At 36.6% G+C, this 72089-nt stretch overlaps 1 protein-coding gene across 1 annotated transcript; it reads right to left on the bottom strand.

Moving 5' to 3' along the window:
• Positions 1-16457: 16457 nt before the first annotated feature.
• Positions 16458-58751, bottom strand: LOC121984466 (probable gamma-aminobutyrate transaminase 3, mitochondrial). The gene is made up of 19 exons (XM_042537399.1): positions 58607-58751; positions 56056-56186; positions 55870-55954; positions 54028-54100; positions 53752-53849; positions 53369-53461; positions 45799-45872; positions 45659-45697; positions 41519-41607; positions 41365-41441; positions 41206-41280; positions 18490-18537; positions 18270-18353; positions 18094-18181; positions 17907-17985; positions 17433-17523; positions 17225-17303; positions 17020-17135; positions 16458-16915 (listed from the first exon to the last, which is right to left on the bottom strand). Exons 1-19 carry the CDS (start codon positions 58640-58642, stop codon positions 16838-16840), a joined length of 1533 nt encoding a protein of 510 aa, XP_042393333.1. The 5' UTR covers positions 58643-58751; the 3' UTR covers positions 16458-16837.
• Positions 58752-72089: the final 13338 nt, after the last annotated feature.

The raw sequence follows: 72089 nt of genomic DNA, 5'->3' as shown, positions 1-72089 counted from the left end.
ACTTCTGATAAGTGACTCCTAAATTCTTCCAAGAGGTACTTGCCACTATGTTCTAACCATAGTGACTTTTACTTTAACATTTCTCCGCATCAGCCTTGTACTATTTGAACTAATCAAAGTACTTAGTCTTGCGGTACATTAAGTAAATTTATTTGTATCTTGAATAGTTGTCTATAAAATAGACGAAATATTCAATACTACCTCTTGTCTGGATAGTCATAGGATCACACAAATAAGAATGAACCAATTTCAATATATCTTTGACTCCATACCCCTTAAACTTAAAAGCTTCTTGGTTATTTTTTCTTCCAAGTAAGACTCACAGGTTGGAAAGATTTCCACTACCAATGAACCTAAAAGTTCATCAGCGACCAATGAATCCTACTCAAGTTAATATAACCTAGCCTTAGATGCCAAAGATATTAATGGTTCATTTCCGAAGGTTGCTTTCTCTTAAAATTAGAAGATGTGTTACTAATTTCCATTTGTTGCATCGTGGGAGTTATTGGATTTATAAATTGTCAACCAACGTACCAGAACAGATAACTTCCATCTTTTTCTTAATAACAACTTTGTTATTAAAAGAGGCAGAATATCAAGTTCTTTGAATAGTTTAGAAACTGAAAACTAGTTCTTTCTAAACTTGGTGCGTAAAGACAATTACTCAAAAATCCATGTTTTATTCTTATCAAAAGATAAACATCTCCTACTGCAACAGCTACCATTTTTACAGTAGTGCCCATGTGGACGGTGTTTTAATTTTCATTTAGTTGCCGGATTTCCTGGAACCTTGCAATGAATTGCGGACATGATTGATGGCATCTGTATCTACACTCCAGGTTCTGGTAGATAACACCACTAAACATATTTCAACTAATGAATTAAATACACCTATATTGTTCTTAGTTCTAAGAAGACAGTCTACCTTAACGTCCAAGTCCTATTTCCAATCATTACAATTGGGACTACTAAGTCTTTTCTATAGTATAACAACTAGGCGATTGACAAACATTTTAAATCCTAAGAATCACAAAAATATTTGGTCAAGATCAATTCTTTAAAATCCCCATGAATTTTGTATGCCACGATAGTATATACAAAATCAAAGAGGAGATTTTATCCATTAATTTTATTATCTCGTCAACTTTACTTTATGACGAATAAAATTAATAGTTGATCTGTCTTTGATCAAATATTTGGTCAAAACTTTTTGAATTTAAAATAAAATATTGATTCCTCAAACAATATTATTTAAATTCACCAACACCTCAAACACCGTGAATTTTGCATGCCACGTTAGTGTGGACGTATACAAATTCAACATTTGTAAAAGGAGGATTTTACCCATTTACTATCTTGTCAACGTATCTTTATGACAAATAAAATTATCTCAAACACCGTTAATTTTGTATGCCACGTTAGTGTGGACGTATACAAAATCAATCATTTGTAAGAGGGGTTTTAACCCTTTAATTTTATTATCTTGTCAACCTAGTTTTATGACAAATTAATAGTTGGTTTCATTTGGTCACACAAATAATAGCAGTGACTCCGATGGGGAGGATACTATTAGATGTGTCTAAGTGTATACCATTACTTGACACTAAGTCCATTAATAAGATTATGCCCCTTCCATTGGGGAAGATCACACGCTCTTAATTAACTTCCTATAGTCATCCAAAAATGGAAGTCTGTTCTAGTGATCCACAAACAAGCTCATCCGTTATGGAGGAAGGCACTCAGAGCCAACGCGCAAGCTTGTTTGCATCACTTACAAACCAGTAATGGAGACCATGGGATTTATTTAAAATCCCTCTCCCACTTAGTTATTTATAAACGAGGAATTTTAACTATGCTAGCCTACTAGTCATGTATACTAACATGCACACGACAATATAAAAGCAATAAATAGAAAATCTAATTTTCAACTATTATGGCTTTTATCTCTAGTTGTCCTCCGTGTGTTGTCATCCCAAGCTGCTGCCATATTTGGCCACCGCCACCGGGTCTAGCTGTCGCATCCATCTTGCTCCTAGTTCCGCTGCGCCTCTGGTCCTTAGAAGGTTCCACGCTTTGCAAGATTCGATCCGCGACATAAATAGAATTTTACATTTTTTATCCTATATTCCATAAAAGGAATGTACATGTATCTAGATCAAAAATAAAATCCTAATAAAACTAAATACAGCTCCTGCTGTATTTTAATACAATCATGCACATACAGATAAATGCCCTTGACATGTCCAAGGGTCCAATCACACACATAATAACTAAAAGCCATAATAGTTGGATCCTGCATCCACAAAGTTAGCACATCCTACTATTAACCTGCCTAAATTATGTATGACATGTGCATAATTAAACTAATACCAAATACACAGAGGCAAAACCCTAGCTCTGATACCAATTGTTGGTTGCTACTCGGAAAACCTAGAGGTTCCACTGTACAAAAATTTTGTACAAAGGTCTGAACCTTTTCCTAGCTACCATGTGTTCTTTTAAATTAAATTTTGGATCGCCTGCGGAACTTAACACGTTTGATCCAAAACTTAATCTATTTGTTCTTTTAGGTTTTGACTTGGATCTCCTGCGGAACTTAACACGTTCGACCCAAGTCACCTTAAGTTATTAATTCCATTAAATATTAATTTTCATAATTGGTTCCCAGTACTGACGTGGCGAGGCACATGGCCTTCTTGGATATGGGAGCAACCACCACCGACTAGACAAAACCTTTTATAGAAAGCTAATATTTAATTTCCTAAAATAACTTTAGGTTAACCGAAAAGAACAATCAAATCACAAGGGAAAGAAAAACAAAAGAACACTATATCGAAAACAAATTCGAAACTCTAGAATCGTATGCCTCTTGTATTTAGTATTATTTCCAAAAATAACTAGTATGATGCGGAAACAAAATTACTAGTTATACCTTTTAGAAAGACCTCTTGATCTTCTACCGTATTCCTCTTCTAACCTCGGACGTTGTGTGGGCAACGATCTTCCGAGATGAGAACCACCAAGCACCTTCTTCTTCCTTACAAGTTTCGGCCATCAAAACTTCTCCTAGGATGAAGAGGTTCGGCCACCACCACCATGCTCCAAGCGATGCTAGAAAAGAGGCTTCTTTTCTCTCCTTCTTCTCCTTCTTAGATCCGGCCACCAAAGATATCTCCACCATGAGAAGGTTTCGGCCACACAAAGGAGAGGAGAGGAAAGAAAGGGACGGCCACACCCAAGGAGAAAAGAGAGGAAAAATAGAATAGAGTCGTTCACCTTGAAGCCTCCTCTACCCCCTCTTTTATAATCCTTGGTCTTGGCAAATAAGGAAAATTTAATAAAAACTTCCTTAATTCTTTTGCCATTGAAAAGGAAAATTTATTTAATTAAAATAATTTTCTCTTTTCAAATTATAATGGTCGGCCACTCTTCTCCCCAAAACAAGGAGAGTTTTAATTAATTAAAACTTCCTAATTTGTCTCCAGAAATTTATAAAATTTCTCCAATAATTTAATCCCTTCATGATTGATTTATAAAAAGAAATTTTATAAATTAAAATCTTTCTTTTAAACATGTGGATAATTTCCAAAAGGAAAGTTATCTCTAAAATTAAAATCTCCTTTCAATCTACAAATAAGGAAAGATATTAAATCTTTTCTTAATCTTTGTAGAAACTAATAAAAGAGAATTTTTAATTTTCAAACTTTCTTTTAAATCATGAATATAATTAAAAGGAAAATTTTACCAAAATTAAAATCAACCTTTAATCTACAAATAAGGAAAGAGATTTTAACTCTTCTCTTAATCTTTTGTAGAATCTTATAAAAGGAAGGATTTAAATTTTAAACTCTCTTTTAAATTATATTATCCAAATAAGAAAAATTTTAAAATTAAAATTCCTTTTATTTTAATAGGCCACATGAATTCACCCATGAACATACCCATGGCCGGCCCTAGCTTGGTCTCCAAGCTAGCTTGGCCGGCCCCTATAGGATGGGTAAGAAGGTGGGTATAGGTGGGTATAGTACTCTATAATTAAGAGGCTACGATAGGGACCGAGAGGAGGAATTGATTTTGGTCTCCCGATAAAATTAAGCATCCCGTGCTCGCCCCGAACACACAATTTAATTTTATCAATGATAATTCATTCCACTAGAGAACTATTATTGAACTACCGCACCAATCCCAAATTACATTTTGGGCTCCTTCTTATCATGAGTGTGTTAGTCTCCCTGTGTTTAAGATAACAAATGTCCACTAATTAAGTAAGTTACTGACAACTCACTTAATTAATATCTAGCTCCAAAAGTAGTACCACTCAACTTCATCGTCATGTCGGACTAAGTCCACCTGCAGGGTTTAACATGACAATCCTTATGAGCTCCTCTTGGGGACATTCTCAACCTAGATCACTAGGACACAGTTTCCTTCTATAATCAACAACACACACTATAAGTGATATCATTTCCCAACTTATCGGGCTTATTGATTCATCGAACTAAATCTCACCCATTGATAAATTAAAGAAATAAATATCAAATATATGTGCTTGTTATTATATTAGGATTAAGAGCACACACTTCCATAATAACTGAGGTCTTTGTTTCTTTATAAAGTCAGTATAAAAGAAACGACCTCTAATGGTCCTACTCAATACACTCTAAGTGTACTAGTGTAATTATATAGTTAAGATAAACTAATACCTAATTACACTACGACCTTCCAATGGTTTGTTCCTTTCCATTATGGTCGTGAGCTACTGTTTATAATTTATAAGGTACTGATAACATGATCCTCTGTGTGTGACACCACACACCATGTTATCTACAATATAAATTAATTGAACAACTACATTTATCATAAATGTAAACATTTGACCAATGTGATTCTTATTTCTAAATAAATGTTTATACCAAAAGCTAGGCTTTTAGTATACACTCTAACAGTATTCCACGTATCTTTGCTGAAGAGATACGTACCCGACCCGACGCATGTGCTGACAGATATCTCAGTTCCAGTTCAGCCTGACGTCACTTATGAGGAGATTCCGGTACGGATTCTGGACTGAAAAGAGCGTCAGTTGAGGAACAAGACTATCCGGCTGGTTAATGTCGGATGGCAGCATCATTCGGACGAGGAGACTACCTGGGAGCTCGAAGATACGATCAGAGCTCGATATCCCCACCTTTTCACTTGAGGTATGTGATTTAATTTACTATTCAGCATTTATACTTTCTATCTGTTGTTAGTACTTGCTGATGGTAGATAATGAAATTTGGGGACCAAATTTTTATTAGTGGGGGAGAATGTAAAATACCGAAAAAGGGCAGGTAATGATAAGGGAATTTTCTAAAATTTTTAGAAATTTTTAGAGAATTTTACGGAGCTCGTATGGACGAGTTTACGGGGATGAAAACAGGGCCCGGGAAAGCCTGTTTATGCTACCCCGTTTTAGCAAGGAAATGTTGATTTTCTTTATTTCTTTTATCTTTTCTTTTTATTTTCTATTTCTTCCCGTCGTCATTTCCCTCTTCCCCGAGCCTCTTCTCTCGCGCCAGACGCCTGCCCTAACCGCCCACGGCGGTTTTCCTTCTCTTCCCACACATACAAAGCTGAAAACCCTGGCCGAACCCTTCTCCTTCTTCCTTCCGAGCCGCACACCCGACGCCTTCTTCTTCTGTGTCTCCGCCATTGAGATCGAGACGTGCCGCCACCCCTCTCGGCCGGAAGCCAGCTCCAAGCCGTGCCTTGGGTCACCAATCGGCCCCTCCTCTGTGCTCATGCCCTAGTTAGCCACCGGCGCCCATCGCCCTCGCTGTGGAGATTCCAGTGGCGCCGCCGACCTCCTCTGCTGCCCTAGTTTGTGCTCACCACCGCTCCTCCACAGCCCTAGCGCCGGCAGCCGACCAGCGTGCCCTAGACTTCCTTCTCGCCGCAAGCCATAGTGCTGAGTGCCTCCCCTCTGCTCACTTTCGTGCCTACTCCACTGTAGGTCTTCCTTCTTCGCCACCAGTCGCCGGCAGAGAGAAAATAAGAGGGTATCGAGTAGATAATGCATGTTAGGTATTTGGATTTATGATTCAGGGTTTTGTGCTGAACGAATTTGGCTGATCACTGTGGTAATGAATGTTTTCCCGCAGCACTACTTGATCTCCGACAGCTGGTAGATTCCAGTAGCAAACTACCCTACTTTCAGTAGCAAGAATGGCTGTGGAACTTGAGGTAAGGTTTAGGGTTTTGATCTTCGTGGTAGATGATTGCTAGTTGTGTTAGTAATAATTGTTAACTTAGGTTTAGAATTTATATAATGGTGTAATTAGGGTTAATGAAACTAACCCTAGATGGTCGGTGGATTATAAATTTGTTTAGCTATTTGTTTATAATTAACTTAGCTAAACTATATGATTTACTACAGGACTTTGACGCGAGACGAGCCTCTCGACGTTAGATTTGGACCGGATACGATCCCTTTATTGGAGCGAGTACTTTGACTTTATGTCATTTGATATGCATAATAATGTCTTTAACAAATAACAACAATTGTGTTTTCTTATTTGCTTCGGTTGATCACTACCTGATCTGTTACATGCTTGTTTGTTTATTTGCTATGCACCTCATGTTAGTATTTACCTGATTATGCATATTTATAGAGGTAGTGACACAACCATGTTATTTATCATGTTCAGGACCTAGGGTTTTTGATACCTTATCTGGTCTGTGTACCTTGATTTGATTCATTTTCCTATGGTACACATTTTATATTTATGTATGCATATTGCTATGTTGTTCAGGATATTGCCATGTTTAGTGTCATGCATCATCTCGCATGATTGCATACTATGTGATAGTTTGCTCTATTATTGTCGAGCACATCGCCAGTTACATATATCTGTACACACCAACACTCATGGGTTAGTGGTATATCAGACAGGTGTGTGGCAGTTCTGCTGTTTGGCTCCGTTGGTCTGGTGACTCAGGTATGGCCGAGAGGCCTCTGTTTGGCTCGCTTGGTTTAGTGTAGGCAGGGTGTGTGCAGTTGACTCTGTTTGGCCCGTTGGTCCGCTCATGGGTAGTGTGACGCAGCGTGGTAGCACCCGTCATCGTGTACCGGAGATGAGAGCATTGAGCTCCCCATTTATGATTTGGGGTAGGAGGATAGGTGTACCCGTCCACTCGGTCACTCATCAGGGGCAGTGATGGCAGAGTGCACGGTTGTCACAGCCCTACCCACTCGGTCTCACCATTGTGTGTGACATGGCTGACTGGCTTCAGGGGTGACCATGACATTTGCATCATATGCATGATACATTTATTGCTTGTGTTTACTGTATTTACTTACTGCATTTATCTGGATGCATATGATTGACATGCATACAAGATTTATGACACTCTCGGTCTGACGACCTGTTGTACTTATACCTTGGTCCTGGTTAGTACAATTTTCTCCTGCTTTATTCAATTGCATTTATCCTTCTTGTATCAGGAGACTGTACGCATGATTAGTGCTATTTGTTATCTTCTTTATTATGCATATCAGTTGATACCCACTGAGTGTTGGACTCACACCCTCCTCCGTTGTTATTTTCAGGTTGATGCTGTCCGGAGAGAGTTCCAGTCGCTAGTCCCCTGCAGTCCACGAAGACGAGTGTTGCTCTTTTAGTTTTTCTTGTTTAGACTGTGTTTAGACTTATTCTGCTTTTGACATCTGGACTTGTATTAGTTTACTTTTGGATATTGCCTATGAGTTTTATTGGATTTGTTTTACTACACATCTGCCTAGACGGCAGAAGAGGTAAGTTAATTTTATCGTCGGATTTGAGCTTTATGAGTGTAGTGGAGTATGACATCGGTTTTGTGCTTTATGGGTGTAGTTGAGTAGGGTTGTTTTTGAGTCTTATTATTAGTGTGCTAGTTTGTTAACTATTAAACTGTGTGGATGTCTGTTTGATGTGCTTATATTATTGTTATTGTTCCGGCCGTGTTGGCCGATGTATATGTGGCCCAGAGGGCATTATAGAAAAGTTTCAGATTGTCACTCGTACAGGGGAGATGCTGCCAAAATTTCTTCGGATAGGGACTCCCCGGGGGCGTGACAATCCTCCTCTAAGGTTACTTGTATCACTAATCCAATCTTTCAATATCTTCATTTGGTTATGAGGAATACGATATTTGGACGAGGTGATAGAGAATATATGGCGTGGTGAATTGAATTATATTATTTATGGGCGACGATGGATGAAATTCCAATTAACACAGGATTTTTTTTTTGAAACACCTTGTAAAGTTGGGTAGATCTTCTTTCACTAGCCTTATTATTTTAGGAGGATTTCTTACTCGCATTGTAGTAGTATTGGGTTGTGACTTAGAAAGATTAGAAATAGTATATAGTACCCATGGAGTTGATCTAATCTCATGCTTGGGAATATGCATGATATGACGAGATGGATATGGATTTTGTCTTATTTTGAAAAATAATTTTCCTTTGCAATTTGCAAATCCTAAATTAACCACCATTCGTATTAAGGAAAATTGGCTACTATCTAATGCCAATAAACAACTCATTCCTTCTCCTATAGTACCCTCCACAGATATTCCTTCAAGTAGTTATGATCTCGCTAGATTTAATTTCCATGAGTTTCGCCCTATCTTAGACACTCTTCATCATGACCATGCTTTACATAGATATCTGTTGGAGAAATAGAAATTTTTGTCAGATGAACAATTCCAATATTTGCGAGATTATTTTAAGAGTGAAGAGTTGTTTAAGATGATGACTAATTTTATGGATGGTCAAAGGAGGGAATGGAAGATGTGAGAAAATTTTAGGGGAATCATAAGACATATTTCAATTGAAATTGATACTATGTATAAGTATTACAGGCACATGGAAAAGAGAAAGAGGTGGTTTCCTATTTTACCTGACTTTGCAGGCTTCCCCGATTATCCCCCTCCTCCACCTTATTAATTTCATCTGGATGATAAATAGTTCAAGTCTAGGGGAAATTGTACATATGCACATATTCATTATTTTCCTTGCATTTCTCAGTTTGCATTTGCATTTTGCTTACTTTATCTCAGTTTTTCTTAATTTGAATTCAGTTCAGTTTTTTCAGTTGGTTTGCTTGCTTAGTTAATTATTTCTGTGGCATTTGAGTATATCAATTTTTACTTTACTACTGACTTGTCTAATAGTAAAATTTCTAGCACGTTTATTTATAGCCTTATGTCTTTGTAATAAATAGTGCTAGTATATTTAGTAAACTATTTTTCTCTATCATTAGTAATATGAAGTGAGCATTGCTTCGTACTGAGAAAATTTAAGGAATGTCCTAATTTAAGGATCTAATTTCACTTTGCTTAAGTTTGGATGGTAGAAAACTCTGAGATAAGTCATGATTCATATAACTTGTTTAGTACTAGAGTTTCCATGGTGATTTCTCAAATTATATTTTGGTTATTAAATGAGACTCGAGTCATGTAAGCTTACTTAGAAAAATTAAAATATCCCTACATTTGTATTTAAAACACAATATATATATATATATATATATATATATATATATATATATATATATAATAATATTGTTAGTGGAAATTAGCAAGTTACCCTTTTAAGACTGAGTTAGATTACTGGGAAATAAATGTTGTATTTCTCTTGACTTCAAGTATGCCTTTGAGACCTTGGGTAGTTTGAGAAAAATGAACCAAGCATGTGGCAGGTAAGTGACTATCACTGGGAACACAAGGAACACAGTTCGATGATTGACTTAACTAGGCCTAGAGATTAAAATTTAAAAAATTTAGGTCACTCATCGCACTGTGCATGAGAACTTATATTTAGACCACACTCAAGTTACTCTATGATCATGCTCACCAATGAAATTATTTGATAAAATTAGATTGATTAACTAGAGATTATGATATACTATATCGACACATAAGTCTAGATTGTAGAATTTTGCTTGAGAATAAACAAAGATTTAAGTCTGGGGATATGACATGTGCAGATTATATATACGTTTATGCATGTATTGATGCACATTCACTTATATTTCTTGATTGTGATATATGCCATTGCACCCTACTTCATCATTATTTCAACATTATTACTCTCTTTGTTTAGAGATCAACTCTTTCTTTATTTTTATTGACGGAACATATTTTGGAGTGAAAACGGAGCTAAAGCATGTTTCAAAGTGATTCTAGATAAGGAGTAGAATCCAGGTCATGCCCCTTGGCATGGCCATGTACCCTCCAGCATGCAACCAAAGGCAGGCCATGCCCTAAAGGTACGGTCGTACCTCATCACCCAAGAGCAAGCAAGACACGGTTGTGTCCCAAGGCATGGTCATGCCCCCTCACTAGTAATCATCCACAGGGTGGCCGTGTGAAACTACATGACCATGCCTCCCCAGAGGAGTTGAAGAAAATGGTTATGTCATGCCTTGAGGCACAGCCATGCTGTCTCTCCCAAGGAGAACCAGAGGCTGGTTGTGCCTTGAGGCATGGTCACTCGTGCCTCTCCGTCAGATGGCGGCTCATGGTTAGGCCATGCCCCAGGGGCACGGTCGTGACACAGCCCAAGCAGGGGTCATGCCCCTGCCTATATAAGGGGAGAATGGGATTTCCCCTTGGGGAGCCCCACTTGGTTAAGATCCGCTCTTCATCCATGCTCCCATCGACGATCAAAAGTCATTCCCGACATTACATTCACCTTCGGAAGCTAAGGATTGGATCCAAAATCCCTCATCGCATTGGATAAGTGTTCTTCCTCTTTTCTCTTATATTTGAGTAGAAGCTAGTAATCTTAATGTCTTCGGATTTATTTCCTCTTGTTATGGAATAGATCTACCTTATTCTAGGATTAAGGGAGTAATTGTGATGTGTGATTGATATAAACTCTATGAATTTGCCAATTTTCCATTCAAATGATATGTTTATATCTTATTCATGTTTGATTAAATGTGTGTGTGATGTTATTGTACTTGTATATCATGTTTGATTGAATGGATGTATTAATTGCTCATCCTATAGAGAGGATGCCCTAGATTGTATGACCGAGGGCCCCATGAAATGAGGTATCCCTTTAACCAGACTTTCAAAGGCATCACCTTGAAAGGGAGGGCAATTCTTTACAAGGAAACATCTAATTAGACTTAATAAATTATCCCTAATCTTATGTTAATAAATGTCCTATGTAATTTAGCGATTGTATAATCGGGGGGCCATCAGTGACAAAAGGGACTCTTTTAACTAGACTTGCTAGGTTACCTCTTCTACTTAGTGACATCGAATAATAATAGAGGTAACACTCTGATACGACAATCACAGGGAAGTATCAGTATTTAGTTAGACTTCCTATATGAATAAGGATATAGGATGGGAGATGGGAAATTCACAATACATTAATTAGCATTACAACGAAACTGAAATCCTAGAACATCCTTTCTTGACCATCTTCCTCAAATAAATTCTCTTTCTCAACTTATCTTTCCCTTTCTCCCTTTTAGTGCATAAACCTATAAACAATTTGATCATTTAGATAACTCATTATAGTATGTCGCTAGTGCTTAATCCAATTCTTGTGAGATCATTATATTTTATTACTTGAGACAAAAATTGTGCACTTGCAGTTGGACAATAGTGTTACATAAATATGACTTTAAATTCTTCAAAGGTCTAAATTGAAGAAGCAGGGAGTCCACTAAACCACCTCTTGGCCGAACCTGAGAGAATGGTTAAGAAAACCCGATACTTGATACCATCAGTATATTTGTGTAATAAGGAAGCGTTCTCAAACTTGCATTTGTGATCTTCGGGATCTGTAGTACCATTATACTCCTCAATCTATAATACTTGAAAGTGTTTTGGTAATTCGTCTTGAATGATGTCTTTTGAGAACGGAGAACCTCGAGGAGCTTTTGAACTGCCAAATTTGAAATTGGCCTCCCTTGGAAAGCCTTGATGAGGGGTTTTACTAGAAGATTCTACAGAGGGTTCTCTAACCACGGACCAATTGTTACCAGAGAAGCAGTTCACTATGTTCCCATTGGCCAAGGTACCTTTTAATGTGCTAGCATAGCTTCAACTGATTGGGATGGTAGTTCGGTTGAAGGATTGCTTGTTGGGGGATGCGAGGGTTGCCCCTTTAACACAGCTTGCACGTCACGACCATCAATTTGTCAAAATCCTCTATCGTCATTGCTGTGACATTAGGCCTTGCAACATCATCCATTTTCATGCTTCAGTTAAGGTCTTAACTCAATGTTCCCACAGACGACGTTAATTTGATCCTGCCCACAACCATCGACGGATAAATCACTAGTGAATTGGCTCAGTTGCCAATTTAATCACCAATCGCCGAATGACATTGAGGATGATGATGTGATTGGGAGCCTGAAAGAAGAGAAATAACAAAAAGACGGTCATAATGATAGCTAGGGGTTTTTTTGGTATAGCCACTCTAATGCTCAAGTTAAAACATGAAAAAGATAAATATCAGGGGTTCAATGTATGTAGTGATGCGTATATGCATGCGTATCTTGGAGATTGAAAATGACATCTTTTATAGAGAGAAAGCAGACATTTTCAATCTGTTCCGATCTTCATACGGTCATTATTTAATTCCCTAAATAATGTGAGATTTATTTGTATTACTATTTTTTTTCCTAAAATAATCAAGATTGACAGACTCTTTGCTTCTGTTTTGATTCTCATACTGTTATTATTTAATTCCTTAAATAATATAATATTTATTCATACCACTATCTTTCACCTAAAATAACCAATATTTGTGTGATGGTTATTCTTTTCCTGAAATGACACCTTATCCTACATGGTTGAGGGGTCGGGAGGCCTGAATAGGTATGAAGTCGGGAGGCCCGAGAGGCTATAAAGCTAGGAGATCCAAGTAGCTATGGAGTCAGGGGATCAGAGTAGCTATGGAACCCGGAGACCCGAGTAACTATGGAGCCAGGAGGTCCAAGTAGCTATGGATCCGAGAGGCCCGAGTAGCTACGAAGCCGGGAGACCCGAGTAGCTATGGAGTCAAGAGGTCTGAATATCTAGACACCAATCTGACCTTGGAATCATCTCAATAAATTCACTAGCCTCCTATCCGCGTGACGTCCAGGATCATTACTCGGATCAATAATAGTAGTTCTAGTCCCAAGAATACCCCATGAGGCTCTTCTAACAATGCTCTTATAACAAATTGTTCATTGTTTATAGTAACTATCTTGTAATACCTTAACTATATTTTCTTACAAGAAGAATAAGGATTATATAATTAAATCAATCATACAATGCTGTATTAAATGATAAGTATTTAGTACTTAATCATTATGTTTTTTATTTTTATTAATTACATGTATTTACAAATGATTTAAATATACCTTACATTGATCAAGTTATATATTGACAATATTAAAAGAATTAGATTGTTCAATAGTAAAGGAATTTTTTTACAACACTGCCTTATTTTTTTATATAAACAATTTTGTTGTGCAAATTATTCAAAATTTCCCCTATCATCTATTCTATTTATGTAATGTGATGCAATTGTTGGCTCTTATTTGATGGTAAGAAAATATGATGTTGAGTTGGTTGCTAGAGTGGAAGGTGAGATGGGTGCCAAGTCGACCGAATGTACATAGTTTGATTGCTAAGTCGAATACTTAGGTAGAGGAATGATCTAAACTGCTCGCATAAAGGAAACATCATATGGTGTTTGAGGTTGTCTTTGATAAGGCTCTTCCAATGGTTAAATCATTACATGTGGTGAAAAATGAGAAAGTAGAAGAATGGATAGAATTCAAAAAATCCAGAGTGTAAAAGGTTCACGTTCCTTAGTATTTATAAGAGAAATACTTGTGGAGATTGTGCCCACAATCTCCAAGAAAATTAAAACTGTTGTCTGTTGTAACTGTCAATTCGGTGAAACTATCATTTATAGCGTCGTTACAAGCAACAGATAGACGTGGAGGGATCATCATTTGAATTGTTATCATGCCGTTAGATGATTGTGAGGGTAACGGTTCAACTTAATAAGGGTGTAAATAAATCAAACTGTTAATTCAAAGTTCGATTCAATAAAAATTCATTTGAACTTATTTAATAAGCCTCGTTAAGATAACCAAATCAAGTTCAAATTTCACAATATTCGACTCATTAACTCATGAACATGTTCGTTAAGCTCATGAATAAATTTTTAAATAAAAAAGATAATAGTTTTGATATTGAATTTATAGATTTTATATTTTAGTTATGAAACATATAGATAAATATATTAAATTTATTTATTAGAATAAAATTATAAATTTTAATAAGAATATTATAATTTTCTCTAAATATATAATTTTATTTTTAATGAATATTTAAATTTATAATTTATATTTATTAAGCTCATTTAGGCTCGATAAAAACTCGAATACGCTCAGCCATAGTTTGCAAAATCGCGATCCGGATCGTAGGATCGTACGATCCTACGATCCTAAGACCCAAAATCGATCCAGGATCGTGCAGAATCGAGTTTTGCAGCAGGATCGTAGCAGGATCGGTAGGATCGGTAGGATCGGAACAGGATCGGTAGGATCGTAACAGGATCGGAACAGAATCGGAGCAGGATCGGTGGAAACTTTGAGAGGTCATAACTTTTGACTCGGATTGAACCACGTGGCCTATAATATATCAAATCGAAGCTCGTTCAGAGATCTTTAATAAATTTCAAAGTTTATCCTTAACCACCCTATTTCAAACCCAAAAAATATTATTTAAATCCTTTTCGGATGCCTAGAAGATTTTATCTTTTTTTATTATATTTTTTTCATCTTGTTAGGGTTTTAAATTATTTAAACATATATTTAATTATTTTTGAGTTAGTTTTTTATCAATAATATTATGTCATTTTCCCCCCAAAATGATGAATTTTTGGATATCTATTGTCTAGTATTGTGTGATATCAACCAATCTTTAGAAGATTATTTTCGACGTTCATATTTGAATCAAAGGATCCAATAACTTCTGTTATGTACGTTAGGTGCTTTATTGGCCTTTAAATTGGATCATCTTATAAACCAAGGAAATATTTTTGACGTTGAATGTGTTATTATTATTGTGTTAATAGAAATTTTATATTCTTTCATTTTATGATATGAAAATATAAATATTATTACTATGTGAGAATAGTAGTTAAATTACTAGTTAATTTAAATTTGTACATGTAGTAATGTAATCTAAGGTGTTGAGTGTAAATGATTGCATATATATGCAAAATTAATTGTCTATTTATATGTAAATGAGTTTTTTAAGTATTTTTTCTAATTATTAATCATGTATGATAATATTTTAAGGGTTTTTGGTAGGATCGTACGATTCTACGATCCGATCCTGACCGATCCGATCCTGACCCTAAATCGATTCTACGTAGAATCGCGATTCTACAAACTATGCGCTCAGCCATAAATATATTCATTAAATAAAGCTCGAGGTCAGCTCGATTATAAACGAGTCAAATTCAAATATTCAAGAATTTGACTCGATTTGACTCAATTACACTCCTAAATCTAGATGAACCCGTGGATGAGTTTCAAATGTAGCTTGCTAAGTCTGAGCCATGGAATCTAGGAGTTTGATCTATAAGGAAACTCAAGGTGCTTGAGTTGATCATAAATTCTAGTGTTGAGTCGCACAGGGAACTCAAAATCCAAGTTGCATAGGGAACTCGATTGACTTAGTGACCTTTGGTGTTGACTCGCAAAGGAACTTGGAAAGTCAAGTTGTATGAGAAACGTTGAAGGCCATATATGTGAAGCGATATATGGACAATATATGGAGAACGTTGCTTGTCATAATGTATGCAAAATTCCATTGTAGCTATTTATTTATTTTGATCTAGAATGGTAAGAACTGTATCATCGATAAAATTATATATGAAATGTAGAAATTACTCAATACTATGCAGTTCTCCTTATTTCATTTCTATTTTTGTAAAAGCAAGATGGAGAAGGCTAAAATGGCCTGGAATAACAAAAGACATTGTCTTTTTTCGTTCAAGAAAATGATTTTCCTATTACAAAAAAAGTGATAACTCACTCTGTAGACTATTTCATAGAATATGAAAAAAGGTAAATCATAATAAACTTCGCCTAGTAATCTTTTTACATAGAGTCAAGTGACTTGTAGAAATGATTTTCCTATTGCTCTTTGTCAACATTGTCATGCTTGTAGCTAGCGAACTTGAGTTAAAGTTAAATTGTTGCTTCCTCAAATGTGGTTTTAAATAAACCATTTCTTATTGACATAGCTCATTTAATGTGAAATTTGTTCATCCAAGCCATGTGTATTTGATGGTTTTGGATTGTTTGCTATTTTTTGGAATTAATATTCGTATTGAGTAAATAAATATAGACAGGTATAGACATAGCATAAATAGATGCAAACACACAACCCTACACACAGGCTTAACTAGTCTCGTGAATTTATGTGATTCCATTACATTGTCTACTTTTCTCTCTTTTTTGATAATAAGTAGATAACCTTCTCGTGAAAATTAAGATACATGAAATCATTGTTGTTTGCAAAATCCAATGTGTATATATGGCAATATCCATATATAAACTTCAAATGTCAATCAATTAAGGAGATAAATTTAACCTCCCATCTGTTATGAAGACTAAATCTTTGTTCTTATCTAGAGATGCTTGATGCATATGCAATATTACTATATATATATATATAGTAATATTTAGTAATCTTCTGTACGTAGAATATTTTCATAATCAACAACTCACGGAGAGATCTATGCTACTCCATCCCACTACACACTAGAGATGATTGCCTAACAAGTTACCTTGGATTTCAATTTGGCTACCTTCTCCTCTGTGCTCTTCAGAGCTTCTCCATAGATGTAGATCAACTAAAACAATGGAATAGTTAAATTCAACAAGGTCGAAATTGCTTAAATTAACGAAGACCAAACGGTGGATTGAGTGGACATTTAGCATGAAAGGAATAACTTACTTTATCTATCTCATCTGGAGTAATAATATAGGGAGGGCACATCATTATGCTGTCCCCAGCAACTCTAATTAGCATTCCACGCTTTTCACATTCTGATCCGAAGATTGCACCTACACCTGAAATCAGCAGAAAACTTATTGCAAAATAGATCACAAGGCATCTAAAACAGAAGAAAAATAAATTGTAAAGTAAGGATTGAACATACCCCACTCAGCAGGAAATGGTTCATTAGGTAACTTGTTGTTAGTGAATTCAGTTCCATGAATCAAACCAGTCCCGCGTATCTACACAAAAATAGTTTTTCCACAAAATCTAAAATGGAAACTTAAAAACAAGAAAGAATAGACACCACTGTAGACAGGATTGGTAATTTGAGGACAATATAGCCACAAGATTCCTAATAAAATGGGTACCTCCCCAATGATGGGACTATCTGAAAAAGCTTTGATGCCCTCTTGAAACTTTGGAGCAATGGCTTGCACTATCTCAGTAATGTTTCTTTCCCTGCAAAATGAGACTATATCAAATTTCTGAAAGAATCAAAATATGATCAGTAGAATCATGTCCAGTTGTAATTATTTTTCCAGTATCTAAAGATTTCCCTTCATCGTACTCTATTTATTATCTTTTGTTCACTACTAGTTGCCAACATTATACAGCATTTTTCAGTTAGTATCAGCATTATGAGATGAGATGAGAGATATCATAGAAAGGTTATTAGAAAATACACAGTAGGATTAGAAGATCTAGCTTTAGATTTTGATATAGACTGGGAAGCTAAATGGAAGAAAACATTCACTAAATCCATTTCGAATTATTAGGATACTTTGACTAGTTAATGATGTATTATTAGCCACCAATTCAACATGGAAAAAGAGAATGCATACTTATAAATCTTAAGAGTTTCTAAAGCAACAGCGCAGGAGACCGGATGGCCCGAATATGTGAATCCATGAGAAAATGAACCTAAAAAAGAACAATAAGGTTTAATATGTGAAAAGCATTGGATTTTAGCTAGTAATCAGTAAGAAATAATGACACAATCTATTCGAGCCTGATTGGTTATAATCATACCGAGTTTGTTACTTTGAGAATATATAACGTCTACAATTTCTGGGCTAACAAGTATTGCACCTATTGGTAAGTATGCTGATGAAAGAGCCTGCAATATAAAGAAAATTTACCCTTGTAACTGGACATTGAATTGATTATACTTTAGAATTAAAATGAAGATTATAGTTTAAACTCACTTTAGCAATGGAGACAAGATCAGGCTTGATATTGTATTTGTCACATCCAAACATTGTCCCTAGCCTTCCAAAAGCAGTAATGACCTGAACATATATAAAACAATTTGATATTAAATTGTTTTGGAGTGTTTAGTGTATTTTCTCAATGAAAAATCTTCTATTGTTTTCATTAGATAGGAACGAGTTCATAAATTTTCTCAATGAAGTTAGGAGTTAGAACCTCATCGGCAATAAATAATATATCATACTTCTTCAGAACAGCTTGAACCTATGGAAAGATCAAAAATGGAAAGATGTGCATCAAATAAAAAAGACTGCAAGAGAAATATACAGCATACTTGTGTCTACATTGTAAAAGAAAAAATCAGAAGAAAAAATCATGAATCTCAGACAATAATTATATATACTACGAAGCAAATATGGATTAACCCATAAAACTAGTAGCTAGTGGCTAAACCCATTGAAAGTAAATATCTTTATCCATTATTTCCACAAGTGTATGCAGAAGAATCACTATACACTTAAGAACTAAGGAAACGAAGAAGATGGAACCCTATGCTTCTTTTCTGAAAAGACTTTTATACTCACTGAGAATAATGCAAGCAAACAAATCAATTGAAGAAAAACTACAAAAACGTTGCAAAATAAACAGTTAGCAACAATGGCTACAATTAGAAACCTAACCTCCTACACATGGACACATTGTCGGATGAAAAAAAAATGGTAGAATTTAGTAGAGCCTGGAGATCATGGGAAACTAATTCTCAGATAAAACAATGACAGCATAAGGTTGAAATCCAATTCAAGTTATTTAATTTTCACAAAGGGGAAATTTTAAGTTATAGACAAGAGTAGAAGAAGAATTTGTAACAATCTAGGAATCTAGTTCCTATTCTAGATAGTCTAAAAGAAACAGAATCAACAAATAAAAAATTCATTAAACAACTGTGATAGGCAATTGGAAGATGTAGGAAATGATATGATGAAGACATGATAAGAAATATCCCTAATTGTAGGAACAGGAAAATCCACATGAAAAAATCCTTCAAAATGTGAAGGATTTCATTATCTTGCTTGCTTCTTTGCAGGAAATCTACATGTTATATTTGTAGGGATCTTTGACAATAAATAAATTAAAACGCAATGGAAATTGATCCCTCCATAGATCCATGTGATCGCAAAACTACTCTTGCAACTACGCTAGTGAATAGGCCTTTGATTCGTGAACAACCTCATAAGACTTCTAGTCCGGCCAATCTCAGCACGATCAGAATGTCCGTACCTCTACGGTATCCACACGAGCATGTCCCTTCATTCATCTCATGAATTTCGGAATCAGAGAGTCTTACACCACCACTAGAGCCGTCAATTTGGGTTAGGCCCGTCGGGTTGGCCCATCCCACCACATAATTTAAGCGGGTTGGGTTAGAATTTTATCAACCCAAGCCCGCCTCGGGCCGACCTGCTTAGGCCCGCGACCCGCGCGGGTCGGCCCGCAACGGGCTTGGGTTGGCCCGCGGGTTGAGAAACACATATAAACTAAGTTTTATGCCAATTTATTATCTTTCTTTGTTATAATTTTGAAATTAAAATAGTATTTTTCATCCAACATAAGTACTAGTTTGTGTCCATTTATATTTAAAATACATGTTTATGGATACATTTGATTGATGAACCGTTTCAAAGTAAAGTGTTGAAGATATAAAATATTTTTTTAATTTTTTAAAAAATGTTTATGGGCCCATGGGTTGGCCCGTCAAACCCGCAACCCTCCTTGGATTGGGTTGGGTTGAAATTTCCAACCCGCCAAGTTGACGGGTCGGCCCGCCTCGCCCCGCCAAATGATCGGCCCACCACGGGTTGACCCGCCCCGCCACGGGTTGACCCGTCTAACAACTCTAACCACCACACCTTCTTGCTAGAGATGGCTATTCAAGGTGGCTAGGTGAAGAAGAAAAAAAAAATCTCTTTTCTTGCTAGTGATGGGTTTTTAAGGCGATAAGGAAGAAGAAACTAACTCTTCACCTTCTTACTAACCCTTCACCTTCTTGCTAACCATTCATCTTCAAGAAGAACTCTTAGCGGGTTCTATAGTTGGGTTGGGCCATAAATGGATTAACCAATTAATCCAATAAATCTAAAACCCAATTAAATTAATTTATTAAACCAATAAGCTTAAGGTTTGAAACCATAAAATAAATCAATCTCCAAATCAACATGCTTTTTTGTGTGTAATCCATTAGGTTCTCATAACGTTGGTAATATTTCTAAAACTATTTTAGATACACAAGCGCATCTAGTAATGCATCATTGCTATCCATGTGATGAGAATGTTAAGATCCGAGCTAACCTGTCTATGATCATTATCTTGTATAGCTCAGTCTTTTTGTCATTGATATTTAGATTGATCTTTAGATTGATCCACGAGGCATAAACCATGTCATCCTCTCATCAATCTATGTGTTTCTTGATCTCTAAATAGACTCACTTAACCAAATAAGTTTAATATCTCATATTGACCTATTTGAACATGACCGTACATTTCAGTAGTCCTACTTAATCAAAGGGTCCAAAGATATCTCTTCCGTTATATGAAAGGGACAAATGACATCTACATCACTCACATCCCTCTGTATAGATTATAGCATACCTAGTGAACGACTTTATAGTAATGACTTATTATGTATATATGCCAAAGTACATAACTCATTATGTAGAGAACCGTAATGACTTCAGGTCCAAGAACTATTTATACTAATAGTCACTTATGAAAATATTTATAACACTCATATAGCGATCCATGAAACTTCTCATAGTAGGTCAATTCAGTACAAATTCTCTATTATATACTCATGTGTCAACTTGATATCTTATATCCATAACTTGTGAGAATAAGTCATTAATTGACTAGGATACCAGTTTCAGCGTATTAATATTGTCCTTGTATATTATTACTTGACTAGGAATAATTAAAAATAGTGTTCTGTATATATGTTAACAACCTCCCACAATCAATTCAAAATTGATATGTTGTAGACTAGAACCTACTATTCAAAAGCATTATTATATTTATTCAACTAGCAGAAACATGAAGTAAATATAATAACCAAAACATTACCTTTAATTGATAAATATGATACAATATGTGAAGCATCCTAGAACTTTATATCATTTAAAGCACTCTTTTTTTTGGACATGTATCACACATTGTTCCCAAATCAAACTTTGATTTTTATTTAAACTCCAAAGTCATAAATTATTGGTACCCCAAGATAATTTTGATGTGATCAAACAAGTTAGGTTAGGTCCTGTTGTGTTTAACCTTGTGTCTAAGTGTACAGGAACTTAGGAGCACAGGGCGTCAAACAAAATACGCAGCTAGCGAGAAGGAGGCGCGCGGCGTTTCCGAGAGACGAGAAGCCGGAGCGGAAGCTTGCTCGAGAAGGCCAGAAGTTGGGTTCGGGTGAGCCCTATTCCGGATGGCCGAAATCATCCAAGCAAGAGGAGCCGAAGCGGAAGACCCGGACTAAAGCAAGCGGAGCCGAAACTGGAGGCCCAGAGAGAAAGTCAACAAAAGGTTGACTTTCACCTTCGAGGTGCCCGGAACCCTTCCGGGCGCCTGGAAATCAAAACTTAGCCGAATTCAGCGTGGCACGTACGTTACGTCGGGAATAAAATATTATCCCATTCCAGGCGCCTAGAACCCTTCCAAGCGCCCCGAGCAGGGCTATATAAGCAACCCTACTCCCAGAAACTAATAACAACAAGAAAAAGAAAAACAACACTTGTACTCGTTTAGTTTTCTGTTTAGTTTTCTGTTCTATGCATTCATTGTTGTAAAGAGGCTTCTCTGCCTGAAGGAGAAATTAGTGCGACTTCTGCCTTGGATTAACAACCTCTCCAGTTGTAACCAAGTAAACCTGTTGTGCCTCTTTTCTTTTAGTCTCTTTTATTATTCTTATGCAAGTGTTATTTTAATTAAGTTATAAGTCGAGAAAGGTCTTTTGTTTTGATTTGTGCAGGGACTATTCACCCCCCTCTAGCCGGTCGCCAAGGGTCCTAACAAGAATATGCACCCGACTAGTGAAAAGAGAAATCACAACTTGACTCCAACGAGAAGACCCAACCTTCTAACGCATGAAAAAAAAAGAACAAACTTAGTCTAGTAAAGAGCTATCAGGTGTGCACTGGCAGGTACGAGCGAGCTCATCCATTAAGTCCCACCGTCTCCTCATTACCTGCACTATAGGGATCTAGTGAGTCTAAAGACTTGGCAAATTTAACATTTTATAAAGAAACAAGTAAACATACCCTCACATGCTTTGCAAAAATATAACTATCCGAATATACTTGGAACATTTAAAATTAAGTTAACATCATGTTGTCCAAAATTGCAGGAACCTTCAACCTTTGATTAAAACGGCACCAAACATTAACATTAAACATCAAAACAATTTAAATGGGTTCTGAACATTAATTGCATCTCCACATCTGTTCGTTTGGCCAAACTTCAACCCTACGTACTAGGTTGGTAAGGTTCATCGAATCCTTCTTAAGCCGGATTCTCAAACCCCTCTATTTTGGTAAGGTTTACCGGACTTCTTAAGCCGGATTTCCAAACCCTTCTATTTTGGTAAGGTTCACACCCTTCTTAAGCTGGATTCTTAAACCCCTCTATTTTGGTAAGGTTCATCGGATCCTTCTTAAACCGGATTCCCAAACATATTTGATTTTGGTAAGATTTACCAGACCCTCCTTAAGTCGGATCGATACCAATAAGAATGTTCTGTACGCACATCTGGAGGTGATAGTATAAGAATAAATCGTTATTATAAATATTGAAGATGTTGTAATTATTATTAATTAAATGATGTAAAGTATGAGAAAAAAAATGCTTGATAAGGATATTGCATAAAGAATGATTTGTAATGTCATTTACTAGTAATGAATCGTGAGCAAATACACAAAAGAAAGGTTCCTCATTAAATTAGCTCTAGGAGTAGAAATTTATGATATTAGTAGCCTGATAATTCATAATAGTGAGCAAGTAAATTTTCTAGAGACGAGGAAAATGTACTTTTAGTCGATACTTTTTTTGTTGTAGAAGTATCCTTATAATTTAAACAACTTACGGTAATGGATAAGCTATGTTGCAGGTGATATGAATGCAGTATGCTGGATGTAAATTTAAGTGTATAAAAATTGTTTAGATGATGCATCTTATATGCGATAATGAATACTGCTATGTATATGATGTCTTATTCAAAGCTTGTATTTCATTTATAAGCAGAGTTAGAATATGCAAAGTTCTAAATACCAGCAACCTTATATATGATTAAGATGCTTCGTAACTTATTCATAAAAAAAAAATGCTTCATAACTTAAGTTGTAGAGCGCTTAGGTTATCTTTGTGTTGACAAGCTGTAACTATCCCTTCCTTGATTAGTACGCTAATAATATAATCAACCCGTCTCAACACCACCTACCATCTCCAACCTTGATTAGTATCACATCTTTCCACAATCCACCAGAATTTCTAGCATCAAGACTTTCAAATGGTCCGATGAATCTCGGACTGAGCTTGTCCCTTTTACCAAATCTAATAACGCCTTTCATGGGTACCATTTTCACAAACATATGGTCTCCAACTGCAAACTTGAGATCTCTCCTTCTCTTGTCGATATAACTCTTCTGTCAGCTCTATGCCTTCTTCATCCTATCCTGAATTTTGACTATTAAATCTGTCGTATGCTGAACAATTTATAGTCCAACCTCCATTCTTTCTCCAACTTCATCCCAATGAAGGGGTGATCTGTATTTCCTTCCATAAAGTACCTCGTAAGGAGTCATTCCTATAGACGACTAATAACTATTGTTATACGTAAACTCCACCAGAGGTAGCTTTAATTCCCAGCAAATTTAACATTTTATAAAGAAATAAGTAAACATACCCTCACATGCTTTGTAAAAATATAACTATCCGAACATACTTGGAACATTTAAAAACAAGTTAACATCATGCTGCCCAAAATAGTAGGAACCTTCAACCTTTGATTAAAACGACACCAAATGTTAACATTAAACATCAAAACAATTTAAATGGGTTCTGAACATTCATTGCATCTCCACCTCTGTTCGTTTGGCCAAACTTCTACCATACGTACTAGGTTGGTTAGGTTCACCCGACCCTTCTTAAGCCAGATTCCCAAACCCCTCTATTTTGGCAAGGTTTACTGGACCTTTCTTAACCCAGATTCTCAAATCCCTCTATTTTGATAAAGTTCACCGGACTCTTCTTAAGCCGAATTCCGAAACATCTTTGGTTTTGGTAAGGTTCACTGATACTATGCACATCTGGAGGTGATAGTATAAGAATAAATTGTTATTATAAATATTGATAATGTTGTAGTTATTAATAATTAGATGATGTAAAGTATGAGGAAAAAAATGCTTGATAAGGATATTGCATAAAGAAGGATCTGTAATGTCATTTAGTAGTAATGAATCGTGAGCAAATAAAAAAAAAAAAGATTCCTCAATAAATTAGCTCTACAAGTAGAAATTTATGACATTAGTAGCCTGATAATTCATTATAGTGAGCAAATAAATATTCTAGAGACGAGGAAATTGTACTTTTAGTAGATATGATTTTTGTTGCAGAAGTACAACAACAACAACCAAGCCTTATCCCACTAGGTGGAGTTGGCTGCATGAATCTTTTTACGTCATTGAGCTCTATCTCCTACTACATCATCTATATTTAAAAAAAATTTATCTTGTTTTATTGTTGCTAATCAAGTCTTTTGGTCTTCCTCTTCCTCGTTTGATATGCATGTTATCATAGTTTCACATCGCCTAACTAGAGCATTTATTGGTCATCTAAGTACATGTCCGTACCATCTTAAATATGTCTGTCGGAGTTTTTCCTCAATAGATGCAACTTCGAATTTCTCTTTAATGCTCTCATTTCTTATTTTGTCTATCCTCGTATGTCCACACATCCACCTTAACATCCTCATCTCTGCAATTCTCATCTTCTGCTTATGTGCTCGAGTCATAGCCCAACATTCAATTCCATATAACATAGCAAGTCTAACTACGATTTTATAGAACTTACCTTTAAGTTTAAGAGATACTTTACGGTCACAAAAAACACTCGACACTCCCTCCATTTTAACCATCCTGCCTGTATTCTATGTAAGACATCTCTCTCAATCCCTTCATCGTTTTGCAAAAAATGATCCTAAATATTTAAATCTCTCGGTTCCGGGCAACTTGTCCTCTCCTATCTTAACAATTGTCTCATTACTTCTATTATTACTGAACTTAAATTCCATATATTCTGACTTTAATCTACTAGGCTTAAAACCTTTTCCTTATAGTGTTTTCCGCTAAGAATCTAATTTAGCATTTACTCATTTATGTGTTTCATCTACCAAAATAATATCCTCTACAAACAACATGCACCACGGTACTGTGCCTTGAATGCGCGCAGTGAGTTCGCCCATAATTAGTGTAAAAAGATAGAGACTTAGAGCTGATCCTTGATGTAACCCTATCTTTATTGGAATATTTCAGTTACTCCGCCTGAAGTCTTTACTCATACATATCTTAATTAGTTCAATATATGTTATGCTAACACCTCTCTTTTCTATAATTCTCCATATAATTTCTCTTGGAACTCTATCATAAGTTTTTTTTTAAGTCAATGAATACCATGTGTAGATCTTGTTTTTGCTCCTGATATTTTTCAATTAATTGTCTATGATGTATAGCTTTTATTGTCGATCTTCCGGGCATGGACCCAAATTGATTTTCGGTCACTGTGATCTCCTTCTTTAATTTTTTTTCTATTACTTTTTCACAAAGTTTCATAGTATGACTCATTAGTTTAATACCCCTATAGTTTGCATAATTTTGTACGTCTCCCTTGTTCTTATATAAGGGAACTAGAGTACTTATCCTCTATTGATCAGGCATTTTTTTCATTTTCAATATCATGTTAAATAATTTTGAAAGTCATTCAATACCTTATTTCCCTAGACACTTCCATACTTTTATCGGAATATCATCTGGTCGAACGACTTTTCTATTGTGCATCTCATTTAAAGTTTGTTCTACTTCTGAAGTTTGAATTCTACAATAAAAATTAAAATTTTTATGCTCATTTGACCTACTTAAATTACTTAAGTTAAGTTGGTCACATAAACCTTCATTAAAAAGTTGATAAAAATACCTCTTCCACCGCTCTTTTATTTCTCCATCTACTAATACCCTATTACATTCATCTTTAATACATGTTATTTGAATAAGATCTCTTGTTTTCCTTTCTCTCACTTTAGCTATTCTATAAATGTCTCTTTCCCCTTATTTTATATCCAATTTTGATATAATCGTTTAAAAGTTTCATTCTTTGCTTCACTCACTACTTTCTTAGCTTCTTTATTGGGTATTGTATATTTTTTTAAGTTTTTCTCGTTCTTACAAATATATAATTCCTAATAAGCTATTTGTTTTTTCCTTCATTTTCTCTTGTACTTTCTCATTCCACCACCAAGATTCCTTATTTAGTGGTGCATGTTCCTTTGACTCACGAGGACACTCTTAGTTACTATTTTCAACTTTAATACCATCTTATCCCATGTTGTATTAGAGTCATCGTATATTTCACCTAATGATTGTACTTGTACCTTCTCCATAAATATATTTTGCTTCCAATCCTTTAACTTCCACCACTTAATTCTAGGAATTGTATATATTTTCTTTCTATTGATATTATATTTAAGACATATATCCAACACTACTAACCTATGTTTGGTAGTTAAGCTTTCTCCAGGGTTTCTATTCTTTTTCCTAACTATAAGAAAGTCAATTTGTGATTTATTATTCCCACTTTTGAATGTGACTAAGTATTCTTCTTTTTTCTTAAAAAACGTATTAGCTAATATAAGGTCATATGCTATCGCAAAATCTAATATAATTTTTCCTTCCTCATTTCTCGTTCTAAACCCATAACCCCTATGTACCCTCTCATATTCCTCATTTTTCACTCTGGCATGCCCATTTAAATCACCTCCTATTAAAATCATTTCATTTAGTGTAATATTTCATCTAAGTCATCCCAAAATCTTGATTTGGAAGCTTCATCTAATCCTACTTGTGACGCAAAATCTAATATAGTTTTCCCTTCCTCATTTCTCGTTCTAAACCCATAACCCCCATGTACCCCCTCATATTCCTCATTTTTCACTCCGACATACTCATTTAGATCACCTCCTATTAAAATCATTTTATTTAGTGGAATATTTTGTAATATTTCATCTAAGTCGTCTCAAAATCTTGATTTGGAAGTTTCATCTAATCCTATTTGCGGTGCATATATGCTAATTATATTCATAGTTTCTTTCGTCACTGTTATTTTAAGGGTTATAATTCTATCCCCTTTTCTAAGTACTACAACTTCATCATTTAACAAACTATCTATAATAATACCCACTCCATTTCTTTCTTTACTCTTTCCAATATACCATAACTTAAAACCCGAGTTCTCTATCATTTTTGCCTTCTCACCTACCCATTTTGTCTCTTGTACACACAAAATATTAGTTCTTCTCCTAATCATCGTATCTATTACCTCTATTGATTTACTAGTAAGAGTTGAAACAAATTTTAGATTATTAGTTTTCCTATCATATTTGTTTTTATCCAACCTACGGAGTATGCTATATTGCAGGTGATATGCTGGATGTAAATTTAAGTGTATAAAAATTGTTTAGATGATGCATCTTATATGCGATAATGAATACTGCTATATATGTGATGTCTTATTCAAAGCTTGTATTTCATTTATAAGAAGAGTTAAAATATGCAAAGTTCTAAATAGCAGCAACCTTATATATGATTAAGATGCTTCGTAACTTAACTTGTAGAGCGCTTCCGGGTTATCTTTGGATTGACAAGTTGTAACTATCCCTTCCAATTTGATTAGTACGCTAATAATATAATCAACCCCTCAACACCACCTACCATCTCCAACCTCGATTGGTATCACATCTTTTCACAATCCACCAGAATTTCCAGTATCAAGACTTTCAAAACAAGGAATCGATGGAACATTGCTAAAGCATCGCAACCATAAAATAATAAGATTCATCAACTCTCAAAACAAGAATAAATCATCAAATCTACATACTACGATACATATGGTGTAGTAAATATCAAAAATCAGAAAAAAAATATTGCCTTTTCAGGGGTAGAAGTGGGCCGGCAACAACAAGGATGGAGAAACAAAGGAAAATCCTAAATTTTCATCTCCATGAACTATATTTAAAGGGGTAAATAAGGGTTAGGTTGATAGTAAATCCCTTAGTATCATTATATTTATACTGACCTTAAAATCACCCTACACCCTGATTTAATTCAATCAAGTGGGTCGGGTTTTGGGCCCTACAATATGTCTTAAGTCAATCAATTCATAATTGGCTCTTAGGGCTTATACTAACAATCTCCCACTAGCACTAGACTCAATCATTGAAGTATTTAATACCAAGTGACCTAGTGTGATCACCATACTTCCTCTATACTAAATCCTTGGTCAGTGGGTCTGCAACGTTAGAATTTGTTGGTACCATGCACAGTCTCACATCTCTTTCAAATATCAAGAAATAATCTTTAGTTCTTCTCAAGTATATAAGAATATTCTTGACCAAGTCCAGTGATTTTCAACCGGATCTGACTAGTATATGCTCGTCATGCTTAATACATACAAGATATCAGGACGAGTACATAACATGGCATATATGAAGATCCAATAGCAAATGCATAAGGAATCTTATCCATGTTATCCCTCTACTCCTTAGTAGAGGGACATTGAGCCTTGGAAAGGCTCACACTAAATGACATTAGCAAAAATTCCTTCTTAAAATTTTACATGGCAAAACGATTAAACACTTTGTCAATATATGTACTCTGGCTTAGGCCAAGCAATCTTTTAGATATATCTCTATAGATTTTGATGCCTAAAATATAGGTTGTTTCACCTTAAGTCTTTCATTGAGAAACAATTTTCAAGCCAAGTCTTCACATACTGTAGGACAGGATATCATTTCCAATGAGAAGTATGTCATCTACATACAAGATCAGAAAGATAATGGTGCTCTTACTAACCCTTTCGTAGACACAAGATTTATCTTCCTTCTTAATAAAACCAAACTTTTTTATTACATCATCGAATCGAAAATTCCGGCTTCTAGAAGTTTGTTTTAATCTATAAATGGATCTTTGCAACTTACATACCTTTCCAACATCCTTTGCATCCACAAAACCCTTAGGGTGTATCATGTATACATCCTTAAGTAGATTTCCATTAAGGAATACAGTTTTGGCATCCATCTACCAGATCTCATAATCATAGTAAGCTATAATAGCAAGCAAGATCTCAATAGACTTAGGCATTGCAACGGGTGAAAAGATTTCATCATAGTCTATACCATGAATTTGCTTAAATCCTTTAGCTACCAATCGCCCTTTATATGTAGGCACATGACCATCCAAGTCAATTTTCTTCTTGAAAATCCATTTACACCCAATAGGTTTGATCTCTTCAGGTGAATCAACCAGCGTCCACACTTAGTTGGAATATATGGATTGCATTTCGGACCTTATGGCCTCTAGCTATTTTTCAAAATCTGGGATCATCACAGCTTCCTGATAGCATATAGGCTCGTTCAAATCAATAAGCATTATAACATTTTGGTCAGACAGGAAAAATAAATATCTCTTAAGCTGACGCTTACCCTATCAAATCTGCGTAGAGCTTATTCTACTCGAATAGGTTATTGCTCCATAACTTCTTATGGTATAACAGAGTCATGATCCACAATACTTTGTGGTGTCTATTCAATTTTCATCAAGGCCCAATACTAATACGAATTTCTTCATGATCTACTTTTCTCCCACTAGTTCTCTTAGAAATAAATTTCCTTTCTAGAAAAAACATCATTTCAAGCGACAAATATTATGTCATGTGTGGGATTATAAAAGTAATATCCCTTCATTTCCTTGGGATATCCTACAAAATAACACTTATTATATTCGGGTCCTAGTTTTTATGAGACTTATAGTCGAACATAAGTCTCACAATCCCAAATTTTCATGAAAGACATTTTGGGACTTTGCCCGGTCCAAGGTTTTAATGTCAGACAAATATGTTTAAGTATGCTTAAGTTTGATCTAGGGAAGTCCTAGTTGTAGGCTAGGCAAGGGAAGTCCTAGTTGGAGGCTAGGCAAGGAGAGAAATCTCGGTATATCGTGGAAGCCAAGTGGATAGGTCTGGAGGACCTAATCCCTGGGTAGCCGAATACTGAGTCTTAGTTGTAGGCTAGGTAAGGGAAATCTCGGTATGTCGTGGAAGCCAGGTGGATAGGTCTGGAGGACTTGATCCCTGGGTAGTCGAATACTGAGTCTTGGTGAATGAAGCCAAGTGGAGAAAATCCTAGGGGATGGTAATCTTAGGTAACGAGAAGTCTTGGAGGAATGAACTCCAAGCAAGGTTGATTGGATGGTTTCCGGTCGACCGCGCGCGATCGACCGGACCAGCGGATCTCGGTAAATCTAGGTTTAGGTTTACCATTATTTTCTGTATTACTATTATTGCTGTTGGCTAATATGGTATTGCAGGAAAAGTCTTAGTGGATAAGGCGATCAGACACTGAGCAGACAAAAGACCAAACATGTCTGGAGGATAATGTTTGGCAGGTAAGTTGAGGTATGCAACTGGAAGAGCGACAGTGAGGTCGGGTTCCTAAAAGGAACAACCTAAGGTCGCTGATCCAACTAAAGAAACTGGGAAGGTTTCCAAGTTGAGATCAAAGTCCTAGTCATACTACGCATTATATATTATCGTGCTAACCTTTGTGTTACGGGGATACTTTTTATACTGTGAAAGTTTGGCGGATCGGTCGACGAACCGGAGGATCGATCGACCGAACTAAGGATATGAGTTGACCGATTTAATCAACAACGATCAAACGGAAGGAAAATACACTAATCGGTCGATCAACCCAAGGATCGATCGAACCATCAATATTAAAGGCGCAGAATGCAGATCACGCGAAATCTCGGCGAGTGGGGAAGGCTGATCCAACGAAGGATCGATCGACTGAACCATCAAGTCCGGTTAACGCAATATCGAGCCGCCGGACTCCAACCGAAGGATCGGGTCGGTTCGACGATCGAATGGAGGGATCGACAACATCCATCATACCTATAAATCGAGGCTGGAGCGCAGTCCATGCGAATCGAACTTCTCGAGCGATTACTTGAGTTCACGTACTCATCTTCGTCAGCTCAGCAAGCAGCATCGTCCGGAGTGCCGACCTAAGCTTCATCTGCAATTCATTGTCGGTATAATTTAATTAAAGCTTGCTTTGTACTTTTATTTAAGCAAGATAGTAGGGTGTTACTATCTTGCTCCATTGTACGATTCACTTCTTTCCGAGGATTTCGGAAAGAAGGATTATAGTGCTTTGCCCATCGGTGCGGTCAAGGACCGCGGACCTTCGAGTAGGAGTCGAGCTAGGCTCCGAACGAAGTAACCGAATTGTGTCTTTTTCTTATTTCCGCTGCACGACTTTGATTTGAAAGAAAAGAATAGTTTTAAAAAGCACGATATTCACCCCCCGCTATCGCTCCAAACAATCTATCAGTTATTGCTCCATAACTTCTTATGGTATAACAGAGTCATGATCCACAATACTTTGTGGTGTCTATTCAATTTTCATCAAGGCCTCAATACTAATTCGAATTTCTTCATGATCTACTTTTCTCCCACTAGTTCTTTTAGAAATAAATTTCCTTTCTAGAAAAAACATCATTTCAAGCGACAAATATTATGTCATGTGTGGGATTATAAAAGTAATATCCCTTCATTTCCTTGGGATATCCTACAAAATAACACTTATTATATTCGGGTCCTAGTTTTTATGAGACTTATAGTCGAACATAAGTCTTACAATCCCAAATTTTCATGAAAGATATTTTGGGACTTTGTCCGGTCCATATCGTATATGGTGTCTTTGTGACTACCTTAGACAGAATGCGGTTAAAGTGTGAATGTAGCCATCTCTAGAGCATACCCCCAAAAAGAAGAAGGAAGATTCGTCTGACTCATCATTGATCATACCATATCTAATAAAGTACAAGTTCTCCATTCTGATACGTCATTCCACTGTGGTGTGTCAGGTGGAGTGAAATGGGATAGGATTGCTAACTCAACTAGATAATCATGAAACTCTTAGCTTAGGTATTCACCACCTCAATCTAATCAAAGTATCTTAATACTTTTGCCAAGTTGGTTTTGTACTTTATTCTAGGCCTGTTCAACCGGTCGATTTATCGGTTTACCGATTTATCGGTTCCGGTTAATTCCGGTTAAACGCATTTTATTGACAACCGGTTAACCAACCGGTATTATTACCGGTTCTACCGGTTTCGGTTGAACCGGTTCCGGTTGGTTAACCGGTTCCAACCAAAAACCGGTAAGCCTAGTAACACAAGGCATTACTGGCTGTTGAACTCTGCATTTTTCATTGTGAAATAATTTCAAATGTGACTTATCATCCTTAGTAACCCTCTTGCCTTCCTCATGAGTTAGTAGAAGAAGACTTGAGAATGTTGCTACATCATTTGACTTTATCTTATCTCCTTTTCTTTCTGTTCTTTGTAACAGGCAAACGTTTGGAGATGATGCACTCGGTTCTCTCAACATTAAGATGATCGAGGTGGCTTGGAGTGTTGGGGCAGCTTGTAAATTTACAGACAGTGGAGGAGTTGCAGTTGCTTTCTGCCCAGAGGGACTTGCTCATGTTCAACTTCTTGAGGAGGCCTGCAACAAAGCTGGTTTTACTAGCTTAGATTAACCGGTTTACCGGTTAAACCGGTTTGAAAAATCTTAAACCGGAAACCGAACCGGTTAACCGGTTAATCGGTTAACCGGTTAACCGATTAAAACCGGTTAACCGGTTAACCGGAACCGGTAAATTACCGGTTTCGGTCCGGTTTTCGGTTTGTCGGTTATTTTGCACAGCCCTATTTTATTCTTGAATTCTTTGAACTTTTCAAAGGATTCTAACTTGTGTTTCATTAGATACACATAGCTATATCTACTTAAATCATCAGTAAAAGTAATGAAGTATTGATAGCCTCTAACTGCTATATTGAAAGAGCCACATACATTATTATGTATTAGTCCTAATAAATCGTTAGCTCCTTCGCTATGTCCACTAAAAGGAATTTTTGTCATCTTGCCTAGTAGACAAGATTCACATACCTCATATGATTCAAAATCAAATGAGTTCAAAAGTCCATCCTTATGGAGTTTTGATAAATGTTTCTTATTTATGTGACCCAAGCAACAATGTCAGAGATATGTTTAGTTTAAATCATTAGATTTTAACTGTTTTGTATTTATGTTATAGATTGAGTTTTCAAAGTCTAGAACATAGAATTCATATGTCATTTAAATAAATAGAACAACGTTGGTCATTTATTATAAATGAAAATCCTTTCCTGTCCGAACAAGAAATAGAAATTATGTTCCTAGTCAAAACAGGCACATAATAGCACTCCCTAAGTTCTAAAATAAGTTCAGTGGGCAAAGATAAGAAATATGTTCCTACAGCTATAGCAATAACTCTTGCATCATTGCCTACTCGTGGGTCTACTTCATCCTTTATAAGTGATCTATTCTTTTTTAGCTCCTGCACATTAGTACAAATGTGAGATGCACAGTCGGTATCTAATACCCATGAAAAAAAAAATAGATAGATTGACTTATATAACATATATACATGTCTCACTTCTTTTCTTTTTTACTTCCTCCAAGTATAACTTGCAGTTCCTCTTACAGTGTCAAATCTCACTACTACAGTGGAAGCAAGTTCATTCCTTAGTCACCCCACCTTTAGGTTTCAATGCATGAGACTTGGCCTTGTTTTTGGCTTGGGGCTTACCCTTACCTTTGAGCTTCCGTTTGTCTTTGCCCTTATGCACCATCAAAATGGTACTAGACTTTGTCTTCTTAAGATTTAGTTCATCAGTTCTCAACATACTTAACGTCTCATGTAACAGTTTGTCAATTTCATTCATGTTATAATTCATGTCAAATTAACTATAGTTTTCTGGCAACGATTGCAAAACAAGGTGTGGTTAATTCTTGGCTCAATGGAAATCCCAATCTCTCAAGGTTCCCAACATATCTAATCATTTTTAGTACATGAGTTCCTACAGGACTTCCTTCATGCATCTTGCATTGAAATAAAGTCTTGGATATCTCAAATCTCTCGTGTCTTGCCTGTCCCTAATTTAGTGTCCAAGATGTTCAATTATATCGTAAGCATCCATGTTCTCATGTTGCTTCTGGAGCTCAGAATTCATGGTGGCAAGCATAAGGCATGACACATCCAAAGCACCATCCTGATACTTCTTATGAGCATCCTTATTAGCACGAGTAGCATTAGAGGCGAGTGGTTCAAGAAGAGGTTGCTCTAGGACGTACAGTTCTTGCTTGACAACAATTTTCAAATTTTTATCGGTCCAGGAAATTAGCTCTATTGAGCTTGTCCTTATCAAGGATAGATAACAGTGAGAGGGTATTACATGTGTATGTTGACATGATAATCTACAAAAAGAAATGCAGAAATAAGTATTATATTTAAATCACTTAATTCGGTCTTTAATTAAATGATTCTCCCACTAAAATATAAAGCTTGGTAGGAGCAAGTTATGGATGTGGGTAACTGTAGTCTATCCACACTACTAGCTCCAAACTCTAATAGCAATAACATTCAAATGAGACAAGATCCATATTATACCGCATTTTGAGTTAACTTTGGCTAATCGTCCAAGACTTGGATATATTAGGTAGGTAACATTTACCAATTGCATCATATGCAACTCTTGGATAGTTAGGTGAATAAGATTATTTGTTCTTTTACTCATCGAATGATCATATACCTCTAAGTTCTCAATCTAATTAAGGTAACTTAATTATGTCACACCCAAAGTTTAATAGTCTGATATCACAATTGTCCTATCGCACTCTACCAAAATAAATTGAGTCACTTTGCTTTAGCAAACATGTCTATAAATTGATCAAGGTAGTAGTGAGTGTTATACCCCGTGATTGTTTTGATATGATCAACCAAGTTAGGTTAGGTCCTGTTTGTTATTTGATCCCTGTGTCTAAGTGTGCAGAATCTTAGGAGCGTAGAAAGTCGAGCGGAAGACACAGCTAGCGAGAATGACAGCACGGGAAGGGAGCCGACGGGCTCGGTGCGTCCGAAAGATGAAAGAGCTGTGGAAGAGTGCATCGGTGGATGAGAAGAACGTGCGCGACGTTCGAGGGATGAGAAGCCGGGGAGGAAACCTGTTCGAGGAGAAAGCCGAAAATTGGATTCGGGTGAGCCCTATTTCGGTTGGCCACAATCACCCAAGCAATCGGAGCTTCGGAAGAAGAAAAAGAGAAGCTGAAACTATTTATACCATGCAGGTGGAGGGCGCCCTCCATGGTATTGAGAGCACCCTCCATAGTATTGAGGGGCGCCCTCCATGAGCTATTGAGGGTGCCCTCAACCCAGTCTTTGTGACCGTTGGCAAGCGGATAAAGCTTTATCCGCTTATCCGCCTTAGAGGCACCCTCCATCCCTTGGGAGGCGCCTTCAACCTTAAAGATGAGATTTTCGGGTGCTATAAAAGGACCCCTAGACCTAGGAATTAAACATCAACTCTTGTATTCAATACCTAGCAACGTTTGAGCTTTCTTAGTGTGTAAAAGGCTTCTCCGTCTTCAGAAAAGGAGATTGTTTCTGAGCTTTTCAACCGCCTTGGATTAACAACCACCTAGGTTGTAACCAAGTCAATCTCTTGAGTCTTTTCTCTATTTTCTGTCATTTTATTATTTTACTGTTGCATTTTTAGAGTTGAAAGAACGAGGAGGATATTTCTTATTTTTCAGGCAATTCACTCCTCCCCTCTTGCTGGCCCGAAGGACTAATCGCCGTCTGAAGCAACAAAGATCAAGACGATGGCTGGTGCAAGTATTCACCCCCCGAAATTTGACAGAGACTTCGCTACATGGAAATGCCGAATGGACGTATTTTTAAAACGGATTTCGATATTTTATTAACAATGAAATACAGTTTTGCAGTCCCAAAAGATAAGGAAGAATACCACTGGACTAAGAAGGAGCAAGCCGATTTCGTGGCCAACGGAAATGCAGAGTTCCATCTGTTCAGCGTTCTGCCGCCCCAAGAGGTAAGTCGGATTAGAAGCTACGACTCCGCCAAAGACCTCTGGGAAAAATTCTTGGAGCTCCACGAAGGCACCTCAGAAGCGAAGTTAGCAAGGCGGGACATCCTCCAGACTCAGCTTACAAATCTTCGGATGAACAATGGAGAGAAGGTAGCGCAACTCCAAGCGAGAATCAAAGAACTAATAACTCAACTGAACAACCTCGGAGAATTGGTAACAAACCGAGATTCGATACAGTATGCGCTCAACGCCTTCCCGAGAACGCTAGAATGGGTGTCCTTAGTAGATGCATACTACATCTCTAAGGACTTTGAGGTAAGTACGCTAGAAAACTTATTTTTTACTTTTGAACTTCACGAGTCTCGAATTGCAGAACTTAAACAAATAGAGAAGTCAAATCTCAATGTTGTCCTACAAGCCGAGATGGACGATCCCGACTCCGAAGCGTCGATCGATGAAACTGAAGAGGCGCTATTGGTAAGGAAGTTCAATAAGTTTATTAAGACTAATAAATTTAGATTGCAGTCGAGAAAGCATTAACGCAACAGAAAGACGGTCCGTTGCTACAATTACAATGAAGAAGGGCACATCAAGGATGACTGCCCAAAAATAAAGAAAAAGAACAACAAAAAGGAGAAAGGAAAGTACAAGCCAACATCCTCCAAGTATAATACCCTGAAGGCCACGTGGTTAGATTCGTCGTCCTCCGAATCTGAAGTTGAAGCCTTCTCAGGATTAGCACTAATGATCAACCATCAAATTGAAGAAGAAACTAACTCAGAGATGAGCATAGATGAAGGGGGAGAATCATCAGAAGAAAGCTACGATGAAGGGGGAGCATCAGAAATAGAGGTAAGTGAGGTACGTACTCTAAACCCGAAACAGTCTTTCCATTTTATCAAGTTCTTACAAAAGACTTAGTAAAATCAGAAAAAGAAATTGCTGATTTAAAAACACTGTTAGATAATTTACAAACAGAAAATGATATTTTGAAAATGCAAATTCAAAATTTGAAAACTGATACATGCTTAAAACCTAACAACTTTCAAAAATCAAAACTTAGAGTTTATGGAAAGTTAAGTTGGTATATTAGACAACATCAGGGACAACTTAGAAAATTTTCCAAAAATTATGTACCCCCTAAATTTTTAGTTAATCCATTAGGAAGGAACCTATATTGGATTCTCAAGTCTTATTTAGATTAAAAATTCTCTTATGTTTAGGCTTTCAGAGAAATTAAATGTTTATATTCCTTAAAAAGTTTTGTCTAGAAGTGGTTGATGATCTAATAACCAAGAAGGCCTAGTCTCTCGCCACAGCTTGGAAGCCGATTATCGAATTGAATATTTAATTGACAAACTAATAAGGTTGAAAATTAATTTAATGCTTTTAAATTCTTGTCAATTATCAAAAAATTTCATTTTTTAAAAAAATTGTTTTGAAAATGTTCAATTAACTTGAAAAATATTTTTAAAACTTGACCATTTGTACCTACTTTTTTGATGTGATCAAAGGGGGAGAGATAGGTACAAGTCTAGGGGGAGTTAATATTTTTTAAATTTTTTTTATTTTACTTAGTGTTGCAAATTCTATTATTGCAATCTTTATGCTTAAAATGTTAGTTTAGTAATTTCTTTAAATTACTACTTGTCTGTTTTTACCCTAACATGAACGGTCGACGACATTGGGGAGATGTTATACCCGTGGTTATTTCGATCAACCAAGCGAGTCGGGCTCGGTACGTCCGAAGGGCGAAAGAACTGCGGAAGAGTACACCGGTGGACAAGAAGAACGTGGGCGACGTTCGAGGGACGAGAAGCAGGGGCGGAAACCTGCTCGAGGAGAAGGCCGGAAATTGGGTTCGGGTGAGCCCTATTTTGGTTGGCCGCAATCACCCAAGCAATCAGAATTTCGGAAGAAGAAAAAGAGAAGTTGGAGGTATTTATACTATGGAGGTGGAGGGTGCCCTCCATGGTATTGAGGGCGCCCTCCATGAGCTATTGAGGGCGCCCTCAACCCAGTCTTTGTGACCGTTGGCAAGCGGATAAAGCTTTATCCGCTTATCCACCTTGGAAGCGCCCTCCATCCCTTGGGAGGCGCCTTCAACCTTAAAGATGAGATTTTCGAGGGATATAAAAGGACCCCTAGACCTAGGAATTAAACATCAACTCTTGTATTCAATTCCTAGAACGTTTGAGCTTTCTTAATGTGTAAAAGGCTTCTCCGCCTTCAGAGAAGAAGATTGTTTCTGAGCTTTTCAAGTGTCTTGGATTAACAACCACCTAGGTTGTAACCAAGTCAATCTCTTGAGTCTTTTCTCTATTTTCTGTCATTTTATTATTTTACTGTTGCATTTTTATAGTTGAAAGAACGAGGAGGGTATTTCTTATTTTTCAGGCAATTCACCTCTCCTCTCTTGTCGGCCCGTTGCGCCAACAGTGAGTACCAAACTTTGGTAGGCATATTAAATTGACCTAATTATGATAAAACTACTAGTTATACATGCATCACATTCAAGAATGGCATACATAAATATATATGCAAAATAAGCAAATAAACATGACATAGTTATGGCTCATCTACTACGATCTTCTCAAGCCAATGAGAAGATCGATAAGTCAACCTAGGGGATTGCATCTTTGCCAAGTGCTTCCTTAGTTGTGATGTGTTGTTGGCCTCCTTTTCAATCGTCGTCCAGTACTATACTAGCACATTACAAAGAAAAGAAATCTCGAGTTACATTCGAGGTGAGTATGGTGATAAGAGAAATCCTTTTATAACTTGAAGTATGAAGTTAAAAGGCAGGATACGCAGACCGTATTATAAATTTACAACACATATACACATAATCCAACCAAATTAGGTAATGGGTCATAACCATGCACCACGACAAACATCACATGTAACATATCTATGACATCATTTTATTATGATTCTGATTAATGATTTATATGGCGAAACCATACGAGGTACTAGGATTTATGATTCGTCGAATGAAATCAGATTATAGCACACATTCATATTTAACATGAAAATATGCCACAATCACTATAATTTGATCAACATAAACTGTTTCATTCTAGACAAGTCAAAATCAACACCCGTCAAAACCACCTATAAATTATTCCAAGTAAATCATAATAAACACATGTCCATTTGTTTATATCAAATATAAAAGAAGATGTAGAATGCATTCGCAAGTGGCTCTGATACCACTGTAGGGATCTTTGACGATAAACAAATTAAAACGCAACGGAAATTAATCCCTCCATAGATCCATACGATTACAGAACTACACTTGTAACTACACTAGTGAATAGGATTGTTACCTTTAATGCGTGAACAACCCTCAAAAGACTTCTAGTCCGGCCGATCTCAACTCGATTAGAATATCCATACCTCTACGATATCCACACGAGCATGTCCCTTCATTCGTCTCACGAATTCCAGAATCGGAAAGTCTCACACACCACACCTTCTTGCTAAAGATAGTTATTCAAGGTGGCTAGGTGAAGAAAAAAATCCTTTTTCTTGCTAGTGATGGGTATTTAAGGTGGTAGGGAAGAAGCCTTCTTACTAACCCTTCACCTTCTTGCTAACCCTTCATCTTCAAAAAGAACTCTTCATCTTCAAAAAGAACTATTCATCTTGACGAAGAACTCTTAGTGGGCTCTATAGTTGGGTTGAGCCTTAAATGGATTAACCAATTAATCCAATAAGTCCAAAATCCAATTAGATTAACTTATTAATCCAATAAGCTTAAGGTTTAAAACCATAAAATAAATCAATCTCCAAATCAACATGCCCTTTATGTGTGACCCATTAGGTTCTCGTAACGTTAGCAGTGTTTCTAAAATAATTTTAGATACATAAACAATGAGTGGCATACCCAGTGACGAGAATATCGAAATCCAACCTAACATGTCCATGACCATTATCTTGTATAGCTCAGTCCTTTTATCCTTGATATCTAGAGAGCATACCCAGTGGATGACTTTATAGTCCACCTTGTTACTAGTGATATTTATCGATATCAAAATATACAAGTAGGGAACCGTGGTAACTTCAGATCTAAGGACTATTATACTAATAGTCACTTATGAGAATATTTATGGCACTCATATAACGATCCATGAAACTTCTCATGGCAGGTAAATTCATTACAGATTCTCTAATATATACTCATGTGTCAACTTGATATATTATATCATGACTTGTGAGAATAAGTAATCAATTGTCATACATAATAGTCTTAACGTATTAATATTGTTCTTGTATATTAATATTTGATTAGGAATAATTAAGAATAGTGTTCTCTATATACGTCGACAGTCTCCCTCAATCAATTCAAAATTGATATCTTGTAGACTAGAACCTATTATTCTAAGGCATTATTATATTTATTCAGCTAGCACAAACATGAAGTAAATAAAATACCAAAACTTTACCTTTTATTGATAAATATAATACAATATGTCCTAAGTCAACCAACTAATGATTGGCTCTTAGGATTTATACTAATAATATTTTGATATACAATGATAAATAAGTAAAAGATAAGCAGATTACTCCAGCAAGTTGCAGTTCAAATGCTGAGCAAACTAAATTGTGATCCAACAATACTGACCTTTTCGAAGTATGTCTTTGGAGGAAGTATAACACCTCCAGCCCCCATAACTGGTTCAGCTATAAATGCAGCTATCTGAGAATAAAATGTGATAATTAGCACATTGGTCTTCAATAACAATTAAAGCTTGCACCTAGCCAGTGAGAGAGAGTTCTTTACTGTGTCTGGTCCTTCTTTTAGAATAAGATTCTCCAAGTTATTAGCTAATCGAGTTGAAAATTCCTCCTCTGTTTCACCTAATATTGGATTTGCAAAAATAAATAAATAAACAACTAGAATTTCACCATAAACATTCTTCACATATGATAGATACCAGGAAGATGGAAGCGCCAGTAGTGAGGGCAATCAGTGTGCAAAACAAACGGTGCTGGGAGATCAAACTTCTGGTGCAAAGCTGGAAGTCTGTAAATGAAGCAATAAAAAAACAAATATCAAACTTGTGCATCTATTGCTACAAAAGAGAGAATTTATATTGTAGAATATGGGAATAGAAAAAATATTGAATTCTTTTCAATAAGTGCAAATGTACTACATGTATATATATGTTAATTATAAAATTCTTTAATTTAGAACTACTAATGTGTGACTATCAATACCTAATAATCTCAATCATATGAAACACCCTAAAATTAGAGAATAACTAGTATTTATCCAACTTGCTACATAATTAGAAAGACAACTTGTTAGTAACGATAAAACAACATAAATTCATTTAAATATAGATAAGGATAAAGGAGAAGATTAAGCCCAATGACGTAAAAGGATCCATATAGCTGACCCCACTTAGTAGGATAAAAGTTTGGTTGTTGTTGTTACGTAACTAAAAAAGCTATCATAAACATAAGAGGATATCACCAATGAAGATCATAACTATGAAAATTAAAGTCGCAATTAAGCAAAGCTATGGAAATTTTGATGGAGCTGCAACTAAATATCCATTTGACCATAGACTAGTATGTGACCAACGATGTCTTTGACATCAAATCAGCAAACCAACAAAGAAAGAGGACATAAACAGAAAGGAAGAACTAGAACAAGAATGAAAAGATCTCAAGAACTAATCCTCAAGTGGACTTCTCACTAAAGTGATTATTTCATCAGAATATAATAGACCATGGGAGAAAGAAAACACTCATGAGTCATAGACGAGGAAAGAAAAGCAATCAGGGGGTCTTGGAGGAAGGAAAGCACAGCTCCACCCTTTAGTAGTCTTAATAATAAGAGAGAAGACATTTTCTCTATTCAATACTTCATGGGAGATGAGCTCAGCTTGACCATTTGCTGGATTTAGCAACATGAAAAAAAAAAGACATTTTCTGTCAGGTTTTCAATGAAGATGGATAGTACAGCCTAACACTTTGCTAGACAAGAACTAGAGGTTTTCTTTGTTGCACATATGCAACACACAAATAGGATAGAAAAGGAAATGATGAAACGTGAAGAAGGAAGAACAAAATAAAGGCTAACCGATATTTATGGAAAGAAGAAAAAAGGAGACAAATACCATAGGCTCCTTCATGAACAAAACAAACATGGAGAAATACAGAGAGAAGAATCTGAAGCTAATATTTGAAGTAGAGCTACCAGAAAAAATATATAAATATAAATCCATCATTAGAAAAAAAAAATAAACAAAGTAACCAATTTATTTCATTTGGAATCTAGAACATAGGGAAATAAATAAAAATCTAGAATATAAGGAACAATCAGTAAAAAAGGAAATCTCTCAAGCAAGACCAACGTAATCCTATCCAAGGTTCAAAATCTCGAGTCCTGCTAGGTTTCAATTTTCAAATGAATGATATTATTTCAGTATCATGTTAATGTTCCAACTGTTAGTATTAGCCCTAATACCAATTATGAGATGATTGTAAATGACACATTATTGTATCATATATCATTATTAATAAAAGGCAAAGTTAGTTATTATATTTATTTCAGTTCAGTGCCAATTGAATAAGTATGATAATGTCCTTGGGTAGTAGGTTATTATCTACAGTATATCAATTGATTGAATTGATAGTGAGATATTGTAGAGAACACTACTCTTAACTATTCATAGTCGAGCATTAATATACAAGGACAATATTAATGCCTTGAGACTAGCATGTAGGTCAACGAATGACTTGATCTCACAAGTCATGGATATGAGATATCAGGTTGACACATGGGTATATATTAAAGAATATATACTGAATGTTTCATGGATCGTTATATGAGTGTCAAAAACATTCTCATGTGACTATTGGTATGAATAGTCCTTAGACATGAAGTCACTACGGTTCCCTACATAAGGAGTTGTGTACTTTGGTATCGGCAAACGTCACCTGTAACAAGGTGAACAATAAAGTCGATCACTGGGTATGCAATGAATTATGCGGAGGGATGTGAGTGATATAGATGGGATTTATCCCTTCCATATGACGGAAGCGATATCTGTGGATCCCTTGATTAGTAGGACACAAGAAAGCATGACCATGCGCAAATGAGTCAATATGAGATATTGAGCTTATTTGATTGAGTGTGTCTACTTAGAGATCAAGAAACACAAAGGTTGATAAGAGGATGACACGGTTTATGCCTCATTGATTAACCTAGATATCAATGATAGAGGGACAAAGTCATACAAGATAATAGCCACAGACAGGTTAGGTCGGATCTTGAGCTTCTCGTCACTTGGGTAGCAATGATGCCTTGCTAGATGTCACTCATTGCTTATGTATCTAAATGTTGATTTGGGTACATTGCCAACGTTACGAGAACCTATTGGGTCACACACAAAGAACAAGTAGATTTGGAGATGGGTTCATATGATGAATCATTGGATTAGGTCTAATCCGAATTGGACTTATTAAGTTGGACTCAAGTGGATCTAATTGTTGGATTAAGTCCAATTCAAATTAGACTCAAGGAGTCAATTTGAATTAATGAAATAGTGATTCATTGAATTTGAATTGCATGAGGATTAATTGAGTAAGACTCGAGTGAATTAGACTTGAGTTAGACTCAAGTGAATTAGACTTGAGTTAGACTCAAATGAATTAGACTTGAGTTAGACTCAAGTGAGGAGACTTGAGTTAGACTCAAATGAGATTTAATGAAGATAATTATTGAATTTTCGAAATTCAATTATTCATTTCATTCAATTTTCAAAATTGAATTTGAAATGAAGAGTTACACTCATTTGAAATGAGTTACAAGTTTGGTTCTTAATGGAATGTAAATGCTCATTAAGGCTATTAATGCTAATTAAGTATTTTCATCGGATGAAAATGCTTAAGCTTTTTTCTCTTCATATTGGTGGAATTCTCTTCATTTTCTTTGCTCCTCTCCTCTTGGCCGAAATCCACCTTCAAGGTTGCTAGCACAACCTTTCTCCTTTTGTGAGTTTGTGAGACAAACGAACGTTTGTTCGTGTGGATACCGTAGAGGCGCGAACGCGAGATCGTGCTGTGATCCGAGCTGTCGGGAGTCCGTGAGCACGCACCAAAGGTATAATATCTCATGCTATGTTAGAAAACTTAGTATATGTAGGAATTTTTCTTTTCCCTTCACATGGATCTTCTGGAGGAAATAAGTTTTTCCACTGCGCGTTTGCATGTTTAGCAACCTATTTCCTTACACCAACTTGTGGTGTCAATGGCAAATTCAAGGTAGAAGGACAAACGAAAAAAAGAAAAAAAACAGATAAACAACTATATACTTAATTCAGACTTTGTGTTTCATCTTAAATAATTCAATTTTGACATTATCTTGTATAGACGCAAACTCTAAGAAAAATAATAGCGTTGTCTCAAGTCATCTTTACCTACAATACAATATACATCAACAAGATTGTTTTATCCTCACTGTTCTTCATTAGTCAAGTGTTAATACGATACAATATTCATCAACAAGATTGACATAGAGACATAGAAAACATTATTTGTGTTTAATATAAATTTTTTGTAATTTATCAAAACTATAATTTTAACCGTGCCAAGCGACACAGAATAAGATTTCAAACCATAATCATATTATAAGGAATTGACATTTTTTGTTATCATGAGCTAAAGAGTTAGATTTCACTATCTTTAGTTAATGGTAAGAAACTAAGTTCTTGTCGGATATCCTTCACAAGGTGTCATATCAATGAACCTAACCTGATAAGGGGCTTAGATACCAACTTAGGATTTGAGGATAGGGAAAAAAATGTATTGCTCAATATTTTTGGAGATAATTATTGGAAGAAACCCACTACACCAATAAGCAATACCTAATAGTCTCAATAACTTTAACATATGCTGCCAATAACTTTAACATATAACTGACCAATGAGTAAAAAGAGAAACTAGAAATTATAATGCATCATTTATATAAATTCTAATAACATAAATCATAGTAAAGTTAATAATCTGTAACTCTGTGCTAGAAGATATCTCCTACAAGAAAACTTGAACTGGTTAGTAAGTACCCAGAAAGACTAGCAGCTACCAATGTTGATCCGTGATACCTGCATAAACACAATGATTAAAGCTTCAAATCTCTTCCAGATAGGTTGGACTTTACTAGTACAATCTGCATGTCAGAAGTACTACAAAAATCACATCATACGATTTATAGCGTGCTATAATTTTCTTCTTGTTTGGCCTGCCCAATGCATTGTTATAGTACCAAACCAGCTTTACCTGAGGAAGGAATTCCCAGTCAAGCAATAGAAACTTCTACCTCATTATCTTGCATGTAACTAGTTTGAAGTTTGACCCACACATGGTAAAATAGAGATTGCATTTGCAAGGATCAAATAATCAAGATATTTTAGTAAATTTCGGAGCATACTTATTAGAAGCAGTTAGCTTGTAGGTAGTCAAACTTTAAAAAATGAAAAGAAGAGAAAAGAAAAGCATAATGTTTAGAATGAAAAGAGAGGCATTGTGATGGAGACAAGTGGCAATCTCTATTAAAAGTTTATAAACATAGAAATAAAGATTCTAAAGAACAACTATTAATTTGTCATATCTTCTAGAGGATGATAAAACTACTTGGGAAATGATATAAAGTTCATCAATTTCAAAAGAGTGAAGTCATAGTTTCAAAAGTCAAAAGTATGTCATAAATGCCCATCAATTCCAATATGTTTTTAAGTTCCAGTGCGTGAAAAATTGTAGTGTCTTTATGAGTCCTTTATGCTTCCTATGCAAGTCTTTATGAGTCCTTTATTTCCTTATGAGTCTTTAAATCCTTTATGTTCCCATGAGTCTTTATGAATCCTTTGTGTTTTCTACAAGTTCATCTAGTAGAATAAATATGCATGATGTTGTAATATTGGGATGTGAAATAGATATCAAATTTTGAGAGTTCTTTTAGATTGTGTGATGTAATCCCCATATGGTGTGATGCCTAGGAACCCTTAGGTGTGATGCCGTTTAAAATTTCGAACTATATCAGAGTTTCGATTTATGACTAGAACAATACAATTTTGATACCATATTGTGTCGTGCAGGTACAATTTTGGTACATTTTAAATATAAAATATAGTATAAGATTAAGAATTATATTATATTATATTATATTATAAAATTATACCGTGAGATTAAAAATAATCTGGTTCAAAATAAAAAAAAATATATAAGAATATATTTTATAAAATTAATTATATTATATTTATTTATTTTTAATTTTTATGGAAAAAAAATTTAGTCTAAAAAGGAAAAAAGAAAGATTCTTGTAAATTAGGAGAAATACTAAGGAACTTAAACAAATAAAAAAATTAATAAATGAAAGAGGAAATGAAGAAAAAAATAAAATAAAGAAAAAAAAAAGAGAAGGAATAGTGAAAGAGAAAAAGAAAAAAAAAATAGTAAAAAGGAAAAGAATTGGTAGAAAAGAAAATAAATATGAAAGGAGAAAGTAATTGATCCTATCTAAAATCTACGAGAAGGTGCACTGGTTCTGATGAACGGTGGTTCCGAGGAAGATGAACTCCCGGAGATCCGGAAGAGCTTCTCAACGATCCTGCGCATAGCGAGACGAGCCAACAAAGTGTTAGTGACCTAAGACCGGGGTGGGAATCTCTAGCTAAGCCCTCCAACGCTCTAAGTCAGTTCTCTCTCTTGAAGGTGGAAGAAGAAGAACAAATACAGTAATGAAAGTATGAAGAAGTAGAGTTTTGGATGCTAGAGTTGCATACCTTGCCAACGGGAAGGATTCTCCTTTTTATACCACCTCATATAACCTCCATAATCATGATGTGGTCCTGGTTTGTTAGAGTTTGTTAGAAGATGAAGTACCACTTTTGGCTTCGTGCAATAATCCTTCAAGGAATCTTTTTTTTACCCCACATGTATCTCTTTTATCGTTTATAACTCACATTCCTGATGAAATATGAATAAGAATATGTCCCCTGTAATTGAAGAAACTTCTAGAGAATATTTCCCGCCAAATTTGCCAAGCTGTAATAAAGTTGTTTACTACTTGTACACCATCCTCTGTTAAATATGTCTCGGCCGGTCATTCAAGCAGGTCGTATATATATTGAGAATACCTTTTGTTAATCATGTTTCGACCGATAATATACTATAAGCTTTATGAGGCGGAGTACCTTTAAGCTCGGTCAGGTTTTATCCGGCCAAGCGCATATAAGCACACTTGTGCTCGCTTAGCCTTCACTCGGCCGGTAATATACTAAAAGCTATATAAGGCTAAGTACCTTTAAGCTTAGTTGGGCTTTGTCCGGCCGAGCGCATATAAGCATACTTGTGCCCATTTAGCCTTCACTTGGACGGTAATATACTGAAAGCTATATAAGGCTGAGTGTCTCGCTCAGCCATATAAGCACACTTGTCTCGCTCGACCTCCACTTGGCGGTAATATACTGAAAGTTATATAAGGCTGAGTGCCTTTAAGCTCGGTCAGGCTTTGCCCGTTCGAGCGCATATGAGCACCCACTTCTTCTTCTCATCCTTGACCTCCATTTCAAGGTCGCTCGACTGGTAATACACTAAAAGCTATATAAGGCTTAGTGCCTTTAATCAATCGGGTTTTGTCCAGTCGAGCGCATATAAGCACACTTGTGCTCGCTCAGCCTTCACTCGGTCGATAATACACCAAAATCTATATAAGGCTAAGTGTCTTTAAGCTCGGTCGGGCTTTGTTCGGCCGAGCGCATATACGCATACCCTTCTTCTCATCCTTGACCTCCATTTTGAGGTCGCTCAGGTAATACACTAAAAGTTATATAAGACTTAGTGCCTTTAAGCTTGGTCGGGCTTTGTCCGGCCGAGCGCATATAAGCACACTTGTGCTCGCTCAGCCTTCACTCAACCGATAATACACTAAAAGTTATATAAGGCTAAGTGCCTTTAAGCTCGGTCGGGCTTTGCCCGACCTAGCACATATAAGCATACCCTTCTTCTCATCCTTGACCTCCATTTTGAGGAGCCGACTTATTATAACCCATATAAGTAGGAGAGAAAAAAGAAAAAAATAAAGCAAAAAAGGGAAAAGGAAGAAAAGAAACAAGGGAAATAAGAAAAAAGAAAAAAAGGCAAAAAGGGGAAAAAATAGTGGGAAAGGAAAGTAATTAATAGAAAATAAAATAAAATATAAAAAAGAAAAGAGGAAGAGATAAAAAAAAAAGGATCACATCACGGGCTCTCCACAAGTTGCAACGGCCTCGCGGCCAAGAAAGGCAATTGCAAAGCCATCGCGACCGCCACGACCTCGCATAGGACTCACAGCCACGCAAGGTCACTGCGCCCTCGCATAGGTCTTACACCCTCACTTGGCTGCAGCGAAGCCGCTGCAGGCTCATGAATACAAGGTTGGATGGATAGATAACACATCTATTCTAGTAACACAATGCTGCCTTATTTCTCTTTCTTGTGAAAATTATTGTGACTCTATTTGATGCGACATTATCACTATTAAAGTAACTCATATACTCCTTGAGGGACCTTGTTATATGATCGAAATGTGCATCATTGTGGCAAGGAGAACACATACACTTTCATGTTCAAGAACAAGAAAGTATTTGAAACCAATGCAAAGTCTTGAAATGAAGAAATAGAAGCAAGAGAAGGCAAAGAATGCTACTAATAGTGGAAATTCTCTTCACATTTTGACAAAAAAACTTATTAGGAGAGCAAAGAAAGTTCTACTATATATGTTCTTATAATCAAAGAAGTCAAAGAAGTGTATATGCTACCAAAGCTTCTTGGTTCCACTAGAAATCACTATATTATTGAATGACATTTCTGATGTGGTTCCAAAATAATTACCTAATAAGCTTCCACCAATGCATAAGATACAGCATGTTATTGATTTTGTCCAAGTTCACAACCACCCAATCTACTAGCCTATCAAATGAATCCAAGTGGTCATCTAGAATTAAAAAGGCAAGTGGATGAATTGTTGTCCATGGGTTTCATTTGGAAAAGTCTAAGCCCATGTGTTGTCCTTGCATTGTTAACACCAAAGAAAGATGTAGCTGGAGCATGTATATTGAAAGTTGTGCAATCAATAAGATCATTGTTAAATATCGATTCCCAATTCCCCACCTTGATGATATGCTGGTTGGTTCTTGCATCTTTTCAAAAATTGATTTGAAAAGTGCATATCATCGAATACGCATAAGGTCCGGATATGAATGAAGACAACTTTCAAAACTAAATATGACCTTTATGAATGTCTTGCCATGCCTTTTGGTCTTTCCAACGATTATAACACATTTATGCGCTTTATGAATCATGTATTACAATAATTTATCAAAAAGTTTTTTGTTTTTTATTTCAATCATCTCTTAATTTACAGAAAGAGTAAAGAATATCATCTTACCCATTTGCAACAAATCATGAATATTTTTGACAGAAGTTCTATATAAATTTAAAGAAATGCTTCTTTATAACTCCCTCTGTGGTATTCTTGGGTTTTATGGTGTCATCAAGAGGATTAGAAGCAGTTCCTGATAGGTAAAAGTCATCCAAGAGTGGTTGTTGCCTAGTAAACAACAAGAAGTTCAAGTTTTCATGGCTTTTCAACATTTTATAGGCGTCTCATCAAAAAGACCCATTTGTTTGGAATAACACAACTTCACCAGCTTTTCATCAAGTGAGAAAAAGATTGGTTGAAGCACCTATTCTTCGACTACCAGATTTTTTAAAGGTCTTTGAAGTGGGCATGTGATGCATCTAATATTGGAATCGAAGGCGTATTTAGTCAAGAAGGGCATCCTATTGCATATTTTAGTAAGAAATTGAATGAGGCGAAACAATAGTATTCCACTTATGATAAAGAATTTTATGCAATAGTTCAAGCTTTGTGTTATTGGTGACACTACCTCCTTCCACAAGTTTGTTTTATATTCTGATCACCAAGCTCTTGAATACATCAACTCTCATCGAAAACTAAGCAATCGACATGGGAAATGAGTCTCTTTCTTGCAAGAATATACCTTCATGATCAAACACAAATCCAGTGTTGAAACTAAAGCAACCGATGCACTTAACATAATGGTGTGTATTCTTTCTTCTATGGTTGTACAAGTAGTGGAATTTGAGCTACTCAAGAAAGACTACTCTTTTTGCAAAGATTTCAGAAATATATTTGTTGCTTTACATCATGGAAAGTTCTCATATTTTTCAGTGCATAATGATTATCTCTTTAAGGGAACCAACTTTGTTTGCCTAATACTTCTATTCATGAACAAGTGATATGGGAGTTACATATTGGAGGGGCAGCAGGTCATTTTGGAAGGCATAAAACAATGACAATAGTTGAAGATCGTTTATATTGACCTTAAGAAGGATGTGGCCAAAATTGTCTCTCGTTGTTGCATATGCCAATTATCCAAAGGAAGAAAGAAAAATATTGATTTATATATATGCCACTACCTGTGTCATACAAGCCATGGCAAGATCTAAGCATGGATTTTGTGCTTGTTTGCCTTGAATCATTATAGGACATGACTCTATATCTGTGGTGGTAGATCGATTTTCAAAAATGGTGAACTTTATCCAATGCTCAAAGACTTCATATGTTGTACACTTTGCTAAACTTTTCTTCAAGGAAGTTGTTTGTCGTCATGGGTTACCATTAACAATTGTTTCTAACCGAGATATGAAGTTAACAAGCTACATCTGGCGAACCTTATGGAAATTGAAGTTTTCTTCTTCTTTCCACACCCAAACATATGGACATACAGAACTAGTCAATAGAAGTTTAGGTGATTTACTTTGCTTCCTGGTTGGAGATCATATTACCACATGAGATCAAATTCTTCCTACAGCTGAGTTTGCATATAATAGTTCAGTGAATAGATCCAATGGACATGGCCCATTTGAAATTGTTAGAGGTATGCTTCCTAGAAAGCCAATTGATTTGGTTCCTTTACCATTGGAGGCAAGACCAAGTGTTGAAGCTGACGTTTTTAGCAAGCACATACAAGATATACATGATAATGTCAAATGGAAAATTGCTCTGAGCAATGAAAGATATAAATCACATGCTGATTTGAAAAGAAAGTTTGTTGAATTTAAGGAAGGTGATATGATTATGGTTCGTATTAGGCCAAAATGATATCCAAGAGAAGTTTATAAGAAATTTCATTCAAGGAATGTTGGTCCCTATAAAGTTAGAAAAAAAAAAGCTCTGATGCATATGTCCATGGGAATTAACAACATCTTCAACATTAAGGATCTCACCTTATATTCTAAACATGAAGATATTATGACAAGTAATGAACATAATGCTCATCTGCCATTAGTTCAAACATTGAAAGAAGAATTTGAAAATGCAATTGATCACCTAATTGTGTCAGAAAATGAAAGCAGTTATCAAAAGTATCTTGTTAAATGGAAGGCACAACCCCTTTTTGAATGCATATGGATCACTGATGATGAATTTCAACAGCTGAATCGAGATCTTTAAAAGATTCCATGCTTTTAATTCATCAGGGACGAATTTTTCTCACCCAAGGAGAGTTGATGGAGACAAGTGGCAATCTCCATTATAAGTTTATAAATGCAAAAATAAAGATTCTAAAGCACAACTATTAATTTAACATACCATGGAAGATGATAAGCCTACTTGGGAAATGATATAAAGTTCATCAATTTCAAAGGGATGAAGTCAAATTTCAACGGTCAAAAGTCAGCTATAAATATCCAACAATTCCAATATGTTTCTAAGTTCCAATGTGTGGAAAAGTATAGTGTCTTTATAAGTCCTTTATGCTTCCTATGCAAGTCTTTATAAGTCCTTTATGTTCCCTATGAGTCTTTATGAGTCCTTTATGTTCCCCATGAGTTTTTCTAAGTCCTTTGTGTTTTCTATGAATTCATCTACTAGTATAAATATGTATGCTGTTGTAATGTAGTGATATGAAATAGATATCAAGTTTTGAGAGTTCTCTTAGGTTGTGTGATGCAATCTCTCTATGGTATAATGCCTAGGAACCCTTAGGTGTGATTCCTAAGTTTCTACAATCCCTTACCACTTCATTCCAGATTTCTACTCCCCAAACCTCCCAACACTCAATCTCTTCTTGTGCTACATCACATTGCTTAAGGTTTTTGACTCTCTTGTGCTTTAGATACTATTTCGGCATCTCCATGCCAATCCAGACCCAACATGGTTGATTACAAATGAGATTAAAATAAGGTGGCTCTGGTTGACAACAAAGGGTCTCACAGGCTACAGCCTAGATGTAATGGCGATTTCTGTTTAGTGTATATAATGTGCATATCTTCTACAAGTTAATAAAATTTATAAATATCGCAATAATTAATTTATCCTGTATGCAATTGCATTCTGTTCATAAAAAAAAAGGAAAGAATTGTTTTCATTTTTGTTATTCATGGTAGTCATCAAGAAATATCAAAACAAAAAGCAAAGAATAGAATTCTTTTTGTTGGATAATCTCTAAAAGGATGAGAACCATCAAAATAATAAGGATTGTTATGCTTGTTAAACAGAGTTCTAGTTCTCAGAGAAAACATAATGGTAGGACAAGTTATGTTAATAGTTGTATTAGGGTCTGACAAAAGCAATACAGGAACTCAATATAAATTTTCAGACAGAATATAGAAGGATTGCAATATAATATAGAAGGAAATTGCAATTGTTGCTGTGTTATTCAAGCAAAATCTTAAGTTAGCGCTATTAAATACTAATGTGTACACTGAACCTGGGAATCATTGGCTTCAGAACCACTATTGGTGAAGAAGACCTTCCCCATTTTTCTTGATGTGAAGATGTCAAGAATCTCCTTCGCAAGATCCTAATCAAAAGTAACATAATATTGAAGTTCACAAAACCAAATTTTGTAAATTTAAAAACTTGAGAAAAACTTGCTGTAACAGTGGGACAAAAAGCTCAGTTAACATAGCCATTATGCTTTGCATCCATAGGAGACAACATAAAAGTATGCAAATGAAGTTACTTATTTTGGCAAAGTTAATAAGTTTATAACAATACAATGTATTAAGGGTATAAATCAATTGGCAATTAATCCACAGAGTATATTTGAGAGAATCTTGAAAATTTTACTTGAAAGAAATTAATTCATACCAAGGATGGTTTTGTGGTACGATTCCAAAAGGAATGATAGAATGGCAACTCATTCAATTGTGTGGTTGCAGCAGCTATAAGACGAGGCTCATTTCCACCTACAAAGATTTTAGTAGATATTTCAAGCACAAGAGGCACTTTAATATATTTCTATCAAACTAGTATGATTTTATATCTGATTAAATGCAAATATACATACAAAGAACAAAAAAAAGTAAGAACTTTAAGCAATGCTAGCAAAGCTTTTGAACAAAAAATGTAAAAGCTTAAAAGTACCTAAAGATGTACTCCATAATCCAGCAAGAGCATCAAGATATTTCTTCCCATTGATATCATAAACAAAAGATCCCTACAATATTTGAAAATCATCTAGTAATGGTATGCAACTATTATGCAAACTGAAGCATTTAATATCAACCATCAAGATAAGTACCAGGTAATGTATTTATTATAATATAAGGGAGGATTTTAATATCATTATCATCCAGCTACAAAATGATTGAAACCAGCAATAGAACTTGATTTCAATCTTAGCTTACTTTTTTCAAGAAGAGTACAAAAAATGTAGAATTTTATAATAAAATTAAGGATTGCCTTGGGTATGACCCTTTTGTCTTCATACAAATTCATTGTATCGTACAAAAGCATAAACTAGATATTTATGAATACTAATGATCAACTAAACACTATTTATTATTCTGTATTAGCAGAAGAACAAAAATACACAAAGTATATCCATACTCAGAAGTCAAAAGATTACATAAAGTTTGTTTGTAGTACAAATCCTGGTTAGCCAAGTCATAAGGTCAGGTGCCATTTTGTTAGGAACATACTGCATTGCCATCTTAAGGTTTAGGTATTTATTTATTGATATAGTGTCAATTTATATAAATTTCTATATTTGTAATAGTACAAACCTTATATTTCCTATGATCAAATAGCAAGGGAATAATCTTTCCAGTATATAATAAGGCATTAAAAACATCCTTAAAATAGCTGGGTACCTTGTGTTGCAGATGAAAAATGGCAGTTTATTGACTGTTCATTATGAACAGATGCCAGCATTTTCTACCCTGTGCATGATTGTTCAAGAAGCTTTGCAGCTAAAATCTCACTATTTCATGATTTCCTAATACTAGGCCAATAAGATAGGAATACAAATCCATTCCATTGATGAGATTAGAACTTTTGGAATGAGATAAGAGGGATTCCACATTTCATATGTGTCTAGATAGCACCACAAGAGTTTTGTTCATCAACTGTTTCCTACCATCAAGTACTTGGGTAATGGCCCACATGAATGCAAATAATTATTGGCATATGATATAATCCTCAATGTATGACTATACAACCATGCTGGATTCTTCTTACGCTGTCTTAACCATTGTTCAAACTCCTATTAGTTATGAAAAATCAAATTCAAAATTTGATTGTGCTTGCTTGAATATTCTTACCTACCCATTGGTGAAAAGATCAAGAAGACAATGGAGTGGGGCATATTTTAAAATATTACATACCCACCCCACTTAATTCAAGCCTTGCTCATTACCCACTCAACACTGAGTTCTCCGGCCCTCTAAAAAGAAATAATAATAACATAGATGTGTATATATATGTGAGATCAATTAATCAATAAATATGACAAAAAATTTAAAAGGGAAGCACATAAATTGAAAATTTTATATAACTAGTGTGGGTCGAGATGAACATGGCAATCAAAGCATATTAAGACAGGCCACTTGGTCATCTCGTCAGTCCCTACCCTAACCCGCAAGAAGGTAAATTTTCTAATCCATACACCCACTTCCCTCCTCTAATCCATATACATCCCACTTTAAAGTCATGGTAAATTAATATAGTTTTAGATCGGGATAGATTTTGTTGTCATCCAATAAAATTTTGCATAAGGTTTGCTTTTTCTTTAGGATTAATGTTGCATATTTGAGTGAAATTATACCCGGTGGTTATTCACCAAAGCCACTTCCTTCAAAATTAAGCTAGTAAGAACACATTTTCTCTTAAAATGGATTGTGTGTAGACTCTGTATTATTTAACTTGATATTCAGTCACAAAGGCCCATGTGGCAAGCAAAAAGCCATACAGTATTGAGCTAACTACCTCTGACTTCTCAATCACTAGGGGATGCAAGTCAGTGCTTTGCCATCCAGCAGTGAATGGAGCTAACATATCATGCCCCTTGAACCTAACAGAATTAAAGTTGAGAGTTATAAACCACTAATAACAATGGATTAGCACTATGAAGAACTAAATTTCTGCAAGATGTGAGAAACGTTATTCTTGTACTCTTTTTCTTCGGTTGTCCCAGACAGAAGAGATGCTTCTGAACTCATCATCCTTGCAGCTATTGAAGTTGCAAAAGGTACACACTTTTGAAATCTTGCATCAGTTGCGACATGCTTGATGAGTATGCCAGCCTATATATATATAAAGAAAAAACAAGGTGATTCAAAGCAAAATATTGGAAAATGGTATCCATATAGGAATTCATTGAAATAAATAATCACCTAAAGTTGATCTTAAAATCACTCTTAAGTGACCAAAATATCCTTTAAGATACATGAACATATGATGGAGCAAAAACTACGAATGACAGTCTATGGTCCACTTATGACACAAGAAATGAACCAACCAAGAGCCATGATCCAAAGAAGAGAATTGATAAGAAATAAATGGCATTAAAAGTTGTGTCTATGTGATTAATTATTTTTATCAAATGTGGTTGATGTGAACAAGATTTGATTGAAAACTAAAGGAAAAAAATCTAATGACAAAGCAACATAAACATTATAAAATAAACTTAGTCACATAAACTTGATTGTGCCTTTTCTTGTTTACAAAGAGTCCTGAAATTTGTTTCTATAAACACAATGTCTGTCCTCAGTGATAAATAATGAAAGAAATACAAAATACATATCCAAACTTCTATCTGATTACGATATTAGAGTTTGTTGATCCAATCCTCCCATAACCAACGAATTTATAATCAAGATATCATCCCCTCCATCATTGTTTTCCATCAAAACAAGTTGTTATGTTAAGCACTACCTGGAATCCATCATATCCCTTGTTCCAATTATGAGTGCCACAGCAAATAATAACTACAACATCAGAACAACCTATTGCCCAAAACCATAGCTGCCTCCCAACGGCCAACTAGGGCTGACATCTCCTTCACCAATGATGCTCTGCCAACTTAAAGGTCTCCTCATGTATAGGACAGGCACCAAAACCTCCCGATCGTAGCTTATCAACAACCTAACCAAGGCCATCTCTAAAACTGCAACACATCATTCACAGGCAAGTCTGCTACTCACCGGCCTCGCTGTGGCTGAAATCTCCTACCCGCACATTGGCCTTGTCTATGTTCGCAGTGAGAAGATCAGGATTGGGTCTCTAATTGAAACCTAATCCTGATCCTTTATTTGCCATGTTTAGATAGATTTAAAAAAGGATAGATAAATCAAAGAAAAGGTAGAAGATATCCCTACACTTTTTTAGCACCATCCTTGATAGAACTAATTACCTCTTTGGTCTAATCAAATGATGACCTACTTAAAAGGCCAAGTTTTTGGAAATGTATTGCAAGGGAGAACACCAGACCAATAAAGGAAATCAAAAACACTGGAAAATGAAATATAGAAAACCTCATAAAATGGAAAGTTGCAAATAGCAAGATTATCACATTGATTTGAAACACAAACACAATCCTTATCGCAATGGAACTATGTGACTTCACTATTGCCTTTAAGTATTGGGTCATCTTGCTAGAAGATATATAATATGTGTTGTCAAACAAGTCAACCTGTGGCGGGCGGGCCAACCCGTGACGGGGTGGGCTAACCTGCCAAAATCCATCATATGGCAGGGCAGGGTCGGCCCGCCATCTTAGCAGGTTGGGAAATCCCGAAACCAACCCAACTCAAGGTGGGTTAGGCGAGCCAACCCACAAGCCCGTCAAAAAATTATATATATATATATATATATATATAGAAAAGGTTGAAAAATTTTAACCTAAACTTCACCAAAACGCGTGCGGGGCAATTTCATCTTAAAGAGATAGAGTCCAACTCTAGCCTCAACTTCACCAAAACATCGTTATACCGTTATTCTGTCTGGGCTCAGATTGCACCACTGCTAAATCCAACAACTCCCGGTGAGTCTTTTGATGTGTGTTATTCTTTACAGAGTTGACCACATCATGAGAAGCAAGGACGGAGCCACATTAATGCCTACTCGCCTAATCGGGCCTTAGTCCGGGGGCCCGACAGCATTGAAAAGGAGACAAGCTCGGATGTATGACGAGAGAAATGAAAAAAACATGAGAGAAAGAGGAAGGGAGCCCAGGGTGACAGCGTAGGCGCTCATGGCCCACAACCTGGGATCAGCCCAGGTGTAGATCACCCAGGATCAGCCCGGGTGTAGAAGATCGCCCGAGCTGGCTCCACCATTGACGAAGAAAGCTTCGACGTCATCGCTCCATGGTGCAGGGTAGATTTCTGCCGCATATGAATTGTAGGATTCTCACAACGATACATCAGAGTGCCATAAGAGTATTACGCGGCGCATTTATTTTAAGCGAAAATATCATCAAAATCCGAAATACACTGAACCAAAAACATAACATCCAAAGAAGATGATCTATGCGCAAGTACCCAAGTGTAACTCGGGCAAGAAGACATTTTTCGTTCCTTTTCCTTCACAAACATTCGGAGAAGGAAAACCCCTAATACTAGATTTAACACAAAGAGGAAAACACAAGTAAAAAAAACAAAGCAACTGCAGCATACACTTGATCGAATGTAACAGAGGAGTTTGAGGATTAAGCACTACCAACCTTGGATAAATCGCCCCGATGAAGAATTCTCGCCATGATCTCAAATCAAACCGCGCTCCGATTCCAGGTGAAAAACAAAATACTAGCCTTGGAGCTATTATATATCTCCCTGAAAAGTTGGTGGAGTTTCTCATCGGCAATGGAGCCTGCGTCGCGGCCAACTCGGTCAGGTGAGGGCCTACCGTCTCATGAATGATGAGAGGGTATGATGGTAATTTTCATGCGGTCACGCGGGGTGTGTACGTTTGGCCGTCTCCGACTCAGCGAATTATTTTTCTTTATTTTATTCTGCAAAATAAATTATTGGTTGAGAGGGTGAGTGGAATATGACGTCGTGTAAATGGAGGGGCCCACGTGCATTTGCAAGTAACTAATTAATCTAATTCATTCCTAACCTATTTTTTTAATTTTTTTATTTTTTACCAAAAGGAGATCAAGTTCCTTTATTTATCTTTAAAAAACATTTTAATTTTAAAACTATAAAAAAAAAAATCAAAAATAGTATTATTCCCTTCCTATCCCTCCCACTAATCGTCTAAATCTCATTTCTTTCTTCTAATGCATCCCCTCTTTCCAAATTAAAATAGTATGATATATTATCATATCAAGCTCACAATGGCCCGATATTTTTCCATATCAAGCTTATTCTGAACTTGATATTTTCCATATTAAGCTCAGGATGGGACTGATATGAAAAATATCAGGCCCAGCTTGAGTATGATATTTTTTATATCAAGCTCACACTAAGTTTAATATTTTTCCATATCATGCATGTTGAGCCTCATATAGAAAATATTAGGTTCACGTTGGGCTTAATATGGTCTAATATCAGGTCCAGTATAGGTCTAATATTTTTCCATATCATATTCATGTATTGAAAAATAATATGAGATTTGACGGAAATAGTAGGAAAGGAATAACACTCTTTTTATTCTCATTTTTGATAATTTTAAAATTATTATGTTTTTTCTTATAAATAAGAAAATATGACGGCTACCAAAAATTTTTTTATTTAGGATTGTAAATAAATATATATATATATATATATATATATATATATATATATATATTTATTAGTGAATATATACTCAATTTAAGAAGCATTCATTTGTATTTATTTGATTATATAAAATATTCAATAAATAAATTTAAATCATACTCTCTCATAATTTGATTAAATCAACTGATAAATTAAATTCGCTAATAAATTTGATAACTGCAATTTTAATAATTAAACGATCCATAACTTTAAACTGTTGCAATTTTAACGAAAGAAATGTTATTATTTGAATAATAATAAATTATAACGGAATTTTATAGTTACATAATAAGCAGTTGATTTTAAATTATTATCGTGTTTAGATAATGATAATTGCATATCATATTTATTATATTGCATTCACAACATTAAGGTGGCTTTTGATTTAAGAGTTTGGAAATAAAGAAATGGATTTATTCCCAAATTTTATATTTAGTTGATGAGAATGAAATCAAGATTTTGGAATGAAACTCAAAAATTTAGATATGGATGAAATTCATACTCTCCCTTGGATTTTGATGGAATAGGAATGTAAATTAAGTTTTGGATAAAAATATTCTTAGTATATTTATTTAATTTTTCTTTCATTTCACATTTTCTCCTTGTTCTCTCTTATTATATTTTCTCTCCTTATTTTATTATCACACTTTATCTCTCAACATACTTTCTTTTTCCTCACACATTCTCTACCATTTTCTCTCTATATTATCTCCCATCATACACTCTCTCTCCTTATTTTCTCTCTCTTCATTCTCTTCCATCACACTTTCTCTCCCATTACACACCCTCTCCTCATTTTTTCATCATACTTTCTATCTCCTCAATCTCTCTTACCATTCCCTCCTCATTTTTCTTTCATCACACTTTCTCTCTCTTCATTCTCTTCGATCACACTCTCTCTCCTCATTTTCTCTAATCACACTTTCTCTCTCCTTATTTTCTCTAATCACACTTTCTCTCTCCTCAATCTCTCATTCTCTCTTATCATACTTTCTCTCTCCTCAATCTTTCATTTTCTCTCATCATATTTTTTTCTCTTCATTTTTTTTCTCGTCACTCTTTCTCTCTCATCACATCTTCTCTCTCATCATATTTTTTCTCTTATCAATCTCTCCTATCATATATTCTCTTCTCATGTTCTCTCATCATACTTTCCATTTCTTCATTATTTCCATCATACTTTCTCTCTCATTATTCTCTCATCATATGTTTCTCTAACATTCAACTTTTCATCCCATCTTATTTTACTCTAAGGGTAAAAAAGAAAATTTAGGTTCATTCTGATTGAAAATATTCAACTAAACAAACATTATTTTTAAGAATGATACTCGAACTCATACTCATTCTCATTCTATAATGCTATGAGAACCAAACGCCACCTAAGGTTCCAATATACTGCATAATAAGAGTGTTGGGTTTTTCGGGCCGCAAAAACTGCCTTTTTGCGTTGCGAAAACCCCGAATCCCATGCCACCGGATCCGTGCGAAGTTAAAACTTCGTGTACGAGTTTCTTTACTCCTAGATCTACATTAGATCTACAAGATCAGAAGGTATACCTTTGAAGCGATGCCCTTCGCTTAATCCCGCTCGTCCAAATGATGTCGGATCTCGAGAATGTCAAAGTAGACACTCCTCTATGTGTATCCACACGAACAAGGAGATGGAGAAAAGACACTAGAGTGTGCTAGCACCCTTTGTGGCTCTCGGCAATGGAGGAAGAGAGGGAGAGAAGAGAGCTTGAGGAAGAAGATGAGAGTTACATACAAAATGAAAAACTCCTCTATGAATAAATTGTGGCCGGCCACATTAAGAGGTTAATAACCTCCATGGAATACCAAGAGTCACAACTCTTGGTAACTCACATGAGGTGGCATCCCACTTAAGCAACCATGATGATGTGGAGCATCATCATTGGTCCACCCTTTGCCAACTCACCAATGAGGTGGCAAATGATCAAGTCAAACTTGACTCTTCATCTTCCTCTCAAGTTAAGTCAAAGTTGACCACTTCTCTCTCATGGTTGATCAAATCTAACCATTAGTTCAAGTCAATTTTAATTTAATGAATCTCTATTCATTGAATTAAATTGACTCAATGAGTCTAAGTCTAAATTAAACTCATCTAACACATGAACCAAATTGAGTCCAACTCAATTAGCCTAATTTGGATTCTCTTAATCCAATTTGGTTCATCACATGGACCTAATCCTTTAGGTTCATCAAATGAACCTAATCTCCATCTAATTTTCCTTTGTGTGTGACCCTATAGGTTCTTATAACATTAGCAATGCTCCTAAACCCATTTAGAGGTATAATTAATGAGCGGTATCTAGCAACACATCATTACTACCCAAGTTATAAGAATGTTGAGATCCAACATCACCTTGTGACTACTAATTGTGACTCTTCACAATATATGACAAATGTCCTTCTATCCTTGACATCTAGATTGATCAATGTGAGGCATAGACCGTGTCATCCTCTAATCAATCTAAATTTTGAATCCCAAGTAGACTCATTTAATCAAATGAGCTCAACATCTCATATTGACTCATTTGGGCATGGTCATGCACTTAGTGGTCTCACTCTATCAAAAATAATGATGTCACTCCCGTCATATAGGAGGGAAAGATCTCATCTACATCATTCACATCCCTCCGCATAATTTGTTACATACCCAGAAATCGCCTTTATAGTCCACCCAGTTACGGGTGACGTTTGACGAAGCCAAAGTATGTAACTCCTTATTTAGGGAACCATGGTGACTTCAGGTCCAAGGACTAATAGTCATACTAATAGCCACATGAGAAAGTATATGACACTCATATAACAATCCATGATACTTTCTCATGGCGAGTCATTCAGTATACATTCTCCAATGCATACCCATCTGTCAACTTGATATCTCTATATTCATGACTTGTGAGATCAAGTCATCGAGTTGACCTACATGCTAGTCTCGTCGCATTAACATTGTCCCTGAATGCTAATACTTGACTAGGAATGATTAAGAGTAGTGTTCCCTATATCATCTCACTATCGATTCAACTAACCGATTGATATAGGTAAGAACCTTCTACTCAAGGACACTATTATACTTAGTTATTTGACACCAATATAAGTAAGCATAATAACCATAAACAAATGCCTTTATATATATAAGAATATGATACAACGAGTCCATACAAGAATCATCAAATGATTGGCTTTAGGGCTCTAACTAACAATCTCCCACTAGCACTATTACTAATCAGTATAGGCTCTAAGGCCCAAAGACCTAGTGTGACCATCATGCTTTCTCTATGCCAAAGCCTTGGTCAAGGGATCTGCGATGTTAGTCTCAGTGGGTACTTTGCAAATCTTCACATCTCCTCTTTCGATGATCTCTCGAATGAGATGGAAGCGCCGTAGTATGTGTTTGGTCCGCTGGTGTGAACGAGGTTCCTTAGCCTGTGCTATTGCTCCATTGTTGTCACAATAGAGCTCTATGGGATCAGCTATGCTAGGAACCACCCCAAGCTCAGTAATGAACTTGCGGATCCAAACTGCCTCCTTTGCTGCTTCTAATGCAGCAATATACTCGCCCTCTGTTGTAGAATCAGCGACTGTGTCCTGCTTCAAACTCTTCCAGCTCACAGCACCACCATTTATACAAAACACGAACCCCGACTACGATCGATAATCATCTTGATCAGTTTGGAAGCTTGCATCACTATAACCCTTTACAGCTAGCTCGTCATCGCCTCCATATATCAAGAAATATTCTTTAGTCCTTCTCAAGTACTTAAGAATATTCTTGACCGCTATCCAGTGACTTTCACCTGGATCTGACTGGTATCTGCTTGTCATGCTCAAAGCATACGAGACATCAGGATGAGTACATAGCATGACATACATGATAGATCCTATGGCTGAAGCATAAGGGATCTGATCCATGCGGTCTCTCTCCTCTCTAGAAGAAGGATCTTGAATCTTCGAAAGACTCACACCATGTGACATCGGCAGAAATCCCTTCTTGGAGTTCTGCATGGCAAACCGTAGTAGTACCTTGTCAATGTATGTACTCTGACTTAGGCCAAGCAATCTCTTAGATCTATCTCTATAGATCTGTATGCCTAGAATGGGAGATACTTCACCTAAGTCCTTCATTGAGAAACAACTCCCTAGCCAAGTCTTGACAGACTGCAGCAAAAGGATATCTTTCCCAATGAGTAGTATGCCATCCACATACAATATAAGGAAGACAACTGTGCTCCCAACAACCTTCTTGTAGACACAAGGTTCATCTTCATTCTTGATGAAACCAAACTGTTTGATTAAATCATCGAATCCAAGATTCCAGCTCCGAGAAGCTTGCTTTAGTCCATAAATGAACCTATGCAGCTTGCATACTGTCACGCCCCGGAGGAGTCTCTGTCCGAAGAAATTTCGGCAGCATCTCCCCTGTACGGCGGACAATCTGAAACTTTTCTACAAGCACTATATACCTCAGCCACATGCGGCTGGAATAATAACAATAAAAGGAAACAAACACCACGCAGTTAATATCAAATTCAGCCTCTGGCTGACACAACCACGCAGTTAAAAATAAAGCAGTCCACTTGGCTGTACCAAAACCAAAACACAAAACTGCTAGCCGGCTAGGCTTACACAACCAACAACAAATACGAAATACCACATAACAACATCAACACTCCAAAAATAAAACCGGAGTACAGAGCTAACAAACTGATACATAAAACAAAACAAAACATACGTGAAACCGATAAGTCTTCTGATGTGACGTGGGGACCAGCAGACAGGATGCTCCAAGCGACACCATAAATAACCTGGTACCTGAAAAAAATAGTGTCAACGGGGGTGAGTTCAACAACTCAGCGAATACCAATGGACATGAGTAGTAAGATATATCTAACAGCAACCAACATGGAATACAGCTTCCTAATCATATATATAGCGAATATGCAAAACTGAAAGGTAATTGAGGAAGCTGTACTCACCAGGAACTCCTATCCAGACAAAAGGGTCGTCAAACCGAAAGTGTCAATAATCCTGTATGCAGGTCAAAGGTATGCATCCGACCAAAATGCAGCAACCAAATGCAGCAATCACAATAATATAAATACATCAATGCATATGATGCTAATGATGCGTCCTGGTCACCCCGCGACCAATCATCTCACACACAAATGGTGAGACCGAGTGGGTAGCTCTGTCGTCACTACTCCCGATGAGTGACCGAGTGGGCGGGATGTTGTACTCACGTCCCGTGACCCCAAATCATAAATGGGGGGGCTCAATCTCAACTCCCGGTACACGATGACGGGAGGTATCTCTGCCGGCTACCAGAGTCACGACCAACGGAGCCAAGAGTCCACCGTCTGCGGCTACTACTGCTACACTAAATGCCGGAGCCAAGCCGGCTACCACACTGGGTCATATGACCAACGGAGCCAAACAGCAGAACCGCCACACACCTGCCTGATATACCACTAATCCATGAGTGGTGGTGTGTGCAGTACATGTAACTGGCGATGTGCTCAACCATAGTGGAGCCGACAATCGCGCAGCATGCAAACATGATGCATGACACTAAGCATAGTCATAAACTGATCAACATAACCATATCCATACATACAAAATGGGTACTGTAAAAGCGATGGTCACATACCAAGATCTAGAGTACACAGGTTAGATAGAATATCAAAAACCCTATGTCCTGAACATAATAAGTATGGAATATCCTGATCAGCATAGAAAAATCCATATATACATAATATGGGTACCACAGTATCAGTAAGTCAAATCCACGGATCTAGGGTATACAAGTCCTCTAAGGTATAACAACCTAGACCCAAATCATATCCCTCTTCCATAGCATATGTATCAACAATATACACAGATCAAAGAATCAGAGTCTAAACACCCGAATCATATATGATATACAAATAGAGGTACACAAATCTGATATGGCACAAAAACCTAAGTATCAGATAATCTAGATACACAGGCCAGAAACAACAATCCAAATCCTAATCCTAACCTCAGTAAGCATGGTATGTCACTCTAGAAACTAAGATACTCATGGTAACAAGATAATCATGGCAACAAATCACGAGATATAAGCACGGATACATCACAGGTGACAAACCTAACATGCTATGGATATCAAACAGTGACATACCAAAGGCAAACATGTTCCTTGCATGTAGTTATAAAATACTATGCATATCCAATGACAATATCATAAAAGATAAGTCAAGAGGTACTCGCCTCAAATATAAGGAGCATATCCAGTCCAAATCCGACGTCAAGATACTCGTCTCGCGTCAAAGTCCTGTGTCACCAACATACATATATTTTTATTTAGCTACAACTCAAATGCATAACCAAATAAAAATCCTTGAGACTCAATTAGGGTAAAACCCTAATAAATCTAAGCATCTAGTACTCCAATTTATCAATAATTCGATACATAAACTATACCTTAAACTCATAGTCCCTAATAATGATCCACTGCTAGGGATATCGCTGCTGGAATATGATTAACTGCTGGAACCCAATAAATCACCTGCACTTCACTGTCCGTATCAAAATGAAACTCAAGACATCATTTTCAATTCGGTAACCAAATTTCCAAAATAACTCGAGCACCTTACCTTCTTTTCACCAAACTACTATTGTGCTACACAGCCGAAGAAGTAAGAGCAGCACATCCCTCTCTTGATCAGCACAGAACCACAACTTGGTTGCTTAGAAGAACCACCCAATCAATAACGTTCAACTTGGAGGACCAACAATTGTTCTCCAACATGTTGATGCTTGGTCAACAACATGATCATCAATGTTACATCAATTTCTTGTGTTGGCTTCACATTCCAATCAGCAACTCTCAAATCAGCAATGCTCTTCATGGTCAGAAATCCAACATGAATTTCTTCACGTTGCTGTTCACTGCCAATTGAACAACAAATTCCCAAAACTCGCAAATTGAAAATCCTTACAGTAGCATACCAAAATCTACATCTCTGTTGTAATTAACAAGACCATTACCTGACCTTCTCCGGCGATGGTAGCAAGCGACAGTGGCCGGAATACTCTTCTATCAGCCCACTGTCGAATCTCTAGTTCAATGTTGCGGCTGAGCCCGTGGTATCCAACCAAAGCTAGGGCACAGAGGGCAACGATCTGTGGTGGTTCGGTCCTGGTGGCCGGCGACGGTAGTAGGGCACAGGCGACGGGGTGGAGAAGGCCGGCGGTGTGCAACAGTGAAGAAGCTAGGGCAGAGGTGGCCGATTGGTGATCTAGGACATGGCTTGGAAGTGGCTTTCGGTCGAAAGGGGCGGCGGCGCGTCCCGATCCCAGTGGCGAAGTCAGGGAAGAAGAAAGGAAGAGGGAGAGGAGGAATCGGCGTGAAGTAGGGCACCGAGAGGGAAGAGGGAGAGGAAAGGCGAAGCTCAGCTGCCAGCTCTCTGTTCCCTGGCGTCGTCGGCGTCGGCAGAGGAGAGGGAGGCGGCGGCGGTTTGCGGCGCCGGTTAGGGCACGCGTCGGGGAAAACTCGAGAGAGGAGGCGCGAGTTTGAGGAAGAAACGGCGATGGAGAAGAAATGAGAATAAAAGAAAAAAGAAAATAAAAAGGAAAAGAAAAATAACTTTTCCTCGCTTAAATGGGGTAGCCTAAACAGGCTTTCCCGGCCCCGTTTTTATCCCCGATAACTCATCCATACGAGCTCCGAAAAATTCACGAAAAATTTCCAAAAATTCCAGAAAATTCCTTTATCAATATTTGCCTATTTTCGATATTTTACATTCTCCCCCACTAATAAAAATTTGGTCCCCAAATTTCGTTATCTACCATCAGCAAATACCAACAACAGGTAACGAGTATAAATGCTGAACGGTAAATAAAATCACATATCTCAAATGAAAAAAAATGGGGTATCGAGCTCGAATAGCATCCTCGAGCTCCCAAATAACCTCCTCGTCCAAATGATACTGTCATCCGACTTTAACTAGTCGGATAGTCTTGTTCCGCAACTAATGCTCTTTCCGGTCAAAAATCCGTACCGGAACCTTCTCATAGGTGACGTCAGGCTGAATAGAAATTGAGATATCTGTCAGCACATGTGTCGGTCAGATACGTATCTTCTCAGCATGCCCTCTAAAGTCCGAATGATCCGCTATGACTGTCCATCTGTCTGCGGATGGAAAGTTGTATTGAAACAGAGCTGCGTGCCCAAGGCATGTCGCAGACTCTGCCAGAAACGAGACGTGAAACAGGGGCCTCTATCCGAAATAATAGTCAACGGGACACCATGTGATCTGATGATCTCCCGGCAAAACAGATCTACCAATCGATCCAGGAAACCAGTCTTCCGGATCGCTAAAAAGTGCGCGGATTTGGTTAATTGATCAACAATTACCCAAATCGCGTCTTGGTCTCGTCATGTCCTCGACAAACTCACCACAAAGTCCTTAGTAATAAGTTCTCATTTCCACTCAGGAATAGAAATCTGCTGAAGTAAGCCGACAGATCTCTAATGCTCGGCTTTCACTTGCTGACAGACAAGACATCTAGCTACAAAATCCGCGATGTCTTCCTTCATGTCGTTCCACCAATAGAAACACCTCAAATCTTGGTACACACAGGTACCGACTGGGTGGACAGCAAATCATGAGCGATGAGCCTCCGGAAGTAACTCTTATAAGACCGGATGAGACTGAAGTACGCATAATCTGCCTCGGAAGTGTATAACACCCTCCTCGTCTCGTGTGAACTCGGTCTGCTGCCCGGAAACTATCCGGTTGCAAATAAACTATAAATACTGATCAGCAGCCCTAGGGCTCTCTGATCCTGTCCTGATCGACGACTGAGCAACCCTGGTAACAATAATACCCTGCTCTGTCTGTCCCTTCTCCTCAAGGTCTAACTTGGAGAAGTCCTGAATCAAGTCTGTGACCACAACTCCGTGGCAAGCTAAAGTCCCTTTAGACTTCTGTCTAAGTACAACGACAACCACATTAGCTTTTCCCCAAATGATAGCTAATGGTACAATCAAAATCCTTCAGGAACTCCATCCATCTCCTCTGTCGGAGATTAGGTTCCTTCTAAGTAAAACAGATATTTGAGACTCTTAGGGTCAGTGAGAATCTCAAATGTAACGTCATATAAATAATGTCGCTAAATCTTCATGACAAAAATAATGGCGACCAGCTCCAGATCATGTACAGGGTAGTTCTTCTCATGCTTCTTTAACCGACGAGAAGCATAGGAGACTACTCTATCGTGCTGCATCAAAACAGCGTCCAAACCCAGTAGAGATGAGTCGGTATAGAGCACAAATTCGTCCTCTCCAGAAGGTACAACCAAAAATCGGAGCCGACACTAAACTCCGCTTAAGCTCCTATAAGCTGGTCATACAAACCTCAGTCCAAGTGAACTTCACGCCTTTCCTGATCAGGCGTGTAAGTAGCATAGCAATTCGTGAGAAACCCTCAACGTATCTCCGGAAATATCGAGCCAAACAAAGGAAGTTGCGAGCCTCTTCTATAGACTCCGTCTACTCCCAACGGTAATAACCTCGATCTCCTGTGGAACCACGGTATACTCCTACTGGTGACCGTGTGTCTCAAACATCTCACAAAAGACAACCAAATCAGCACTACTGATAATCACATATACATGTTCTCGTCGAAACATCTTTAGACCTATGCAAAGGTAGTGTACGTGACTCACCTCAAATCCATAATAAATCACAACATCGTCAACAAAGACAATGGAAACTGATCCAAACATTCTAGGGATACCCAAATCATCGAGTCCATGATAACATCTAGGGCACCGCAAGCACTAATAGTAAAACCAAGACACATAATGTCCGTATCACAGACATACCTAACAATAAGATCCCCAACAATAAACAGATCTAATCACCAACGATATATAATCACCAAAGAATAGAACCTCCAGTGTGAGAGCAATGCTCTATCACACGAAATACCATATATGTAGGAGCAACGCTCTACTACAAGAAATCCTCCATATGTGGGAGCAACGCTCCACTCCAAATAATCCAAAATATATATCTACAACAAACATGGGAGCAATGCTCCGCTACAAGCAATCCGCAATATATGGAACGTTCCATCACAAAACAATCCCTAAATATGTGGGAGCTACGCTCTACCACAACAATCCAGACTATGTGAGAGCTACGCTCTACCACAACAATATATAAGTGCCCAAAGCACCTAACTATCTAGCTAGAGACTGCACGAGATCTCTCTACCACCGACCACTGTGGGTAGCCTAGGGTATAACCACCCAGTAAACAAATCAAATTCATAGTCAACTTTATCATCCTCCTAGTGGGTCGGTCACCCACTAATGGGAGAATTAGTTGACAGGGTAAAACAACCAATATCATAATGTAGACATTTAATATTCTACATTTAACATAGGTAGAATCATCATGATGCTACCAACCATACATCTGACACACATGCACACACAACATATGTATGATCGACATAATCCTCCAATTGGTACACACCAAAAATACTCACATCATAGGTACAAATCACCGTGATACCTCCAACAATGTATACCGAACCCGTGTGTATATATCAACATAGATATAATCGACAATACCCTTCAAACAACCTCACATGGTATATATACACCTATGCCAAAAGTTTAATCAAAGTAATACTTCCAAACATAACATTCACACTCATGTGCACATACCACGACACAGATTTAAATCGATAAGATACCTCCAATATGTCAATCAAGCACGTACAGCTAACTAAATAGCTATAATCCACAAGAAACCTACAATAACCATATCTAGATGGGAATACCCCCACTATCCACAAATGAACTATCCATCATGGAACTCCTTCAACTCATAACAATCATATGTACACTTCATAGATATGCATAATCAGCATATTTAATCCAATTTATCACACAAACCCTACGCCACCTTCTAAGTTATCCTACAAGGTACTTACAGTCTAAATTTAAAGTACCCACGGAATAGGATAAATCAATCCTCTAAAGACTGACCAAACCAACAACGATATACGGCTAATTCAGTCTTTTCCCACGTCAGTAACAGTCATGTACTTCAATGTGCTCATAATATCCAACTAAGCACGAAAAATCAAAAGATTCGAACCTCTTAAAAATAGAGTATAATTGTCCTCTACTGATCAAACCAACAAAACTAAATCAATCATCTTCTAACTAATCAAGAATACCTTAATCCTCCACAAGCAACTAAGGTATATCAATACACGACTACCCAAATCAACTAGTGTAAATCAGACTTCTACTGACCAATCTAACAAGAGTAAACCAATATTTACTGATGAAATTAACTGAGGTAATATGGTATTCTACTAGCTATGTCAGCATGAATACATAGATACTATTCACTATCCAGCTAATAATAGCAGAGGCTGGTATGTGCCTCGATCTTCTAATCAACTAATAATAACAGAAGCTAAAATCTACTGGTGTATGATATAATAAATCACCAGAAACTGTAACCCTTAACCTCTATCAAGGTCGATCATCATCAGTGGTTTACCTAATGCATAAAATGTATGATATATCAACTAGACAAGTACTAGTAAAGAGTGCTAATACATGTCATAAACTGTAATACTCAACAGTGCATATACTAACAGAAAGGTAGGATAACAGTATATACTGGCATACCTCCTATAGCTTGGAGATGTCTTGCTGCTGCCAGGTCCCAAAACCCGAAAAAAATCACATCGAGAAGACCAAAACACGAAATCCGAAACACCGGAAATAAGACTCGTAAGTCGATCTCTGATACCAAATAAATTGATATCAGATAAATCTCGAAAATCCAGAACACATAGCAAGTATCGTATACCTGCTCTGATACCACTAAATTGTCACGCCCCGGAGGAGTCTCTGTTCGAAGAAATTTGATCTCCTGTCTGACGGACAATCAAACTTTTCTACAAGCACTATATACCTCACCACATGCGGTGGAATAATAACAATAAAGGAAACAAACACCACGTAGTTAATATCAAATTCACCTCTGGCTAACACACAACGGAAAATAAAGAAACCAAGTACAAACCAAACACAAAACTGCTAGCCGGCTAGGCTTACACAACCAACAACAAATACGAAATACCACATAACAACATCAACACTCCAAAAATAAAACCGGAGTACAGAGCTAACAAACTGATACATAAAACAAAACAAAACATACGTGAAACCGATAAGTCTTCTGATGTGACGTGGGGACCAACAGACAGGATGCTCCAAGCGACACCATAAATAACCTGGTACCTGAAAAAAATAGTATCAACGGGGGTGAGTTCAACAACTCAGCGAATACCAATGGACATGAGTAGTAAGATATATCTAACAGCAACCAACATGGAATAC

Source organism: Zingiber officinale, chromosome 5B (genome assembly GCF_018446385.1).
Source record: "Zingiber officinale cultivar Zhangliang chromosome 5B, Zo_v1.1, whole genome shotgun sequence".
Classification (NCBI taxonomy): domain Eukaryota; kingdom Viridiplantae; phylum Streptophyta; class Magnoliopsida; order Zingiberales; family Zingiberaceae; genus Zingiber; species Zingiber officinale.
Note: the sequence above shows the minus strand (reverse complement) of the source record. Positions and strands in the feature narration are given on the sequence as shown.

Excerpts from the sequence above, each read along its gene's own strand:
- LOC121984466 (XM_042537399.1), bottom strand. The coding sequence starts at position 58,642 with ATGGCGAGAATTCTTCATCGGGGCGATTTATCCAAG. Across the intron at positions 53,850-54,027 it reads ATTATGGAGTACATCTTTAG|GTGGAAATGAGCCTCGTCTT; the intron begins GTACTTTTAAGC and ends AAATCTTTGTAG. Across the intron at positions 17,304-17,432 it reads ATAGTCCCATCATTGGGGAG|ATACGCGGGACTGGTTTGAT; the intron begins GTACCCATTTTA and ends ATTTTTGTGTAG.